Genomic DNA, 72,089 nt, shown 5'->3' with positions numbered 1-72,089 from the left:
TGTTGACGACATATTAAAACGATTAAAAAGGCAAAGTGACAGAAAATCCCCTTTTGACACTGATTACAATTCAGTCAGCGGTGCTAGACCGAAAATTAAAAAGACGCATTCGAATGCGTACGAGAATAGAGACCTGTCAAACAGGTTTGTTAGTCAGTCAGATCGACATCGTTTTGATGACAATAGCCGTTTGGTATATCCGCCACGACGCGGAATTATTTCGGATAGAACTCGGCACAAGGAGTGCAACACTCCCAGACAAACTTACGAATATTCTTCAATGATAACAATGGTTTTGTAGATCCGCCACGACGCAGTATTGATCGGCACATGGAGTACAATACTCCAATTCATTTTAGGTGTGAGGCATGTCAACATGCTCTTGACTTTATATGTTAAAACAGTCTATGTCTTGTCATTAAACAAGAAACATTACCCACGACTGGGTACATAGAAATGATCTTGCCTGCTGCTCTGGTTAATTCTCGTGCTGTAAAACGAGGAAATCTATCGATTAAATATTTTATTGAATCAATGGCATCTTCATTTCTTCTACATGGAATGCTTAAAGCAAACAATGTCGAGTTCCAGGTTAACCCAAGCCACTTTAAACACTATACGGGCTGCAACATGGATTATTCAACATTAATAATAAAAAAAAACCTGCTTTAAGAAAGGTAATTTTAACAAAATTAGATCTCTGTAAACAAGTCTGGAGATCTAGACCAAAACCCAAACCGTCATCTAGGTATAAAACTATGTCTATCCCATTGTTTCTCCAGTATTTGACAATGTCGCAAACATTTTGTAAAGACTTAAGGTGCTGAGGTCAGGCCAAATGGTAACACATTGAAACAATAAAATTTGTGTTCCCATGAAAAAGAAAAAATATACTAACTCACCCAGTCAATAAAAGCGTGCAATTGAGGGTTTCAAAATCATGGTTTATCGACCATTCAAAATATATATGGTAACATGCGTTTATTAATGGTAAATATCTGTTGAACACTCACCTCAAATTGTTTCAAGTTAAGTATGACATATTTTTTTTTTTTTTTACAGAAGGTCAAAGTATAGTATATTTTTCGAGATTTTTCTCACATGTAACCTTCGTTACTGATTCCTTAACATGATAATATGTAAGATAAACATTAATTTTCCATGTATTATTCCATAACTTGTATTGGAATTGACTGAGCATATATTTTTCTAATTTGCGAAAGACAATATAAATACAGGGTTTCAAAGAAAATATTTAATCAACACAACAAGAAATTATCCGCTGTAAAAGTCAGCAATAAGATGTTAAGAGCGCAAAATAAACGACTAGATATCACTTTCAATATCTTTGAAATGGCAGAAAATAAAATTGATTAACAAATATTCTCGAACAGTTCAATATGTATGAAACATGAAAACAAAAGACTAGCAATAGATATAGAACAATAACTTTTTTGTATGTAAATGAAGTAGCGCTATAATTATGTAACGTATGTTTCAACACTTACACAACAGTACATCCATGAAAATATTATGCCAAAATTGTCATCATCAGTTATTCTTTATGATTGATGTTGCAAAATCATAACATCACTTAATTCAATAGAAATACCAATTTCAATAGAAATATAACGTAGACAAGCAGATTTTTTTTTTTTTTACCAAATGTGTCTTTTCTTCTGAATTTGTTAATTTGCAATAAATATTTATTAAAACAAAAGTAAAAGATTGATGTTGCGCTATATAAATGCTCATGATTCTTATAGAAAAAACAGACACATATTTTGAAACCTGGATTGCTCTTTGTAACAATGAAGGTAACGTATGTTTCTTATTTTTCCTTTCATTACTATAAACACACCATTTCTATTCAAAAAATGGAAAGAAACATATTTACACTTTTCTAACAATCTATTTACAATAACAATACAAAGAAAATGTTTAATTTCCCAACATTTTGATTTGGGGTGTTTAACTTACTTTGGAGTTTCGAGATCATCAGGGTAAACTTTAATGTGGTGTTTGGACAACAGCAAGGTTTCCAGTCCCCCTTGTAAGGTATTGAGGAATGCGAAGTTACCCAAAACATTAAGATGAGTTCCGTCAAACCTGAACAGCTGCTTGTCGGCAAATGTAATGGAAGGGTAACGAATCACAAGCCATCCCTCTTGTTTGATAAACTGTTTAACCTTACGATTGATATTCTTCGAGCTGCCTCCACTTTAGATGCGTCATTGGCATTGTGCCAATAAAGACGTGGTAACATATCTGACCATATAATAGACAAGTTGGGGGCTAAAAGTTTGCATCGCAAGAATGAGCATTTGATGGAGTGGAAAAGTTCCAATGAAGTGGCCAACCCAAGGTCGTTGGAACCGAGGTGAACAACTAAGTAATCGGGAGGGGGGTTGGTTTTTAGTTTACTTTCGAACAAGGAGTCGAAGTCTTGTCATTTCATTCCCCTGGTGTCGAACCATTCTATGGACAGGTTGTTGAGTTGCAGGTTGAAGTGTTTTCCTCCAGGACGTTTAAAGGCACTGCGTGCAGCCCAGTACACAATCGAAGAGCCAATCACCCATATGGTTTTCTTTACACCTAGAAAATTTGAGGTACGTTGGTACTGTGAGTGAACCAGTGAAAAAGCAGGAGTTAATGTTCAGGAAATCTAATGTAAGTGACATAAGCACTGGATTTCCACCTACCCCAATGTCTGATTGTCTGATCTGAAATGCCCTTCATAGCAGCCTCAGTGGCAGCCCCAATCCGAAAGAATGTGATTTGAAACATGCGGTGCTAATTTCACGAAAACTCGGCGCTTTAGCCACCAATGTAGCAAACTGATAACGCGTGAGGGGATTACCGTCAAAATGTACTAGGAATGGACTATTTAGTGGTAATGCGGGGTTCCTTATTGCTAAGTATTTGCTAATAACCGCCACCGGGCAAGCCGCATCACCTGTCTTTGAGAGAAATAAAGTACATGATTTGCCCAGCTGGTCGGTTTTGGATTGCCGAATTGTGAACTTAACCTTGGGCTGGCCATTTTATGTGACTAATTTGATATCCCTACGCTGCAAAGGACTTGGGCTAGTACTCTTAAGCGATTGCATGGTTAATTCACCTACTCGCATGAATCCAAAAAATGCTAGGCTAAAGGCCGCCTGAAATAGGAGAGTTTCATAACTAGATGAACAGACGTTGACTAGTGCCATGATGATCTTAAGGAGAATTTTGTACGTGATTGGAGCTCGAATATCCCGCTTCCCTGCCAGTCGGTTTGCTCCTTCCAAAATCTTAGCGACCATAAAAGATTTAGTATTGTCCGCCATGCCCTGGATTTTAAACATGTGTGATAAGCCCGATATGTAAGTTCTCAGACTGGATGGGGATCGGCCTTTGAGAGACATGTCAAGAATTACACAATATGTTCCAAAGGGGCTGGCCAAATTACTGGTAGTTGAAGGTGATTCCTGAACTGATTGAAGATTTCGTAAGCTGTATTATAGGTCTGCCTGGTTTTGGGAGCTACCGATGCCTGGAGTAATCTGTTGGCCTCCTGACTTAAACTTGCTGGGGGAAGCGGGGTAGGCATTGGATCTACCTGCGGCGCTAAAGTCCGAAAACGTGACCACTGGCAACGAGAAATTGAATCCGCTATAGCATTTGATTTAGTATGTATGTATTCAGCTCTAAAGTTGATATTGAAAGTCATAGCTTGAAGAACGAATCGCCTTACCAGAACCATGACATCTTGGGATTTAGACGTTTGTTTGTTTATAATGTGAACTACTGCTTGATTGTTAATATGAAATAATATCCGTTTGTTGGCCAGTAATGGCCCCCAAAGTGTTTGGGCCGCGACGACAGGAAACATATCCAAGAAAGTTAAGTCCTGAAACCTACCTAGCATATCCCACTGTTTTGGCCATCTGCCAAAGGCCCATTTACCTTAAAAAAAAATACCAAAACCGCCCGACTCACCACCCGCACTGTCTGTAAAGAAATTAATGGTTTCGTTAGTGCACCAGTCTATGGGGAAATAATGTAATGCCGTTGTAGTTCTGAAGGAATAGCAACCATGTTTCTAAATCCCAACTTCATAGGGGAAGAAACTCTAATTTTAAAACTAGGTTTCCTAATACCTACAGTAGCGTCCACTAGTCTGCGGATGAAGGCTCGGCCTGGGGCCACTACTTGACAGGGGAAGTTTAGCGACCCGATTAATGATTGGAGTTCCCGTACTGTGATTTTCTTAGTATCAATGCAGAATTGAATTTTTTGACGTAACTCAACGAGTTTATCCTGTGGTAATCGGATATGCATGGAAATGGTATCAAATTCAATGCCCAAGAACACTAAGCAAGTAGTTGGCTCCACAGTCTTATCCTGGGATATAGGAACCCCTAAATGTTCGCACTGTTGGTGAAATATTTCCAGTGTGTATCCGCATGTACCCTCTTGTTTTTTACCCCCAAATAAAAAATCATCCAGATAGTGGATAATGTGATGGTTACCGGATTCCTTAGTTATCAGCCAATGCAAGAAAGAGCTAAATTTGTTAAAAAGTGCACACAAAAGCTTGGAACCAAAGGGTAAGCACTTATCGTTATAATATTTGCCATTACATTTAATGCTAAGTAAATCGAAGTCGGCCTGGGTATATGGGTAGTAAACGGAAGGCACTCTTGAGGTCGGATTTTGCTAACAATGCCCCTTGGCCTAGTTTTTGAATCATAAGAACAGCTTCATCTACGTTACTATATTTGGCCGTACAAATGTGTGGATCGATATATTCATTGACTCAAACTCAGGGTATGACAGATGGTGAATTAAGCGTTGGTCACCATCTTTTTTGTGGACGAGACCGACCGGAGAAACTCCGAGTGTAGGAAAAGGAATGGCGTCATAGGGACCAGCCATTCTGCCCAGCTTGACTTCTTTATTTAACTTCTGCTCTACTAACTGGGGTACTAAGCATGCAAAGTTTAAGTTCTTTGCTTCTCGGTGTAGTCTAGGACTTGCATAGTGCAGGGAGAAGCCATACTTAAAGTCGTGCCTAAGTTGAATTTGATCTGATAGATGGGGATATGACGGAAGTGCGTTACATAATTCGGTATATTTAATAGGTGTGCATGCCAAGCTATAGAGATTATTACTGGGGACAGTTTGCTTGAGGGTGGGGTCCCCACAGGCTGAGCACCGGTGTCGAAACCTACAGGGGTTAAAGGAACAGGAGCCCCTGTTAAACGCAAAACAGACGCATGCGGACTTAATTGTATTGTTGGCAGCTGCAGTGGCTTTGGGACCATATCCCCCTCCCTAGGAATTAGGACCCTGGGTGGATTGTGGTTTTCGACTGAAGTTGTTACGAAAAGGGGCCTTATTCCCACTGTCAAATATTTGGTTAGACTGATCAGACTGTGGGGAGGAAATGTGCATAACCCATAATTCTGAGTCTACAACTCCCCATGGTAGGGTGGGGTGCCGCTCTTTTTTGAGTCGGAACTGTTCGGCATACTTGGCCCACCCGGAATGCCCCAATCTATTTGCTGCCAGGCGAATATTGTGCATGTATTTGAGTAGTTCCTGGCCTTTGTGTGGAGACTTTTCCAGAAATATGGACATATAAATCATAAACGCAGTTGTCCATGTATGCATGCTATTAATTGTCTTGAGTTGTTGTTTCCCTATGGTAATTTGCCCATTTCTAATTACCAGTTCACCCGTAACATGAGGCTCGGTGCGCAAGTCATGTGCTTGTTTCAATAATAGAGGCAAATCAATGTATTGACCTGCCCATATTTTTGACTTAATGGCCTGCGGCACATGCATACCTATAGGATCAAAGATGCTTGCATCTGATACAGGCCGACTGACCTGGACCTGTTCGCCAAAGGAAAGACCCGTACTTAATTCACAAGATCTACTTTCACCCAATACAGCAAAATTAGTATCGGAATGATACAAGCGATCAGTATCTGGGTCAAGCCCAGCAAAATCAATAACGTTACCTGATGCACCCACCACACTCGCTCCCGGCTGTGGGTTGATAACGGAACCTTCCCTCTCATCAAGGGGCTGCGGTGGCGTGGTTGCACAAGCTGCAGGAATGGGCCTGGGGGGCTGTTTTTTCTTAACCGGTCTCGTAACTCTTGTACTGGGCCGAGCCGACGAATCAGGCATTTTTCTGACTTTAGACTGCTTTGTCGTTCTGGTTGACGTAGTCGCACGTCTCTTTCTTGGAGGCATTTTGTACGATGATAGTCGATTTGCGCTTATGATGTGTACAGTGACAACAGTTAAAGATGGCCGAATAATGTCATACCGAATCTTATGTTTTGTTGCTTATTTTGGAATACCTTTCCATCGAAACTGTCAGTATAATCCACCACGCGGTGTTATGAATGAATATTTAACGTAAAACTTATGACATAGATGTCCCCTATTGATTTTGAGGTCAAAAGGACAAAGGTTAAACTACTCTGGACATAAGCTATTGTCCGTTGAGAAGTCTTTCCTTGATAGACATCAAACTTAAAACACTGGTGCCACCTTATGAATAGATGACCCCATTGAATTTCAAGTCACAAGGTCAAAGGTCATACAAGGACATAAGCTATTGTCCGTTGAGAAGTCTTTCCTTGATAGACATCAAACTTAAAACACTGGTGCCACCTTATGAATAGATGACCCCATTGAATTTCAAGTCACAAGGTCAAAGGTCATACAAAATGACTCAAATGACCAGTTGCTTATATGTATCATTATGGTAGCCTTTGACCAGTAGTTAAACCTTTATTTTTACTGTCTATACAGACATCCTACCTTTTCAGTATTGCCACACGGGGAGCACATACTATTATTTCTAAAACATTTTTTTCATGATTGTACTTATATTTTAATACATTTTTTTTCATGGTAGTTATTCTGTACTTCTGCTCTCACAAGCGGCTTTTCTGAAAAAATAAGTAAAAAATTAAAAACAAGTAGAATAATATTACGTAACGGAATTTCTTGTAAGATACGTTACGCTCAGATAAAATATTTTTTTTAATGACTTTTCTATAAGATTGCATAGAACTGTAACCGGAAAGCAGAACTCTTTAACTGATAAAATATGAAAGTTACCAGCCAACTTGGCTTAAAGTGGTAAACTACCTCCAGTTTACAATGATCAACCCAGGTAAGGGGATTTCTGAACTATGATCAACGCTAAATGAAAACACTGTTTAAAGTTTTTATGAATTTAATAAAGTGAGAATTAACCTTTGTAAATGATAACAAATAATAAGTAATGATCAAAATATAACAAATAGTAAAGTCTATGGAAATTTCACAGAAACAAATAAAGTTATATCAGAAATATGATTTAATTTAGCAAATGAACAACAATAATCTCAATAAATAAATAGGAAGTTTATGAAAAAAAAAATATATATATAAATAATAGAAATTGGCAGGAATGTGGAAGACCTATGAAAAATAATGAGAGACTAAATTAAAAAAAAATATATGTCCCTACTGAGCCTCCATACTAATGAAAATGGTCAAAAATCTCTCTATGAATAAACACTACTATAAATAACTGAATTGGAAAATGTAAGGAAAATGAGCTACATCACCCAATATGAACTCTATCAACACTCTAGAGTTGAACTATGAAAAACACTGAAAAGTCTGGGCTCTAAAAATAACTAACCCAGCAAATGTACTACACCAAAAATATAAAGGGCAAAATAATAAAGAATAGTGGTTCTAGAATTAACATCTGTTATCTACATCTCCTAAAACCAGGCTGGACTTGGAAAGGGAACCTAACTTATCTATAAAAATCCTAACATCCTAACTCTAATCATAAAGTGCTCGCTCAGCACGTGCTAAATGAAACCTAGAATGCCGTGTACCTTGACGTTGGCATTAAAAGCAGAGATAAAGTGCCATGAGGCTTATCCCCAACCAAGTGAAGAAAACTACACGAACACGGCTTTAAATACCCTAGCTATGCCCAAAAATAAACACCAATAGATATCAAAGATCCTATGGCTAACTTAGCCAATTAGAACACAGCTATCAAAAGTACTACGGAAAGATTGCCAACATGGATGACACTTCCTGTTTTAAAAGTAAAACATGTGGAAAGTCAACACATGACCTAGCTTATAAACGACTAACAATAAAGGGGTTTTACGTAAGTAATAACTGAAAACTCAATGTAAATAACATTATCATACTGAAATACTAGCAAATAATAAGTAAATATAAATTACGAAACCAGGGCTATGGAAATAAAAATACAAACCACTACAGAACAATCATCAGAGATTAACCCCTTCATTTCTAAGATATATTATGAAAAGATGCTGAATTCTAGCAAATTGATAAATGTAGAGTTGCATTGTTACATGTATCATAAATAAGACAGTAGCAGAGGAAAACATGGTCTGTATTTCTTGCAGAGGATATCTGTATATGCTAGTGAATACGGGAACAATAACACATTTGTTAGTAGTAAGGGGGGTAGTCTGAGGGCACCACCCACCACTCTTAGGGCCGTCTGAGGTCACCACTCCTAAGGTCGTCTGAGGGCACCACTCCTAGGATACAACCCATAAAAGATTCCATTCTTGGAATTTTGTCAGACACACCTTAGATATCCAATATATATATATAGTCCAGATTTCATTCAAATTTTTATTCTGCAAAGAGCTAGGAAGCACTTTTATTTACACGAAGACAGTGTCTTATATTAGTAAGTAAATGCACTGTTTACTTCTTGTTACTAAATGATTTTCCCCCCTTTTACACTTTTGAAGAATAACACTTCATTTTTGTTTTACATTTTATTAACATGATTCATAAGATTTTCAATGTTAATTGTCATATTTACGTTTTAAATAATCTTGGATATAATTCACAAGTATTGATGTTTGTAAAACGTCCACTCTGATAGATTCCACCACTTCACATAACGCATTTAGCTCCTCCTTAAGCGGATATTGCTGTGATGTAGAAGACACTGACGTACAATTCCCAGATAATACTCTTTGTGCGGGTGCCAATTTATGGTCTGGTGCTGGAAGGTTGGGCATTAAGTTTAGTAGTGTAGGGTACGATTCTTCATAGCTTGGCGATACCGGACTGTATTTGAGTGTCGAAAGGTTATATTCAGATGCAAGTGGTGCAGGCTCCGATGCTTCATTATTAGGGTACGATTCTTCATAGCTTGGCGATACTGGACTATTTGAGTGTCGGAAGGTTATATTCAGATGTTAAGTGGTGCAGGGTCCGATGCTTCATTATTAGGGCACGCTTCTACGTCGATTGGTGACGTCGGACTGCATTCCAACGCAAATTTCAGCACAGATTCGGTGTTATATTCAGGTACAAGTGGTGTAGGACACGATTCTACACTGCAGGGTGATGCAGGAACACTGTTAGGTGATACAGGACTATATCCTCACATTCTTCTCTCTAGCGCTTTATACTTTTGTGAGTTGTCATTCCTTTGAAAACAATGAACACAAGAACATAAAGTTTGTGAATAGATGTTAATAATTCTTTCTAAAGTCTATATCTGCAGGCTTGGTTTTATTTTCAATATGTATGAAAGTAACCTATACTAAGGCACATTAAAAGTATATTAGCATTTTAAAATCTAAAATGTAATCATGAAAAACTGTTTATGTTCGGACATGGGGTCTTTTTCATACATTGAATTCAACGTATAGGACTCACAGCGGGTGTGACCGGTCAACAGGGGATGCTTACTCCTCCTAGGCACCTGATCCCACCTCCGGTGTGTCCAGGGGTCCGTGTTTGCCCAACTATCTATTTTGTATTGCTTGTAGGAGTTGTGAGATTGATCACTGTTCGTTATCTTCACCTTGCATATGCTTTTCTCACCTAAAGTTCTTTAATGTCGCATCTTCATCTCTTTGCTGAGGGAATGTTCTCCCAATTTCCTTACACATTTTTCTGGGGGAAAAATAACATCAGGTAGATATATATAAAGTTCCAACAACACCCGATACTCCGAGTGTCGGATCCACAACATGGATACAAAGGTCAAATACAAAAAATTATACAAAGCACTAAAATGACCAACGACGCGAACAACGAGATTGTCAAATTTTCTTCTTCAGGACAAACGAAAAGAAATACATAATGTGGTCAATATCAACAGAGCATAATAACAAAAACTACATATAAATACATCTAGCACTACAACTACACTAATCTACAAACGTATTTACAACGCAGACTACATGTTTTTGGTCTTTAGGCTTGCCAATCCATGTTAAAAGTGGGGCGAATTAGGACATCCCTTATTCGTCCAAAGAGCTGATCCAAATATATATATATATATAATATAAAAAATAAAATAAAAAGTGAAGGAAAATCCTGCTTGAAAATTTAGATAATTCTCGTACACTTACAAGATTTAAATAACGTATTAAAATAAAAACTACCTTCGTGCCAAAATAAGTCTTCTGTCTCACTTGTATTCCTCTTAATGCCCTTTAAGGGAACCTCCTCCACCACATAGGAGTCTGAAGGAGAATTTCTGTATTTATGGAGAATTTCTTTTATAATTATAAAAACTTTTGCCTTAATCTACCATAATGATTTTTTATACAAAGTTAAGAAAAATCAAAAATCAATCTACCCTGTTTCAAAGACTCCTACATATGCCTCCTCCCCGAGTCTAAACCATTCTTGCTCAAAATCATCGAAGGATCTCGAGGGTGAGGAAGTACATTTGTCATCCCTGGAGAGACAAAAATTTATTTTACAGTCCAAGAAAGATAACTCAAAATTACATAAAAATCGTAACATTCAGAACGTTTCGACTACACTGCTCACTGACGAGTTCTACTGTCGCGATAGTTTTATGCAGTTTATAAATGGAATAAATCAGGACATGGTATAACTTGAAATAGATTAAAGTATTCTTTACATGATATTTTTTTATTATTTTGGATTTCCAACGTTTTGGTCTGAGCATTCCACTGACTTCAAAGAGACATTATTTGTCGAGCATCAAAATTCATGTCGTTTATATTATGTAATTTATTAAGCCAAGATAAAGTAATTGAAAACATCATTTGTAATAAATATCTTAATGTAGCCAAACAACATTGATTTCTCAAAGAAAAAAAACCCCATTTTTTAAAAAAAATATTAAAATGAAATCTTAACTCAGGTTTAAAAAAAACCATATATGGTATATTCTCAATTATTATAAATACAACCAACGTTAAATTAAGAAAATGCTTTTCCCCCCAATCAGGTTAGTTCCATATATATTCTTCAAAGAGACTGGTTTATCATCATTATTTTTTAGCCGAGTTGCAACGAAGTTGAACTCTGCTATTTGTTTGGTGATGCGGGCGGGCGGTTAGGCGTCAACAATTGGTTTCCGGATGATAACTCGAAAAGTTTACAATCTAATCAAATGAAACTTTGATATATTGTTGGGTACTAGGTAAGGAAGACCCCTATTGATTTTGGAGAAAAAAGTTCAAAGGTCAAGGTCACAATGACCGAAGATAGAATGAAAATTTCAGAAAAATTTGGTTTCCGGAAGATAACTCAGAAAGTTTAAATCCGAATCAAATGAAACTTTGATATATTGTTAGGTACTAAGTCAGGAAGACCCCTATTGATTTAGGAGAAAAAAGGTCAAAGGTCAAGGTCACAGAGACCGAATATAGAATGAAAATTTCAGAAATATTTGGTTTCCGGATGATAACTCAGAAAGTTTAAATCCGAATCAAATGATACTTAAAGATATTGTTATATACCAGGTAAGGAAGACCCCTATTGGTTTTGGAGAAAATGGGTCAAAGGTCACAGTGACCAAAAATAGATTTAAAATTCAAAAAGAAAATAGTTATGCCACATCATTCCAGACTTTGCAATGTATCCCATGCAACTCGGCTTATGCACCCCTGGGTGCATATATTGATTTTTTTAAATAAAGTAAATGTGAAATGTAAATTTCTTTAAACACTTACTGAAAGTTAAAGAATTCTTCAGCCATGGTCGCTATCTTCAGAATTAAAGGTAAATGGGTATCTCAGATAAATTGTGGCACGGTGTGAGGGTTAATGCGCAATAAGTTATGCTAAATGTATCCCTCCTTTTATACCCGAGGGTAGCCTAAAATTGTGGGGGTTGGAAAAAGATTGGATGAGAAAACAAAAGAACGGGGGAGAAGCGTCTCATTCACACGTGTTTCTGCTTTCTATCAATGGCGCGATAACCCTTTTTTAAAAAGACCGCGATCATTTGTACACACCTGCGCCTGAAGAATTTCCGGAATGAAAATGATGAAATACTCATAGAAGATTGCTAAATATTTTTTTGGATACTTATTGATCCATTTATTTATTTATTCATTCATTTATATAAATGTGTTCATTTATTATTTATTCTTCTCTATAGGTACTGAAAATAATTACAAGAATTGGGAGGTTATCATAGTATAGAATGTTTTAATACTGATGTAAATTTACAGTGATTAGACCCACACATACAATGTAGTGAATTTCCCACGGTTCAAAGAGCTCACTAGATAACATTAACAGATTATGTTACTGGGTGCGTAGAAATTTGTGAAGGAGAGGGTATCTAAAAGAATGCAATATCTGTTCTTTCACAGGTCAGTTACAATTTTCACAGGTCAGTTACACTTTCACAGGTCAGTTACACTGCAAGGGACAGGTGCACTGACCGATCAAATCTTACCTTTCAATATTTATTTAGGTCACGATAACCATTTTGTGTCTGTAATAATTGAAATCACTTCACTACATATTGAAACATCACATTGTAATGAACAACATAATTAATGTATCGGTCATTATGAGCAAAAAAGACACCCTTGTGTTGAACTATGAGCATATTAATAAAAAAATTAATTAAGTTTGTAATTTGTGTCATTGGCATTATTTAATCGCAACCTATCTGTCATCATTTTGAATCTATGAAGGTTTACGTTATACAACAGAGAGAGAGAGAGAGAGAGTTTGCGCTATGTGTTTTTCATAATATCTGTCATCATTTTAATTAAAAACTATAAGGGTATGCATTGTGCACTGTGGACTCAATGTTCCGTATGTACCTAGTCATGTGACTACGTCAGGCGCTAATTTTTTTTTCTGCACATGCAGAGATTAGGATATCGGGACTTTCACACTAGAGCAGTAGGGCTACTGTTTCATCATGGTGGACGTTCGACCGATACCGTGTATGCTGTTACTAGAAATCATCACTTTGGTTTTAATTAAAACGGGTGCTTTCCCTGTGAAGCTTACATCAACATGTGGAATTTGCGTGTCAAATGAAGACGGGCTGGCAGACTGTAAAACAGTCAAGTCATGTGTGCGAGTTTTTACACATAACAATGATACAGTGATTAGAGAGGTTTACGTATCGATGTGCACCCAGAAACTATACCCTAGGAAATTACAGATGCTTGCAAGGAAACCAGGCCATGCAGTTAAATATAACTGTTGTGGACAATAAGTCATGTTTGTTATATTTTGAAGTGTATTTGTAATCATACCTCAGTGGGTTTATTTTAACTGTCAAGTTCTCAGGATTAACTACTTTTCTTCTTGGGAGTATGTGAAGGAAGGAATCAATATTTTATTGGTAATCTTTCAACTGAGAAAAGTGCTATTTTTTATGATTAATTTGCTGTTGTGGACAATAAGTCATGGTTGTTATATTTTGAAGTGTATTTGTAATTATACCTCATATGTTTATATTTTGCTGTGATTGAGTATTTTAATCACAGAAATATTAATACTCCAATATAGTAATATCTTGAAGATGATTTTTTACTTGGTCCAAAAAAAAAAAGTGTTTACTGTAACATGTTGAGAAAAAAATTGGGTCATCCTATCAGATGGTTTTTTTTTAATTATTTTTTTCATTTTGCTATTTGTGTATCATTATTTGTGTAATTTTTGGATATATTGATAGTTTTAAGCACTCTATCAACTACTATTGATGACATTATCCCATGCACTTCTTTACTAGTTGGGTCTTTAAGAGACACAAATTTTCTGGATAATTTTTAATATTCCAATAAAAAAATTAGAGTCGGGGTAAAAAAAAATAGGGTCGGTCGGGTGACACTAAACACACATTTTTTTGGGGCTTAAATCGTGGATACTTTGAGTCATTTTTTGCCTCTAGCGGTTTTCTATAAAACGGCCCTTTAGACCTTTACAATTGTAGGAAAAAAAACAGCATTCGATAATCCATGACCTGTATCCATACTGAAAATACCTTTATTCCAAAATTCTACTTCGTCTGATAATAAAGCAGGGTCTTTTTGTTTCTTAAGGTATTCCATGTATAATGACCATATTTCATATCTAATAAATAGATGGTGGAATTTTTGTAATCATGGTATCATTTTGAAGGGTTCATCAAATAAAAATAATCCACCATAGGAATTTTCAATATTTTGTTTACTGCTTGATTTATTTCACATAGAATTTAACATTGAAGTATATGGGAAAAGCATGTTTTATTACAATATTTGAAAAAGAAATTATATTTTCATATAAATCTCTTGGTAGAAAGTTGCAAACATTTTCTCTTAGTGAAAATATGAAATAAAATTAATCATTGACCACACACATTTTTAGAAAATTAGATTTTTCTTATTTTTACCAAGGGCAGACAACTCTTCCAAAAAGTCTTAAGTGCAAAAAGGTCAGCTTCTAATCATCTACCATTCATGTGAATTTCATCTGCTTCACTTTCATCATTATTTAACAATAAACATTTATGTTGATCTAAATCCTTCAAAATTGTTCATTATCCTTTCATTATACATGGAATACCTTAAGAACACCAATGCCGTTTGCAGCAAGATCTTTCATTCGGGCATCAATAGCTTTCCGGAATAAGTCAAATGTTGGGTCGCTTTTTTGGAAAAAGTTGATATCTGGGCGTCCTACTTCGTCCCGTAAAAATCGCTGAATCCCGACTGCAATCTGTGTTAAAGTGTTCGGGGGATAAGGCGTCGAATCCTTCCTTCTAATTTCTACAATAAATTTGCTCATCCAAAAATTAAGTATAGGTAAATCCACTGTTTTTAAATCGAGTGGTAACGGATAGGGCTCGGTGTAAGTTTCCGCGCGTGATAATAGGTAATTGACCCAATCATTCCACAGGCAAACTGTCCATTTGGTGTTAGACCTGGTTTTCTTGGGAATTCGGTCTAAAAGTTTGTGTTTTGTTTCTTCTTCTGTAAGAGGTTTAGCAAATCTTCAGCTTTAGGGACAGCAATTAATGTGTTATTTACCCAATCATTCCACAGGCAAACTGTCCATTTGGTGTTAGACCTGGTTTTCTTGGGAATTCGGTCTAAAAGTTTGTTTTGTTTCTTCTTCTGTAAGAGGTTTAGCAAATCTTGATTCTGCTTCTTCAGCTTAAGGGACAGCAATTAATGTTGGTGGGGGATAGTTTTCCTGAAACAGCGCCCCCTAGAGCTAGATCGCCCAGGTCAAAATCCATCTTATCTTGTCCAGGTATAATTTTAAAATGTGTAAAGTGTACAACTACTGGCAGGTGTTACGTCATGCGATCGATAGTACTGTGGGCGGGGCGACGTGATCAGTAGATCTATATGCAGGCGGGACAAAAACTCGTCGTCCAATGAAATGCCGTCTCAGCCGGTTAGATGTTATTTTGACGTTTCTTCTACGCCAAAACTTAATCCTGAAGTAACGTCAAAATAACATCTAACCTATACTTTGACTCTTCCCAGACAGTTGGTCTATATAAGCTCCTGCAAAGGAAATAGTAAAGGCATTTAATTAACCAACACAAGATTTGGATTTAAAGTTTTAGAATTATCATGCAGATCCAGATATTTCTAAAATTTTCAATATTTTATCAGGACTGTGACCTTGACTTTTTTCTCCAAAATCAATCGGGCGTCTTCCTAACCTGCAATCCAACAATATAACCAAGTTTCATTTGATTCAGTTTTAAACTTTTCGAGTTACTGTCCAGAAACCATATTTGTCTGAAGTTTTCAATCTATTTTCGGTTACTGTGACCTTGACCTTTTTCTTTCCAAAAATCAATAGGGGCCATGCTTTGCTGGTATCCAACAATATATCCAAGTTTCATTTGATTCAAATCAAAAAATTTCAAGTTATTCTCTTGAAACCAAATTTTTTTGGAATTTTAAATCTATTTTCGGTCACTGTAACCTTGACCTTTGACCCATTTTCTCCAAAATCAATGGGGGTCTTCCTTACCTGGTACATAACAATATTTTCAATTATCATTTAATTTGGATGTAAACTTGGTGAGTTATCATCTGGAAACCAATTTTTTCTGAAATTTCCATTCTATTTTTTTTTTACCGTTTTTTCCAAAATCAATAGGGGTCTTCCTTACCTGGTACCCAACAATATATCAAAGTTTCATTTAATTTGGATTTAAACTTTCGGAGTTATCATTGTTGACGCCCGCCAACCCGCCCGCATCACCAAACCAATAGCCGAGTTCAACTTCGTTGCAACTCGGCTAAAAATGCTAGTGGGGAACAACGCCATTCAGTTGTTATTGGCTTTGCAGACAGTACAATGGCAGTCAAAGGGGTCCTGTATGATACCTCTAAACTGAATCTCGTTAAAGATGGAACAACCGTCATGTTGCTAAATGTAATCATGAAGAACGACAGTGCTAAATCCATTGTTATTACAAACAGTAGCAAAATCCTGAAGACAGGTCCCCTGGAAGTCCCAGAGTCCTTGATTAAGCAGGGGAAAGCAATTGCCTGTCCACCTCCTGCTGATAAGGTGGACATCAAAAGTGTGCAGACTTCCCCAGTGAAAACGCTTGTCACTCTCAGGGGACAGGTTGTTTCAGTGAGTATTTATTTTACTACATAAATAATACCCTTATTGTATAATAGTAATGGTTTGATACATGCATCATTTTAGTTGATATGCTCTATAAATATATTTGAAAGAGGTTGAAGTATTTTATCATTTATTTCAACTTTGTTGCTATCGTACAGTAATTTAACTTATGTAATAGATACACCTGTCATTTCAATAGGATTATGTGATAACGTATTTTTTAAACAGGAGGAGATGGAAAGATCAGTACATGTGGATGCTGAGGACACACATATAAGGACCATTAAAGTTAAGGACAACTCAGGAAGTTGCAAGGTATCGTTGTGGAGGGAGTTGACAAAACAGAAAACACCAGTTGGGAGCCATATCACACTAACAAACGTCGTTGTACAAGTGTATAATGATGAAAAATCTGTTTCTACCACGATTGAGGCAAAATCTTCATTGATTTGAATGTTTTAACACTACATTTTGCCTTTCTGTTTATGGAAAAAAATAATATCCATACATTTTTATTGCTCGAACTCTGTCATCGCTATCGAGTTAGAAAATACGAAACCATTTCCACTATGACAAAAATATGTAGGCAAGTTGTCATCTTGCTGTGTTATTTGGTCACGCTATGACCTCTGACCTTTCAGTTTGATACAGAACTGCACATATTTACTTTTCAATAGGTTCATCTAAGGAAAATATTTGCAAATGTAAATATTTGTAATTATGTTGTTATATTTGTTATCTATTTTTTTTTAAAAACAATATTGAACAATTTCAGTATATTCATATTTTACGCTATAAATTGAAGGGTTTTTGCAACCTCTGGAACCGCTACGGTTCCAGAAGTTGCAAAAACCCTTCAATTTATAGGGTATGAAGTGACTGATAACCTGCATTTCAAACTCATAGCTGACGAGGATGGGGAATACCCAGAATATCTTGTGACAAAGGCAATCCTGGGCAGTGCACTACGCTGTGCAGCTGTAGATGTAGAGAACAATCTAACAAAGAAATTGCCAGTGTCTGCCACAGCAACAGTGAAAGAAAACAACATTCTCCACATGACCATTAAGGCATTTGAATTTCTGCTCAAATCAGTTTCCATGTTTTGTTATTTCCCTAATTTAAAATTCTATATAGATTGCAACTGTTCATATATGACCCTTGTTTGATTTCTCAGGTGTTTTGCACCTTAGCCTGCTCATTAAAAAGAAATTTGTTTGGTGATTTTTTGGAATATTAAAATGTACATTATTAAGTCTTTAGTTCTTTATCTTGTTCTTATGCTGTGTGTGTGTGTGTGTGTAAAAATTGGTTGGTGCTTTGTAGTATGTAATCCACTTTTGTTTGACTTCTTTTTGACTGTATTTTTCGCCAGAATCTTCAAAATGCTTTTGTCTTGGGTGCACATGTTAAGCAGTTTTGTATGTTATTGGCTCTTGTTTTGTATACAGTTTACTTAAATACTCAGGAAAACTTGTGCACTGTGTTGTACTTATTGTGTATCATTTTTAAAGAATTACATGTTGTAGAATCCTTAGTTTGATGTATAGAATATAGTTGTAGACCTTTGTTTACATTGCATTTTAGTTGAAAAAAAATTGCTTGGATGCATTTTTTTAAGCAGTTGCCCATGTTATAATTTGATTTACGTGGTGTGTTTGTAAACAGGCCTGTTCATACAAACTACCCACATTATTTGTGATTGTTTAAGTGTGACTGTAATTTGTTGCATTGTTTCTTTTTTTTTATATAGTTTACTCATGTTCTTTTTGGTAGTTGATGATAGTATGCCTTTTGGACACTTTTTGCAATATTTACAGATGTCTACAAAAGACCAGATTTTTGTCTCAGGTGCACATGTTAAGCAGTATTTTATGTTAATGTTGTTTTTTTCCTGTTTTGTAGAGTTTACTGGAATACTCAGGCAATATATCATACAATCATAGTCATAAAAAATACCTGCCCATTTTTGCCACATATATATTTGATTTACTATGAAAGGACCTGTTGAATTTTTTAACTATACACTGACCATATGAATATGGGGAATCTTTTTCTTGACAACAATATATTTTGATCATATTGCTTTATTTCTGCTTACTGTTGTTGATTACACTTTAGGTATTGTGTATTCTTTATATGAATATAATATCTACAAATTGAAAAAAATGCAACATCAGTTGACCTTTGTATATTAGTGCTCAATAAAACATTTTACATTGAAAGCTTGGTTTTCATTTTCTGAAATAGGAGCAAAGCTAAATTGATTTTCTCCTCATAGTAAACTCCAAAGTTTTTAAAAGTCCTACATATTATGCAAAGGAATAGCTACACTTGCTTTACTCGTAACTTGAATGTAATAAAAGTTACAAATGAAGTGCATTTAAACACCCAATGATTATAATTGATATTGCTTTAATATGAAATGAAAGATGCTATGATTTGAAAGTTTGACATTGCCACCCAGTGTTGTAACATGCTGAGATTAAAACAATCACCAAGTACTTGGTTTGACTATTGTTATGCTTTGAAACTAGGTAATAAATCTAGTTGAACAAATTTTAAAAGCAATTTCATTATGGTGAGTAAAATGTGGATATTTTCCCTACATTTTACATCCATATCAAACCCGTAAGCCATTATGGCCCTTCAGGCCTTTGATTTATATTTAGGCTATTATAAAGTTTGGATAGTTGGATCATTCATAATCAAGAGAGCGTTTTTAGCATCAAGAACAGGGAGTCATAACCATAATGTTCCAAATACACATATATGGTGCCAAGGCTATGGAGAATAATATCGAGTCAGCTGGTTCCTAAACTCCAGCTGCTGCGACAATTAGAAGAGGACTCCAATCACATTATTATTCACTGTGGGGCATTAAGTCAGTTGGTTCCTAAACTCCAGCTGCTGCGACAATTAGAAGAGGACCTCAATCTCATTATTATTCACTTTGGGGCAAACAATTTGGGTCTTGTCCAGTTGAAGGCCCTGTTACAGCACCTGCATGCGGCACTTCCAAAGATATCGAAACTTTTCCGCAATTCAAAATTAGCTTGGTCATGGCTTCTTCCCAGGTGCTTATGGCGTTATTCTAGTAACGTCAAAGTCATGGAAAATGCCAGAACTAAAACAGAGAGGCTATTCGATTTATTACATCACAGGGTGGGGCATACATTAAGCATGCACAATTCGAGGATAAGCACAAGAATTTTTTTCATAAGGATGGGGTTTATTTATGTGGAAATGATTTGTTGTTGAATAACTCGCAAGAAACAATAGATTATTTCATGAAGGATCAGGGTAATGCATACCCAGCTTAGTAATGAGCCAGCCCTGGTCGCGGTGACCATCATTGTAGTACTGCCGCCGTCACTATTGGTTCTTGTCACCCCATTAGTGGCGGTTGCAGTTTCATAACTACTTGTGGTAGCGCATATGCTGGCACACAAGCAGTTATGGCCCTTGCAAGTGGCGTATTCCGTCGCACACCTCAACGCAATTGGATGCGTGTCTTATCAATAACGAATATGAATATATTTTTAAACATTTAATAACTAAGTATTATTCCAAATTATATGCAAAAAACGCGATGTTATTATCTTTCCTGCAAGCGAAGATAACGACTCAGGTGTGTCTCCCGTAGGGATCCGGGTCAGAATAGGACCTCAGTACCCCTTGCTTGTCGTAGAAGGCGATAAATGGGCGGTTCTTCGTATGAGACCGGAAAAACCGAGGCCCCGTGTTACAGCAGGTGTGGCACGATAAAGATCCCTCCCTGCTCAAAGGCCATAAGCGCCGAGCATAGGCCTAAATTTTGCAGACCTTCACCGGCAGTGATGACGTCTCCATATAAGTGAAATATTCTCGAGAGGAAACTTAAACATTATTCAATCAATCAATCAGGTGTTTGCCTGTATCGTTTATATTATTCGTGAAGTTTCCAGCGTGTGACGTCACATCTTGAACAGCTCTGATGTAAACATGCCAGGGGGTATGAGAGGGGGCGTGGTCCGGTCCAACCAAAGCGTTGTGTTCTGGTCATTTTGCCATAGATTTAGACAACGTTTTGAGATTGAACACATGGGCATTAAACCGAAGAAAGTCACACTTAATCTGGATGCAATTCCAACAAAGCATGCCCCAAAAGTGAATCACTTGATTCATCCAATTCCTCTTTGACAACCCAGACAACAAGTATGTATAATGACATGTAAATGTCCCTGGTTTATGAATTCGTGATTGATTTATTGAATATTGTGTAACATCCCTCTCGAGAATATTTCACTCACGTGGACACGTCACCACTGCCGCTGAAGGTAACGTACTTTACCCTAATGCAAGGTATTTCTGGTCGGGCTCGGAGTCCTCTGAGTTTGCACGTGCAATTCTCGCTCTCTTACCTCATTCTCTACCCAGAGTTTCGTGCGCTTCTCGCACTACCCCTCTGTCAACGGCTATTTACAGAAATCTTGTAAAAGTGCCTAACATGCATCATTTATGTTTTGGACTAAGTATTTAGTCATATTTTAAAATGATTTGAGTTCAGTTAAATTGATCTTCACTGTAAATTATATAAAATCGTTGTTTTCTAGTCCTGAATATTGAACTACTTTGTGTATTACGCGTATGAATATAAGACGCGCAACTGGAAATGTAATATGTAAACATGGAATCGAAAGTGATTGAAGCTCTTGGAAAATACGACAGAACTTTAAAAATAAAAATGTTCATACATGAGACATTTTGAACATGATAATACTTAATGTATTACATGTAAGTACCACCGTGTATCCTAATGCAAAACAGTCTGAAATTATATTTAATATACTGTAAATGTAATGCAAGTTTGGTTAAAACCACCCCCGGTTTTAACCGTCTCGGTCAATACTCCCCAAGTGGTCAATACTGGTCAATTGTGATTTAAACTGTCCATTTCCCTATTTTTGTACATGTATTTGTTGCAGAGATAGAGATAAATTAAGTCTTTTCATTATATGGATCAATTATAGATTAATATTTTTCATTAGATTCATGAGTTTAATTAATACATTTGGTTTGCTGAAACTGTGAACAAAGTATCTTCAGTACTATACTAGAGGGTCACAGATAGCATAGCTTGGCAATTGGAAACAGACCTGTTTACATGTACCTGGACAGATTAAGAATAAGGTAGCTGGACATTACCTGAGCACATGATGTAGAGCTGACAGGTGTTAATTAATTAGCATACTCTGGGACCAGAGATGAACATGTTATTGTTATAAAAACATCACCAACCCACCCCCTCAGATTTAATTCAATTCGTTTATTCTCATACGTCAATCAACATGACATAGAGAAATACATAGACAATCACACTAAAATTCATGTATACATGCGAGTTGAATTACATACATATATACATGTACAAAAATGAATATTACAAAATATAATTGGCAAATTGACATCAACTTGGAGGATCTATTCTTGGCACACTGATTTTGACTGCGGATAACTCCGTTTACCTGATCAGGATATGGGGCTCACGGCGGGTGTGACCAGTCAACAGGGGATGCTTACTCCTCCTGGCACCTGATCCCACCTCTGGTGTGTCCAGGGGTCCGTGTTTGCCCAACTATCTATTTTGTATTGCCTGTAGGAGTTATGAGATTGATCACTGTTCGTTATCTTCACCTTGCATTGGTAAGCGGTGATTTGTCATTTTGAACCTTGCAATTTTATGTATTCTATGAATATCCAAATTTGATAAGATATAATTTTGACATTTAAATTAGGTATGACAATTTGGTTTCCTTGCCAATGACAATACTGGCCCAAAAATTTATAATTCTGGTTTTGATATAGATATCTAATGGGTATCTGCCCATTTCTCCATATATCATAATTTTTTATGCATTTTGCTTCAGATTCAACAGATCAATTCTACAAAATTTTAAATGCACCTTCTCAATAACATCGTTATTACCAAAACCCCCTATTTCGCATTCATATATCAACATTGGCAAGATAATTTTATCAAACAAATGCAATTAGTCAGTAATTGATAGATTTAGGCTTCGCGCTTGTTTAAAGATTCGGTACATAGCTTTTGTTGACTTTTTTGCTAAAAAGTGTTTGGTTTCATTGAAGGATCCAGATCTGGAGAATAAAACAGCCAGATACTTAAAATGTTTAACAATATCTAGATCTTTGTCATCATAAAAGAAATGTCAGTTAACTAGGCAATCTACCTTTTGAGTGGAAACCAACATATTTTTTGGGGGGCCCAAGTATATCATAAACTGATAGTGCATGTTATGAATTACAGTATTTACCATAATCAAGATAATGGCCACTGAAATATTTAAAATAACCAATAATACAGACTATAATGAGCAAATAATTTTCAATTGACCGGTATTGACCACTGGCCAGGTCAATACTCATATTGACCACTTTTTTGCCAACCCTAACATTGTAATGGAATGTTTAGGGGAGAGGAATTCCGAAAGGCATTAAAAAAGCTAGGCAGTCTCAAGGTTTTCTTTCCCAATATACCGTTTGCTGCATTAAGTGGAACATTAACAGCCGTGGAAAAGAAAGGGCTTCCTAAAAAGCTAAACATGGATAACTGTAAATTAGTAGAGGCTAGTCCAGACCGACAAAAATATATTCTTTACCAAGATGAAGAAAACTTCTTCGAGGGAGGTTCTTGAGGAGTGAACATGTGGTTTTACCCATTTGTGACAAACTATGTGAATTGAAGGAAAAGTTCCCAGTGACCCTACTTTTTATTCCAGTCTACTACATTAGTGAAACTGTAATGTACCTTAAAGGTAAATTCTCAAATAACAATATACATGATTCATTATATAGTGCAATATGTGCTGGACAAGATCAATATATCATTGACTACACTATAGCGGAATTGAGGAAACCAGAACCAAAAATTCGATTGATTCTTACAACATCAATTGCAGGAATTGGATTTGACCCTCGAAATGTTACGCATGTTATTCATGCCTGTCCACCAAGAAACTTATCTCTATACTTTTAGGAGGTAGGAAGAGCTGGAAGGCAAGGTCAACCTTCCAAAGCCACTTTGCATTACAGCAATAGAGATATTGCCAGAAACCTTCCAGGAATCCAAGACGATATCATCATGTATTGCAACAATACAACAGAGTGCCTTCGCAACAAGTTACTAGGAGAATTTGGTTTCAAGAAAGATGATAAGATTTGTGGATGTTCATGGTGCTCTGTTTGTTCAGTGACAGTGACCTGCAGCTGTGATGAATGTGGAAATAAGAAATAAAACTAAATAGTTCCCATGTGTGTCTTATTTTCAAGCCAAAAATGTGTTTACTGTTAACCGACTGAACCACCACCCCACCCCCCCCCTTTTTTGGCCTAGACCGCATTCTTTTTTAATTCTCCAAAAACAAATTCCTTACTGTTATAAACTTTGTTCTCTCAGATAAAATCTCCATTTCAGGTAACACAAGGAGCTAAAAGGTTTTGGCTCTGATAATGACACATTTTGCCACGTTCATAGGGGCAACATTGATTTACATTCAAATCTTGTTAAGGTAGTACTCTACATCGTCATAATGACTGACTTCCTTTATAAACATGGATGACAAAATCGATATCAGCAATATTTGACTTTTCCTTTTCCATTTAAATATCCAGCCGAGTAGCTCAGTAGGTTAGAATACCGACTGCTGAACTGTAGGTCGAAGGTCCAGCAGGGATTTTAATTTTTTTTCTGATTACCTTCTACTAAAACTGTATTTTTTGACAAAATAAAGTAAATTTTCAAATCAAAATATTTTTGTACATATCCTACACTTTTCATCTACATCAAATTTCTCTGGTGTAACATACCTCCTTAATTCTAATATATCAATGGAAATAAAAAGTATTCTTTTGCTTTATTCCTTATCAAAAACATTTTCTGGGTATAATTCCTAACATTGTTAATGACACTACAAAACCCTGCAGTGTCTGTTACCTGTATTCAGGTCAGTTTTCAACAGTCTCCCTAAAACCATAAACACTTGTATCTTCACAAATGTAAATGCTGTGTTTTACAAGTTAATCAATTTACTTCATCTCTTCATCCTCTCATGTTGTTGATAAAATAAATTTATGAAAACCTGATGCATTGTTATAACCTTGTAACATGACATTAAAATCCTGGAAGATGAGAGAGATAAAATATCATTTATTTGTTCAATGTTGAAATTTACTGAGAAACATAATCTACTAAGAATTCCACTATTCAAGGCAAATCTCACCTTTTACAAAACTCGCAAGAAAATTGCACAAAGCATACATAATTAAATCAAGATAATGAAGGTTTTTGTTAAAAAACATTTTTACAGGCATTATAAAAATATGGGCTACAAGAGTAAACTTTACCATGCTAAAACAATCTTTTCAATACTGTCTCGTCAGATACTTTTAGTTTAATATAAATGATAATTTCCAATTTGCTGGTCTGCCATAATTATGGCGTTAACATACATGCGACCAAACCCTTGTGACGCGAACTGTACCATTGTGATCGTGGGAACAAAAATATGAAATCCATATTGGGAATTCAAGTAGGCTTACAAACTTACAATACCATAAAAATTATTTCTTATCCAATTGTATTTATCACCTTCTTTTACATTTCTCGTTCAGTAAAAATATCTGTCAAACACTGCAGTGTTTGTTTCTCCTTCACATCCTCGTGACGAGCTTCCTGCATTGTCACATACGAGTGATCGTGATCCTGGTCAAAGAAAGGCACTTCTTCAGGCACAGACACACAGAAATCTTTATCTTTTGACTTGTTTTCGTGAAGTTCCACGCACCGTGGACACTGAGTCGGTGACGGCAAGTGATTTTGGGGTTATTTGTGACAACATACTCCTTTTAGTTGTTGAAGCACCCGTTGCTATGTAAGATGAAGTCTTGTGAAGAAAATCGTTTAACTTCAACACCTTACCGTAACAATTTCGGCAAACTGCTGCATCCATAGCACACAAAGCACCCACTACCTTTGCACCTAGGATTTCATTTAGTTTAGAATTAAAATCCTCTGCCAACAGTTTCCGTCTTGCTAATTTAAATGTCACAACTTCTTTCGAAAAACAAATAAAACAATCAATCTTTGATTGTTTTGTTGGAGTGGATAATTCCACCATTTTATCCAGTCAATTCAAATGTCACAACTTCAAAAGGAAAACAAATAAAACAATCCATTCTTGAGTGTTTTGTTGCAGTGTGTACAAAATCTGCCATTTTAACCGCGTCATGTGATGAGATTAATCATGTGACACAGGACTACTTTCTCAAGCGTTGACAGAGGTGTATGTGTAACACGCCCTCTGGTGAGAGAATGTCTCTTACCTGCGAACTCTTAGCATAGCAGACGTGCTTTAGAGAGTGCAGCACTGTAGTTCGCATATTCGTTGACCCTTTGCGAGTTTTCCCGGTGTTTTGTGTATAGGAAATCACTTCACTGTTTATATTTGGTATATTTATAAACGTTCCAGGTAACACGTGCGTTTGTTTTTTAATGTCAGCGGTTTTTATTTTTACAGCCAATTCTCGATTGGTTGTAAAAAGTTATTAGTGCGTATAAAGTAGTGAAATAATTCGAGAATTCGCTGCCCATCGTGCAAGATACCTTTTTTGCTGAGATCAATCGACAGTTTAAGACTGATTTCCTTGCACGATATAGAGAGTTTCATGAAGAAAATATGCTCCAAGAATTTACTGGAGAACGTAATAATGAACGTGAAGTATCTGCACAACATTCTGGTGACAAAGTTTCAGAAGTCTGTTTCAGAGCTCTTAAAGATGTATTGAAGGAGTTCCATCCCGGCCTTATGTGGTCAGTCCGCTGAGTGTTGCTATCAATAAAAGTAGTGGAAAGCAGAGGTTGATTTTAAATTTGAGCCAATTGAATCCTTATTTTCAAAATAGGAAGGTCAAGTTTGAAGATTGGAATAATACTATACATTTCTTTTTTAAAGAAGTTGCTATTTATTCAAGTTTGATCTTAAATCAGGGTATCACCAGGTAGACATTTACAAACAGCAGTTCACTCAAAGTCAATAAAAGCGTGCAATCGATGTCGCCGGCACTTTATTAGAAAATACTCTACAGCCACCTGCCAAAAGTTTATAGACAAATGGCGGACATCAATGTCTAAACGTCAACGTAATACGGATTTTCAGTGGCTATAAAATTACAAAGAGAATAAATCTTACCTCAGTATTTTGTTATATATCCCTTTGATCTGATCATTTTCAACATTCTGGAAGGTAGGGATCGATAGAGGTTCCGTATGTAAGTAACGGGTATGTTAATCCAGATGTCATTTATATTTCTCTCCAAGTCAGTGACATTGTTTATATTAGAAAGTCTGCGTTTAAGTTTATTTTTCAACAGAAACCAAATGTTTTCAATTATATTTGCATCAGGTGACTTCCCGCACTTCCTCGAATTTCACACCGTTTTACAACAGCATACACCGTTTTCCGGTCCATTTTCAATACCCTAGCAGTTTCAGAATAATTTCCCGTTTGTCTGTAACCGTCTACGACAATTTGTTTCACAGCTGGCGATAAATGCTTAGAATTTCCCATAGCTACATTCAGAAGCTTGTATCAGACGATCATCAAACAAATACCAACACATGACGTCACATATGACGACACAAGACCCTGTACTTATATATGGTATGCATACGGAATCCCCGTTATCTATATATAGAATTTACAAAAGAAAAAACAAGCCACTTCTGTGAAGTTGGAATTTAGATCCGTCATTTTGTCTATAAACCTTTGGCAGGTGGCTGTATATCAAATCATATATTTTGTGTGCTATACATTCATGGACCCATAGCCTCCCTAGGCATGGTATACTTTTTATTTCCCCTTTACTTATAAACTTGGTAGGAAGCGTAGATACCCCAATTTTGTAACGTACGTGACTGTCGCCGACTCAATTTTTAAAATTGAACAAGCAAATATAAAAATCTGAGAGCGTGTTTTTTAATTTTCTTTGCGTTAATATCATTTGTATTTCCTAAATTTTCATTCAATAAAAGTTTAACACATTTTGCGTATGATTTTAAGCAGTGGTGTATATATTACTCCATGTCGCCAGATTATATTCTGTGATCATAGGTTCAATTAAACACACAATGTATGGACAAATATTTCGTATTATCTTTATGATTTTGATCTATTTTGGCGCTAAAATATTCAAAACTTAGAGAAAATATTCATCAAGCGATATTTGGATGTGGCATCGAGAAGAAGTTATCATTATTCTCAAAATTTGGCATTTCGATTTTAGAAATGTAACACGATACAATAAACTTTTTATGAAAACGTATTTGCAGAGCAAATGTTATCCCTTTTAAGAAAATCTCGTAGTGTACAGAGAATGAAAATATTAACATTTCTTTTGCAGAAGTCATTGGTTGGTCTGAAATTTGACAAACGTGTCAAGATGTAACATTCGTGATGTAACATTCGTTACCGAGAAATTAATTAAAGGGAATGATATAACGATTTCCCGCGTATTTTTGCTCTCTGTCTGCATGATATGGTATACGACATGAACGTCTACTATGAACATTTGAGTTTGAAAGTCAATACGTGTTAAACTTTGAGAATGCTTGATTATACATCAAATATTGAACTACATATTGACAAAATATCATCATTAATGATATGTTCGTTGAATATCAACTATGTTATGAAGAAACAAGAGTACTAAGGGGGGTAGTCTGAGGGCACCTTAGAGACTCACCACTCCTAGGGCCGTCTGAGGTCACCTCTCCTAGGGCCGTCTGAGGTCACCACTCCTAGGGCCGTCTGAGGTCACCACTCCTAGGGCTGTCTGAGGTCATTCACATATATATATATATATATATTAATTTAAAGGCCGAGATTGACCTACTTGAAAATCCGGTGGTAGTGCAATTAAGCAAATTTGGTGTAGGGCGGTGCTTATTGCTGCAGCCGAGTTAAAAATAAATTCCAGCATGCTGATAACAGAACAGAGCACACGTGTTACTTGGCTAAACAAATAACCCACAGTGATAATCTCTAGATAGTATATACAAGGCAGGATTTACAACACCTACTGCTGATTTATTGATTGACTATCGAATACAATTAATATACACTCTTGATTGAAATAAAAATAATTTGAATTATTTCAATTAAAAATATTGATACTCATACAAAATACTCTGGGCTCAATATATCTTTACAATTCATTTCAATAGAAGCTCTCTATATATTTACACCAAATTTTTTCTCTGTATTTAAATGTTAGTTTTTTGTAAACTTTCTTCCCTTTCTGATTTCGTGGTGCATTTGGATTTCTGGAATGATACACTGAGGTATGCTCCCTGTCAACATTCTCATTCCAATGACACACAGCAAGGTTTGATCACAGTTTATACTGATCTACACCAAAAACAATTCTCTTGTCCTGAAATATGTTCATGACATTATTGAAACTCTCTACATAGAAAGTATCTTTTCCCAAAATATAATCCTCAGGATATTTATAAATAACAGATCCTTTAAGCGTATTTTCTAAAAGTTTTTTGGCAATTTTACTGGTCAATACAACTCTGGAAGGCTCATAATTTTTATCTTTTCTGCATCTTGACTCTGGATGACACTTTTCATGTGAGTTTTCGTAATGTGGAATAATATTCTCAATGAATTCTTGAAGCTTTTTTGGATTTCCTTCGCAATGACGAACAGCCCAATGAATATGAGTGGCGATCGGTTCGGTCTTGTCAACTAGCTGCTCACTCCAGGTAAAACCCTCCGACTTCCTACTACCACTGGAGATATTTCTGAGTGATTTCTTGAGTGATTTACCCGAATGCCATAAATCATTCTGATTTGTTGTTTCTTCTGTATCTTTAATGAATTTGTTGATACTTAGATTTCTGTCATGCGAGTGAATCTTGATGGTGACATCTTGGGAGGTGAAATTGTCATAAATAGCTTCTGTGCCAATTCTTTCATGTCGTTGAGAAACTGGGTCTTGTTGTTTTGTGACATGGACACAATCCAAAACTTTGTGACTTTTCTCACCGATGGCCACTACAGATGTGTCTTTTGCATTTTTACGCCATCCATGTCTAGCATCTGTTAAAATATTGATGCCATCCAAGTCTTCATAACTCCCGATTTCCTCATGTAGAGAATCTTGGATGGAATCTTTATATTCGGCCTCGACAGAATTTTTATACAGTTCAAAAAATTGTTTCCTCCTGGACCAGTTGATGCACCCTAGTCCACTTCCATTAGAGAATCTTGTGTAATGAGATGGTAGCATTCCACTACACATGAGGCCATGACATATTCTGTGGTTGACTAGATATTCGTCATTGGGCAGATATGGTGAGGATGACCAGGAATAACTGCATTTTTTCCTTGGAACATTGGAGGCGCAAAGAAAGAACATGTCCTTTCATGGTTTTCTTCAAAAATTTTAATTTTCCATTGCAGTTTTTTGTATGAGCTTCACAAAGTTCACATATATTTAGAAGTGATGATTCTGCACAAACAAACATTTTTTGATTTACATCCTTCTTTCTGACTTGAAGATATGTTGAAGGAAATTGTGTTTGATTCAGCTCAATACTTTGGTCCTCGGAGTGTTTTTTTTAGCCAAAATTCCAAAAGTTCCTCGATTATTACAGCATTGTTTACAGGTGCATTGCGCTTGGAAGTAAGAAATGTTTTCACCTCTTGCAATTTTCCTTGAATTTTAGTTTTAAATTCCCCATCACCTGGAATTTCAAGCCTAAAATTTTGTGGACGTTTCTTTGATGATTCTTCGTTTTTTGCCATGATTTCTAATACAAGATTTTTTATGTTTCTGAGAGAAATTGTACTTATATATCGGTTTTCAGTAACATGAAACCATCCTAAATTGATTATGGGTTTTCCCTGTGGGGCCAAGGGGAGAGTAATGGATATGAAAAAGAGGAATAGTGTAACCCTACAAACATTGCTAATTTTGAAAATTTACTTTTTGATTTATCTAATTTTTAATTTCAAGTTCATATTTCTTGAAATAATCAAAATTAAAAAAATAAATATTAATAAAATTTAATTTCTCCTCTGTTTGGCCTTATAACAAAATTGCAGAAACTATAAACCATTCTCTTATCACCCATATCATCATGGGGGGAGGTCAGTCTTCACACAGCTGCATCAATTAGTACCTACAGTGTTCTCATTTAGAGACCATTTTCCATCAATGTGTTATTGTATTTTGTAAGAATAATGGGTGAAAGGCAGAGATTAATTTTGGATGTAAGTGAAATGCAAATGGAGGCCATAAAACATTTGTTTCTGCATAGTGACTGGGATTTTCACTCTATTGACTCATCACAGGAAGAGAAATTTGGCGGGAACACGTGTGTAAGACCAGAATGTGTAGACAAAGAAGTGCAGACAAATGTTGAATTAGAAACTGGATATTTGGAAACTGAGTGCATTGACAATAATGGAGATGATGCAGAAAAATTTGTCATCCTGCAAGACAGTAACAAAGACGAATGTCCATTCTGCCTCTGCAAACCATGCATCACTGACGACATCAACAGGCAATTATGGTGGGAAATGGAGCCATTCAGACCGCCTCATCCCAGGAATTCAAAATTGCGAAAAGAAAAATATAAAAGGTTTTGGACCATGCTTTTACATCGTGGAGTATGGAGTGATCCCCGATATACCGAGAAAAAACTGCGAGCTTTGGAACTTTTTCAGCCAGGACAGGAATGGCACAGACGTGACATTATGCCAACATGTGTAGTGGATACTGTGAGAACATGGCTACCAAATCCTAAAGATGTACAATACATGGGTCATTTGTGGGAATAGTTTTTATTTCATATTTGACAGTCAATCACATTATTATTTTCCTCTTGTTTGCATTTGTTTTGGATAAGCTAGGTAGTTGGACTTGACAATTACAATGTAAATATCATGAGGATTTTACATTTATTCTAATTTCAATACAGATGTGAAAAATAAATCTGAATTATGGATTTTATCTTTTGGAGGTTGGATTTATCTAGAGAGGAAAGTAAGTCAAACATTGCAGAATTCTGGTTTTCTTACTGCCATGCCTGCATGAGATACAGACAACATCCGGTGTAAACAATAACAAACTAAGTCACTCCCACTGCTGTCAGTTTTGAATTTCAATTAGAAATAGATGTCCTGCTTCACATCTTTCGATGAAAAATACAGCTAAGAAATTTTTTTATTTTAAATTTAATTTGTGACCAAAGATGCACATTCATGAGAAGAGCAAGCATGGCAAAAATCTGATGATAAAAAAGAATCTGTATTTTAATATTTCTAAAAAATTCTCTGCAATCTGAATGTGGCCAGAAAAATCAAATAAACCACCATTTTTCTCATTGGCTGCTATTTATACTCCGATGTCCTCCTTTAACTATACATGCACACTTCATTTTAACCATGGGCGATCACATTACACAGTACAAGTGGAAAGTTTTAGTTAAATGCACACTCCATTTTAACCATGGGCGATCACATTACACAGTACAAGTGGAAAGTTTTAGCGTGGAACTGTATTAGAAGAGATCAGAAAAAATGGACACTTTTAGAGAGTCAATGGTTTGACAAAAAGGAATACTGCATTACTGATTTTAAACAAAAAATGAAAAAAGGATACGATATCTCAGATTGTTGGGGATCCCAGAAATACCTACTAAAACGCCGAATTATGCCTTAAAAGTACTGTCACTAATCAATTACGTAAAGTGTTTAAGAAGATGGTCAAAATACAGATGAAAGTTCAATTTGAAAATCATGTACGATGCAGTATGCTATAGATAGAGCTCATTTTAAAAGGAGAATTGAGCAAGCTGAGGCATTTTTGTCAACAATCCTACTTTTAAAACTAAATGACATGAAAATGTCTGAGGTCAAGTGTAGTTAACTCTGAAAAATATGGGTGTGGCAAGATCGCTGTGTATATAAAATGGAGTGTTTTAGCACACAATTCATACATCTTATTTTCATGAAAATGGGAGGACTGGCAATGGAAAGACAGTTAAGGAGAATGAAATTAGAATGGACCAGAATGTGTGAACATATATTTCATGTTTTATACAGACGGAAAGAAGACGGTCTCTTGATACACATTACTTGTCTCATGAAATGTGTTAAAACTGTACTTGTTATTAAAACACAGGTCAAAGTTATGAAAAGGGGAAATACGAAAGTGTGTGAAGAGGGCTGGAAAAGACTTGGAAACCTGGTGGACACGTTTTGAGGGCTGACGGAAGAAATGGACTGGAACCTTCATCATCTTGTCTATAGAAGAGAAATAGTGCATAGACCAAATGTCATTTATGTATTGAAGGGGGTGTTGGATACTGTATAAACTATTTTTTTTTTTTTTTTTTTTACCAAAAACCCTTGCCTTTTATCATGAAAAAAAAAATTCTTCCTTTCAATAAGTGCATTGCTTACATTGCTGGTTGAAATTAACATGGTTTTCGCTGTCAATTCAGTCATGGTTTGAGGAAATGTCAATGTATAGGTTAGATGAAATTTACATTGCTTCCGCTGCCAATTCAGTCAGGGTTTGAGGACATGTCAATTGCATAAGCAGATGTTAGAAGAAAATTCTTCGTAAATAAGTCACTGAATTTATCAGCTTTTGATTGGCTAGGGGTGCTAAACTTGCGAAAGTTACCGTCTAAAGAATTACTGAAATAAATGTGCAAAGAAATACCGTCAGTGGTTCTAGATGTCAGTGTAATCCTGGCAAGGAGGAACGAAGAACCAGAATCAACAACACCACCACAACCCGAGGTGGAAGTACCTAACTGGTGCGTCTGCAACCACTGCGTCCCCATGAATTCAGCAATAGAAGGGGTGTGCTGCGAAATAAGACCAGATCTCTGCTTAAGCCTGCGGCCAGTGAGTATCTCATTTTCCATATTGATTTAGTATATATCGCTTAGTGCATAAACATTACTGCTATTTCACCTCCGAGAGTTTAAAGTCTTGTAATTTAAGAATCTATGTGAGTTTGAGGAAGTTGCTAAATATCAATATTTGATAGCATAGTTTCCCTCTTTTGCATTTCCATTAATTAATCTTTCTATAAAAAAACTTCCTAGAAATGATATACAATATGTGCAAAGAAACTAAATATACAGCTTCCCTATTTTACATAATCCAGGAGATAAATTTTGTTATCGTCCACCCGTTTGTGCTACACCTGCAGCAAAGATTTAGGAACGACATTTTTGCTCGGGATGCCCAAACCCAACACGACATAAACAAAGCGTACATAGTGCCTACCGACAGTTTATCCTATGGGTCTTTGATCGCCTTCATCGGGATGACAGAAGAGTTGTCCCATCTTACTGTGTTAAAGTGATTAGAGAAAGGTTTCGCGATCCCTGTGGTCGTTATCGAGGATTTGTTCCAACGCACGGTACAGGGTGGTAGTAACATGTTGAGAAATAGTTTTCTCTAGAGACCATGTATTGTGGTAATATTTGGATTGTCTATTTGTAACATCCATGACTGCGGATAACTCCGTTTACCTGATCAGGATATAGGGCTCACGGCGGGTGTGACCGGTCGACAGGGTATGCTTACTCCTCCTAGGCACCTGATCCCACCTCTGGTGTGTCCAGGGGTCCGTGTTTGCCCAACTATCTATTTTGTATTGCTTATGTTTTTGGCTATATTTAGATCTAAAACTTCGTAGTGTTTTCGGATTTCAAACATTTCGGTTGAGCATCACTGAAGAGACATTATTTGTCGAAATGCGCATCTGGTGCATCAAAATTGGTACCGTATAAGTTTTACATTATAGGAGTTATGAGCTTGATCACTGTTCGGTATCTTCCACCTTGCATCCATACAGCATTTTCATTCTTCTTTTGTTTAGCATTTACCATTCATTATTTAATTTTCCTAGTTACTACCCAAGACTTACACCAGGTCCACAGTAGAGCTATTGGAAAACTACTGTTAGCATGTGGTTTTCTTTCATTTGTTCATTCCATCCCCATGGAAATATAATATTGTATATAATATATATGTTATTATATCTTATATAATAGAACATTGTAATATCATCTGCTTATATAATAAATAATAACAAACCTGATATTTATATCTATGTAAATATGTGAAGGTTCATCAATACTCTTTCCATGTAACCATACCCAGAACTGTGGAAATTAATATGTAATAAAGCAGCAATGCACCCCAGACAAAATTATCCCTCTAATATACATAAGAGCAGAGATGAACCTTGCTTCTTTAATTGAAACTTTCTTGATTAGTAGGACAAGATACTTACAGTAATATTGAAGGCCTACAGGTCGTTCTTCCATTAGATACAATATATGATACATATGTACACTTCAGCAACAAATACATAGAAAAAATACAATAAACACGAGATGCAATTAACCTGTCCATAATTAGACTAAAAGAATTCTCATTTACACAGCAGTTTACATTTGCATACTCGAATACAAAGCAATAAATCACCTACAAACTATACAAAAAAATTCAGACTTGAACCCTAATATCAATATTGAAACTATGCAATTGTTCCTAGTTATACAGCTGTGTGTGGCAGCGCATTTAGTATTTACATAGTCTTTTTTCTTGATGCAGGGTTTCATTTTCTCCACAACTTCTGATGTTGGAGGGGTTCTTTTGGAGCAATTGTTGATGCAATATTCCAAGGATCTTGATCTGAAATCACTGAACAAGCTCGCAAGGGGTGCATTTTATGTACACCAGAGTTGAACTGGAACATATTGTTGATGTATGCATTTCATTTGGATATTTTCCTAGATTAAATTCATATAAACTTTCATTTATTAATTGAATTTTCATAAATTGATTTACATTTGTACAATCATCTGTTTTATAACTGGCGTGTTTGTGTATTGACAGCCACTGCCTTCCATAAGTATAACTTTTAGAGTTATCGGACCTTTATATATTTGTGCCGCGCACAATTCTATGGACAGCTTTCCGAAATTTGCCATAAGCTTGGCTGACCACAATGTAAGCATGCATTAAGTACATTTTGTATGATTTATTTAACAAGTTCTAGCTATTTCCATCTTCGCTAGCCAAGGGTGACAATCCACGGTGTTTCTCTATTCACCCTTGGCATATTTTAGTAGCTTTCAAAATAACGCTCCCTGCGATTCCAGGGCATCCAATAAAATCGCGTCTTACAAATAGCGCGTAAACAGTAATGGCGGCCCCCATGGTTGAAATGCCATGTAGGCTATGTCACGGTATTTTACCGAAAATACTTTTGGAGTGCTTGATCAATTGATGGAGGGCCTCGATTGTGTTCCAAGACAATGATCGACAGTGGAAGTATATATGTGGGTTTTGTTGGAATAAACTTAACAAACTGTCAAAAATCGAGTATGATTTGAAAACAAGAGGCCCAGGGGCCTTATAGGTCACCTGAGTATCATGTAACAACCTTCCAATGTTTGAATTAGGTTTCTGTTTAAATATAAGAATTTTACTTTTGGATGGAAGAAACATTGAATAGCTATGTGGTCATGAAGTACATGTGTCATTTCTATGTTCAATCAATAATCCTTTTTAAAAAACCTAGGTCTGAGACATCATAAAGAAAAGGGTTATTTACTCCTTAGATAAAACCAATATAAGAAGATTTTCAAAGAATTTCTACATTTTCACTATATGACCAATAGAGCCCCACCCTAACACAAGAACCCCTGCCCCAGGGGCCATGAATTTCACAATTATGGTAGAGGGCTCAACGCTCATTATAATTATGCCCACAGTTTGGCTTCTTGATGTCCAGGAGTAAAGAAGATTTTTTTAAATTACACTCATTTTGATGGTTTTTGCCCCACCCCTCAGGTCCCAGGGGGGCAGGGACCACGAATTTCACAATTTTTGTTCCCCTCCACCCACAGATGCTATATGCCAAAATTGGTTGAAATTGGTTCAGGGGTTTCAGAGAAGAAGCTGAAAATGTTCAAATGTTAACGCACGACGAACAACGACGGACAAAAACAGATAGCAATAGGTCACCTGAATGAATTCATGTGACCTAACAAAGCTCGAGGCTTTAAAAGAAGAAAGAATTAACCTACTAAGGACGCTAAGAGGAAATCACAAGACACAATCCTTTGCAGCAATCACGCCAAAAACACGGACGTCTGGGCAAACGAGGAAGACGTGGGGAAAAGGGACAACCTGGAAAAAAGGGGCCGAAGGGAGACCCCGGACAACCAGGACCCCAGGGGTAACTGGATTGAAAGGAGAGCCTGGATTTCCAGGGAGATTTTGATATCGGAACTGACATCAAATAACTTTCCTAATGTAGAGATTTATTGATTTGCTTTCAAAGTAAAAAAAAAAAATATATGGTTCCGACATAGATTAGGAAACTTCTATCACTTTAGAAGAAATGAATATATGTATATTGCAATTCCAACTTTAACATGTAATTATGTCAACAAGATGTCCATTTTAACAGGCTTTTGTTTTTTCAAAAGATATTGCCCAGATACTACTGCGACAATTATGTAAACATGAGTTTGGTTGTAAGAGACATAAAAATAATTTTATACAATATTTTATTTCAGCTCCTCCATAGATACACATGCATACCCTGCAGATATACACATGAAATACTAATCTGTTGATGAATATGGCTATTAATATCCTTGTGTGTCTATTTTTGAGATATGAGAATTGATCTATTTTGTATTACTGTTCGTTATCTTCACCTTGCATTATGACTATAATGAAAAGGTGAATATAATCAACAGTTGTGAATTTTATAAATCCTATAGAGAATAAAATATTGAGAGCAGAGGTGGATTTGGGTACCCAGAAGGAGTAAGCACCTCCTGTTGCCTGATCACATCCACCGCAATAGTCCGTTTGCCAGTATCCGACATCGGTCTGAATATTTCGTATAATAGCGGGAAAAAATTGTTTCCCTTGAAACACAAAAGAGTTCCACCGGACAAACTATCGCTTCAATACACATGATAAATTTACCTGTTATCGATCGATATGGATGCGTGTGACATTATAATTATATGCGGGTGTTTTATAGGTAGTCGGGTTCGAATATCATTTGTATTGGTCACGTGGTGAAGGCATATAAATAGGCGAACATGTGTTTGTGCGGCATTCTAAGCACGCTCGCTAGTTCTACGTACAGGTAAATTTTATACACTACAAAAACTCTATGGCTGAAAGTGACCATTGCATGGAAACTCCGGGAGAAGAATTTGGTTTATCTAATGAAGAGGCCGTTTCTTTATTCAGTTCTTCACTGAACAAAGCTTTAGAAAGGCAGAGCAATGTTATTGTGAGCACTATAACGGGCCTTACAGAAAAGTTGACAAAAAGCAACGCGGGGAAAAACGTGCCGCACGTGGAGGAACCAACAGTTTCAGTTAACGGGTCACCAGGATTCGAATTCAAACACGAGGGACACAAGATTCAGTTTAACTTTAATCAAGCAAGATATTCCAAGTTGTCAGAGCTAGGAAAGTTGATTCAGGAGTGTGATTTTCAGAAAGCAGCAGACATCGTAAAAGAGGAACAAGCAGCAATACTTCAAAGAAACAAGATTTTAAAGATTGCAGACCGGCACGGATGGGATACCGTGAGTGAATACCTTGACGACCCCTTAGCGGACGACACCGAAGATGCTACTAAGCTTCGTTACGCTGTTAGTCGTGCTGCTAGGAAACGCTCCTATCGAAGCAAGCCCTACGACAAACGGAGAGGCAATTTCGCGCCAAATGACTTTTTTCGTGGCTTTGGCCAATCATTTAACGCCTCAGGATCGGCGTCCAGATCCAGCACAGGTAGAGACAAAGATAACAGGTTCGGAGCCGCAGGTTTTCAATATTCAAAAGACGATCGAGGGAAATGTTTCTTTTGCCGTCAATTCGGACACATGGTCAGAGACTGCCCGTACGTCAGAGGCCAGCCAATCCCCTCTCTGTCAATCCCAGTTCCAAGTGGGCCAAGTACCAGTACCAAGCAATGAAAACGTTGAAGTTGAGTATATGTTTGATTTACATGAAAATTTTGAATATGAGCAAGATACAGAAGCAACTAGTGTTAAATTTATGCTTAAGCAAAATGCAGCATTTTGGGAATCGGAGCTCAATGCTAATTGTTTTATTTTGAATGTTATAAGACACGGATATGTTATTCCTTTCAGCGAGTTTCCACCCGGAATAATGCTAAGAAACAACAGGTCGTCATTAGATCATGCAGAATTTGTTAACGGGGCTATTTTAGATCTCATGAAAAGTGGTTGTGTGAAAGAAGTTTTTAAGCCCTCTTTTGTTGTTAACCCTTTAACAGTTTCAGTGAACGGGAAAGGTAAGAAACGGCTAGTTCTAGATCTCAGACATGTCAATCAATTTGTAGAAAAACAAAAGGTCAAATTCGAGGGAATCAAGGAAGGTATGGCTTATGCTAAAAAAGGGCACTACATGATAAAGTTTGACCTAAAATCTGGATACCATCACATAGATATTCACTCAGATTTTCAAAAATATCTTGGATTTAGTTGGGATTTGGAGGGCAAAAAACGGTTTTTTGAATTTACTGTTCTACCTTTTGGTTTGTCATCAGCTGGCCACATTTTCACAAAGGTTGTTAGAGTATTGGTAAGATACTGGAGAACTTTTAGCGTTCCTATCGTAGTATATTTAGACGACGGCTGGGTGTGTTCAGATTATAATTCTTGCTTGGAAATAGCGTATTTTCTTCAAAAAGTTTTAAAAAACTCTGGTTTTCAGATAAATTTTGAAAAATCTCAATTTATTCCCGTAGACAAAATTATTTGGCTAGGTTTTTTATGGAATTTGCAAGACGGCACTTTAGAGATCCCAAGCGAGAAAATAAAAAACATCCATTCAATTGTTGATTCAGTCATTCAAAATGTAGGTAAAATCAGTGCTCGAAAGATAGCTTCTTTCGTCGGCAAGGTGATATCATTAAAACCAGCGATCGGAAGTATTTGTCAGTTGATGACAAGGCATTTAAGCATGGCTCTATGTCAGAGATTTAGCTGGGATAGTATATTAAATTTGTCATCTGATTGTATAACAGAATTGTTATTTTGGAATAAGAATTTACCCAGTCTGCCAAATTGTCAAATTGAAAGTTGTAGCAGTGTACCTGAAAAAATTTTATTTTCAGATGCTAGTGCTTTTGCTGGTGCAGGGATTTCAGTAGAACAAGACTCAAAAATTGTACATTATATGTGGAGTGATTCTGAAAGATTGAAAAGTTCTACGTGGCGAGAGTTAAAAAACTATCTGTATTCTTATTGAGAGTTTACACAGTTATCTATCAGGGAAACTTGTGAAAGTATATACAGATAATCAAAATGTTGTACTGATTGCATGTAAAGGAAGTATGAATTTTGAGCTGCATCAGCTCGCTTTGGAAATGTTTGGATTGTGTGTAACACATTCAGTAAAATTGGAAGTGGAATGGATTCCTAGAAATATGAACTCGTTAGCAGATGAGTTAAGCAAAATTTACGATTTTGATGACTGGGGTGTTTCAGACAGGATTTTTGGATTTTTGGATAAAACGTGGGGAAAGTTTACATGTGATTTATTTGCAGACAGTAAAAACAAAAAATGCAAAAAATTCTTTTCAAAATTTTGGACACCCGACACTTCTGGAGTTGATGCTTTTGCGCAAAATTGGTCAGATGAAAACTGTTGGATAGTACCTCCACCCGTGTTGATTTGTCGAGTACTTACGCACTTGCAGATATGTAAAGCTTTTGGTACACTAATTATTCCAAAATGGAAATCTTCAATGTTTTGGCCTCTGATTTGGAATGCAAAGCAAAACAATTTTCATTATTTTGTAAAAGGATTTATTGAGTATAATAATCCAAAAAATTTTTTCAAAGCTGGATCAGATATAAACAGTATTTTTGCGGCATATAAGTTTGCTAGTAATGTTCTAGTGCTGAGAGTTGATTTTAGATAGATCATATGGATGATCAACAAGGTTCCATGAACCACATGGCATATCTTGCATGGCACCATGTGCATAATGAATTCTAGAGCAGTATTTTGAGCACCATGTGCATATACCTTATGAGCTACATATGAAATTGTAAACAAAGCACCATGTGCGTTTTCTTGTGTATACTAAGAGAATTTTGAATTGAAACGAAGTGGGATTTTGTGAGCTAAATATGAATTAGAGATAAGGCACCATGTGCGTTTTCAGAAAATCAAATGTAATTGAATGGGGCATGCATGAACTATATCTTAAGTCTCAAGGTGGAAAGTTGTGGGACAACTTTGCATTGATAAAATCTGTCTTTTTTATAGGTACACAATAACATTCTGTCGGAAATCCAGGAAATGAAAAAAGACAGCAGGTTTGCATCGGCAGCATCACACATTCATTACATTCTACGGAAAGGAAAGAGCGACAACTCTAATAGAAAATACGACACTTATTTCCAAAAATTTAAAGGCTGGTGTTCGGCTCACGATGTTTCCTATTTACCCGCAGCAGTGAGTACTGTGGCAGTATTTCTAAGCGGTCTTGTACAGCAATCGGTTTCCGAATCTGTGTTATCAACATATTTCTACAGTATCAAGTGGTATCATGATTGCAATATGTGCTCTAACCCGTGTGATCAAAAAATTCTCCATATGCTCATGGAAGGAGGAAAACGAATTCTTTCGAAACCGATTCAGAAGAAGGATCCAATAACGCCAAAAATTTTAGAGCAGATTATAAGCAAATACGGCAATGATAGTTGTAAAAATGACTTGTCTAATGTGAGAGTTTGTACAATGGTATTGTTGGGTTTTGCGGGATTTTTCAGATTTAACGAACTTTCAAATTTACGTGTTAGAAATATATCTTTTCATGCATTATTTATGTCTGTTCATCTTGAAAGTAGCAAGACAGACGTATATAGACGAGGTAATGATGTTTTAATTGCAAGCACAGGTAAATCAACCTGTCCTGTTTTTTGGTTAAAGCACTATTTACAACTTGCAGGTATTACTGAAAAACCTGACGATTTCATCTTTCGATCTATACGTTTTTACAAGTCATCAAAACGTTATAAGCTTTGTGAGATTAACAAACCCATTTCTTATACTAGAGCACGAGAAATACTACTTAGTGCTTTATCGTCCATTGGTTTGAATTCAAAGTTGTTTGGTTTACACAGTCTACGAAGTGGCGGCGCTACTTCAGCGGCTTCAAGCGGCGTAAGTGACAGGTTGTTAAAAATTCATGGTCGATGGAAATCGGATTTTTCAAGGGACAACTACATTAAAGATTGTGTGCAAAAGCAACTTCATGTTACCAAAAATTTGAACATATGAAAGGTTTATATATTGTTCACTTTTGTTTATATAATTAATAACAAATGTGTTACTTCCGCCATTAGATTTTTCTCTCTTTGTTTTTCTAAGTGCTAGCGAGCTGCCATCCTACTTATACTATATAGTTTCTTGTTTTTTGGTAATTAGCATCTAATTAATTTATATTCGGACGAACAAAGTGAGGGAGAATATAATTATAATTATATGCGGGTGTTTTATAGGTAGTCGGGTTCGAATATCATTTGTATTGGTCACGTGGTGAAGGCATATAAATAGGCGAACATGTGTTTGTGCGGCATTCTAAGCACGCTCGCTAGTTCTACGTACAGGTAAATTTTACAATATTTCTATGGCGGATAGTAACCATTTATCAGATGACATTAATATGTGTATATATTGATGTGTATTAACATGAGTAGTTTTGTTTGCGATATATTTCTTAAGGACATTACGAGTGATGAATAAAGTGCTAGCGAGCTGCCATCCTACTTATACTATATAGTTTCTTGTTTTTTGGTAATTAGCATCTAATTAATTTATATTCGGACGAACAAAGTGAGGGAGAATATAAACATAAATAGCTTTCGTTTACCTGAGCTACAAAAATACCTGAAGTCAAGAGGTGTGACGGTGTCGGGATACAACAAGGTCGCTTTGAAGGAGATTGCTTTGGCAGTTGAAAGGTTAAATTTGCCGGTAGATCCTGATTTCCAGCAAGATTCTGTTTTAAAGGATATCAAGGAAAAGTTGGCGAAAGCGGGACTCCCTGATAAGAATCCGTTAGAACTGGAAGGATACACGTCAGACTTTACTTATATGCCAGAGTTTGGACTTATTGACGTTTTCAACTACATGATTTTTAACAAGTCCGACTACGACAAGAGGAAGCTGAATGGATTCAAGTCCTTTGAAGATTATAGACTTTTTTATGATGGGCATGTTGAGAAGTTAATGTTTAATGCCGTATCTGAAACAAGCGAGGTGTGCTTATTCAAGGCTGAGGTGAAACCAACCCAAAGAGACAAAACCTACCTGAATAAAAACTTCTATGATTTGTGGTTTGCCCTGGACAAGGAAGACGGATCAGTTGTCACTGGCCACTGTGAATGCGTTGGAGGGTAAGCATAGACAATAAAAATGTTCTCTTAAAATCATATGAAAATGAATAAGTCCTTTATAACGTGGTTGATGAATATGCAGGATAAAAGAATTATTTGCAGGGCCTATCCCCTCCCCCCCCCCCCCCACCCCCTCCCTCTAAGCAAATATTTGTAGGTTCTATCCCCCCATATTTCATTCCTTTTGGGTACAACACAGAGAAATGTCTAATACGTCTTTTATAACAAGAGGCCCAAGGGCCTAGAATCGCTCTTCTGATAAATTGTACAAACCCACCATTTCTATTTTTAGCCTCTTAGTATTCTAAATCTTTAGTTAAATCCTAAGAATTCAAAAAAAAGTAGGTCAATGTGACCTACTTTTTGGTTTACACATTTTGAGAACCCAAGAAATATCAACTGACAAAGTTTGATGATTTTAAGCCAATTAGTATCTGAATATTGAAATATAGCTGTCAAATTCCAATCGTAGGTCATGGTGACCTACTTTTTGGTCAGCAAACTCCGAACATGCAAGACCCATCAACTGACAAAGTTTGATGACTGGAGGTCAAATAGTATCTGAAATATATAAATATAGCCGTCAAATTCCAAAAGTAGGTCAAGGTGACCTACTTTTTCGTCAACACCCTTCAAACATGCAAGACCCAACAACTGACAAAGTTTGATGACTGTTGGTCAAATAGTATCTGAATTATATAAATATAGTCGTCCAATTCCAAAAGTAGGTCAAGGTGACCTACTTTTTGGTCAACACCCTTTGAACATGCAAGACGCATCAACTGACAAAGTTTGATGACTGTAGGTCAAATAGTATCTGAAATATATAAATATAGGTGTCCAATTCCAAAAGTAGGTCAAGTTGACCTACTTTTTGGTCGAAACCCTTCGAACATGCAAGACCCATCAACTGACAAAGTTTGATGACTGTAGGTCAAATAGTATCTGAAATATATAAATATAGCCGTCAAATTCCAAAAGTAGGTCAAGGTGACCTACTTTTTGGTCGACACACTCCGTTGACTCAAGATGCATCAACTGTCAAAGTTTGATGATTGTAGGTCAATTAGTGACTGAAATATATAAATATAACTGTCAAATGCCAAAAGTAGGTCACAGTGACCTACTTTTTGGTCGATACACTCCGAAGACTCAAGATGCATCAACTGACAAAGTTTGATGATTGTAGGTCAAATAGAGTCTGAAATATAGTAATTTAGCTGTCAAATACCAAAAGTAGGTCACGGTGACCTACTTTTTGGTCGACACAAACTGAAGACTGAAGACGCATCAACTGACAAAGTTTGATGATCCTAGGTTTTACAGTGCCCAAAATATGCATCTAAAATTGAAAATGTGAAATTTGAAAATCTGCAAAATTCAAAAAGTAGGTCACTGTGACCTACTTTATATATATATATATGTTTCAAGGCCTCAAGATGCATCAACTTACAAGATTTGATGATTCTAAACCTCTCGGTATTTGAAATAACTTAAAATATATCTATAAATGATAAGCCATAAAATTCAGAAAGTAGGTCACGGTGACCTATTTTTCAGTTGACGCATTTCAAGGTCCCATGATCCACCAACTGACAAGTTTTGATGATCATAGGCTTCAAAGTGTCCAAGATATGCATCAAAATTAATTTTAAAATAAATACCTGCAAAATTCAAAAAGTAGGTCACCGTGACCTACTTTTGAGACAACTTGACACAAGGTCCTAAGATGCATCAACTGTCAAAATTTGATGATCCTAGTCCTTATAATGACTAAAATATCTAAGATTTAAGGAATTTAATTTTTTTTTTAATTTAGGTCAACTTTGAAGTGACCTTGAGACCACGCCCTTTGCCCCAGGGTAATGCCTTGAACAATTTTTAATCTACAACATATCCTCATCCTTATGTGTAAGTTTGGTGATAATCTGCCCTGTGGTTCTTGAGAAAAAGATTTTTTAGCAACCACTACTTTTGTTTGTATTTTCCTGATTATCTCCCCTTGTTAAAGGGTCACATCCCTCTATTTAGTATGTATGACAGCCCTTGGGCCAATGATACCCTGTAACAAATTTGAAAAAAATTGGCCAAGGGGTTCTTGAGTTTTAGCCCTTTTTCTAAAAAGTTTACGCACACCGCACAAATGGCCATAGCATTAGCTCTTTGAGCCTTTGGCTCAGAAGAGCTAAAAATGTCCCAATACATGTGTATTCATATGTTTGTTATTGGTACATTTTACATAAAAATGAAAAGATATGGGGTAAGTGTCAGAGAGACAGCACTCCATCCATGAGAAAAAGCAGAAAATTTACAAATCTAGAGGTCTCCACAAGGCATTCAACATTGTCCTACTGTTCTACATCTGTGTATTTACTTGACACTTTATGGTGTAATTTGCAAATAAAAAATACTGCTATATCTCCATCACTACAATGTAAATGTTCAAAATGAAAGAAAAAATATGTGTTCATACTTTTTCCATCTCAGTATGTTACTTTAGTTACAGCCTCCAATATTTTCACCAAAAAGAAATGCAAATATTCATAATTTGTCTATGAAATAGGTTGAATTGAAGTTAAATGTTACTTGTTTGAATTCCTAGTCAAAATATGCATTTATTTCAGGGCTGACGGAGCTTGCAGACATCTAGCTGCAGCCCTTTATGAGCTGGAGGCTTTTGAGATAAAGTCCTGCACTGACGGAGAAAACCAGTGGGCCAAAAGACCTCGCCATCATGACATACCTGTTCCTGTACGCAACCTGAGTATTGTCAAAGCTAAATACCATCGTTTAAATGTTGAAAATGCCACAAAACCACACAGTGACCTATTTGACCCAAGGAACAAACAACACCGCACTCCCATAACAGATGATGAGAAGAGGGAATTTGGTCTGAAAATTCAAGAGGTATTTAAAAAAAAGTATATGAATAGCTGACTTTGTTTTTTAAATGTTATAAAAAAAAAATTGAAAATATTTAGGGTAAGTGTAAGGCATACATCACTCCATATACAAGAAAAACTGACAGAAAAAAAATTATACACTGGCAACACAATCATTTTCGGTCAAACGTGTACTGTATATAAGTCATAATACGTACATACATGTAGCATATGTGCACATTTATAATACTGAGAAAATAAATAAATTAATATATGTTCTGAAATCATATTTCTTCTTCTTCTATAAGAAGGCATTATATTTTTTATACCGGTATGTGTTATTCATATATATATATATATATATATATATATATACACACAGTGTATATATTTCTCAACTTTACACAATATTTATTATTATGAAAATGTCATTGAATAAAAAATTCTATTTTCAATCCTGCTGGTTTCAACACTGTTTTGATGTCATGTATTAAACACCAAAATATGTTAAAACTGAAAACTGTACTTAACCGAACTGTCTTAAAACTTGTAATCATTATTCATTTTCATATAATATGTATATATTTCCATATTGCATTGTATTTTTCAGATTTCCAAAAATGCACAATGTCTTGACATTTTGCTTGATCCAGAAGACCGGTGTGGACAAACAAAGGATATCCATGTAGAGAAAATTTCTATTGTGAATAAAGCCAAAGCATTCGTTGAGGAAAATGATATTTCAATTACAAATTTTGATGAGAAGGTAACAGAATTCTGTGGCTCACTTAACATATCAGAAAATGATGTTTCTTGTGTCTTGGAGAAAACAGAAGGACAGTCTAGTAATAATGTGTGGCACCTTCTCAGGAAAGGTCTATTAACAGCTTCTAATTTTGGTGAAGCGTGCAAATATGTAGAAAAGAATCGACCGCCATCTGTCACTTTCATGAAAAAAATAATGGGAGAAAGCCGCATAGACGATGCTATGTTACCACCTGCGTTGAGATGGGGTCGAAAAAAAGAGCCCATTGCTAGGATTTTTTACAGCAGAATTATTAAAAAAATTCATAACTGTAGGTCATTAAAAGTAACAGAGGTTGGACTTTTACTCAGTGAAAAGTATCCGGTTTTAGGATGTAGTTCGGATGGTGTAGCTGTTTGTAAATGTAAATCCCAGCATATAAACAGATTAGTGGAAATAAAATGTCCTTATTCGCTTCGAGACAGCAATGCAAAAGAGGTTGCGATTCTAAAAAACTGTACCTTTAATAAACTAACCAATGAATGGGAAGTAAGTAAAGCCTGTCCTTATTATGCACAAATCCAGGGACAACTCGGTCTATATAATTACACTGAATGTGACTTAATTATTTACACAAACAAAGGTATTCACATTTCTACAGCAAGATTTGATGAGGAATATTTCTGCGATATGGTGAATAAACTTAATAGATTTCATAGTGCTTATGTGGTTCCACATATTTTCCGTGATCTTTTGAAGAGTACAAATAATGAGTGTAATCCAGTTGCTGGCTAATTGTCCATTATTATGTCAAAATGATTTGTTAATGTTTGAATATCTGAACTGAATTAACATTTATTCATAAAAGTTTGCAATTATTGTTTAATCTTTAGGAGCTTATAAAACAACATTTATTTCATATTACATTGACTCTTAATGATGTAAACTCATTAAATGGATATTGCATTTACAATGTATCTGTATCTTTAACCATACAAATATATGATGATGTCACAATAAAAAGATGAAACTTTATTGGTCAATTTGCATTTCTTAATTTATTAACTTTACTTCACTAGTTGTGTATCTAAATTACATAACACTCCACACACACCTACAATTTGATCAAACAATGCATGCAGTTTAAGAGGCATAACTCCTTGCAAAATTTTGAATGTTTTTAACCTGCCTATTGCACGCTCCACATGAATGCGAGCACTTGCAATTCTGCGTGTCTTTGTTACGGCACGACTACTCAACTGCTTTCTCATAGAAAACGGTGGTATGTTTAAAGTGGCAGATCGTCTGGCTAACATATCACGTATTAAAAAACCCCTGTCAGCCATAATGTCATCACCGTGCTCTATTTTCTCCAAAAAGCCACTCTCTTCAACAATGCGACGATCTGAAATACTTCCTGTGAATGATTTGGAAATAAAGGTGAAAGTTCCAGTAGGTGAAATTGAAATTAGTGCTTTAAAAGTGTTGTGATGTTTGTACTGAGACCATGTTACACGCTGAGAAGAGGGCAGACTTGGCTTTTGTACAAAGAACTCTGTGCAGTCTATAATTGATCTTGTCCTAGGAAAATGTTTGAATGCCTTTGGAATATTGGAAGCAATTTGTTCTCGGGATGGCCATGAAATAAGAAACTTCAATTCTGCGTACAAAAAATTGATCCAAGTTGTGAAAATTCTACTTATTTGAGATGGGTGCACTCCAAATAAATCACTTATTACTTCCACATCAAAGCCTCTTCTCAGTCTAACAAGTGTTATGATAAATTCCTCCTTAGTTGTTAGTTTCCTCTTCGGTCCAACTTTAATGTTCTGGAAAAAAAAGGTTACGGACAGATTCAACAGGTTTAGTGTTATGCAAGACAAAATATTTCAAAGTGGTCGTGCTGAAAATTTCATTCCAATGGCCGATAACCTTCATTTTGAAAAATATTTTTGTTCAATGGATAAAGCGATTGTTGAATGAATAATTGAATAGTAGCTAGCAGCAAAACAATGTAAATTAACAGGGAATTTATTATTGTAGAAAATATTATAATAGACTATAGCCTTATTTATGTAATTTCGATCTCATTTATTGGATTAAGATGAGAATCAATATACCTTTTTTTATCAAGACTTATCAGTGCAAATATTCCAAGTCTCAATTCTTTTAAATATTTTTTATTTAAATTTATTTTATTCTATTAAGTTAAATTTCTTTTAATAGTCTTACAGTTTTAGATTCTGTTGTGTCTTGACCTCTCCAGTAGTTGAGTTTTTCTGCCTTCTTTTGCAGCCATGTGAACACATAAGTGAGCATTGCTATTGTCAGTCCTAAAAAAAATTATTTCATGATATCAGAGTGTATTAAAACATATTCGTTAATGTATTTTCCTTTTTCATATAAAATACCAGTAGATCCAATTATGATAAGAGAATAAAATGTATTAAAAAATATTATTAATGCACATGTCATTCAATGAAATGGTCTCACAATGTTTCAAATTAATAATGCTATTATGCGATGATTTTCTCTTCAGACTTAAAGAATCAAACCAATGAAAAACAAAACAATACCCATTTTCAGAAATAAGAATCTTACAATGTAAATGTACTTCAAAAGCAGAACAGGTTTCAAATGTTATTTCATTTTCAAAATTGTTAGTTCATGTACATGAAAATACTGTACCTGTGTAGAATTTACAAGATTCGTCATCTTTGAGCACTGATTTCATAAATAACTTTCTTGTGATATTGGTGTGTTTCTGGAAATCTTCAGTTGTAAATTCACACAAGTTATCCAAATTTCTGTCTGCACTTGTACTTCTTTTGTATCGACACTGGTAACCATAGCATTATCGTCAGTTTGAGTCTGTGAATCACAGTAAGATGTTGTCACCTCTATAAACATCAGCTTCAGGCATCCATAAGATTGAAGTTGCAGTTTCTTCAGACTCTGACTCTGTAATAAATTCCCCTGTCTCTGGTTTCTTTTTTGAATAAATATGGTCAAATGTTCCAAATTCCTGGTGATTAGACTCGATGCCTTCATTTAAGTCTGCTTCCTGAGTCAAGTCTTCCTCGGGTTCCTCATAAATAAGTCTTTTTCTACTTTTAGTAACAGGTGTTTCATTTTTTCTTTCTGAAGGAGCCTTCCTCTTGCGTTTACTGCATAATCTTTTCTGTTCAAATTCCGTAGCTGCGGCTGGCAAGGGATCTGGGTGAGATGTAGTAGGCCCCTTCTCACCCACAAAATGCTTACAACAAATATAGGTGTCCTTGGTTATATTTTCCACGCCAAAATATTTTCGCCCACAAAGCCGAACCCATCGTTGGCACTTTTCGAACTGTGTTTTTGGTTTCGGGAACGGTAGAAAGAAGACACCATTCATTTCTGGTCGTTTACCGATATATCTAGAGTTACTAATACAATTTCCATAACAGCAATGTTTCACTGGCATAGTTATTTGATGAGATATAGTTAACGCTATATCGTCACAATCGTGGTTGTTTGTCCGGTGCGATGTCCTGCTTCCGGTTGTCGCTTACATCCACAAAAATAATACCGCTTACGATGTGGATAATTGGCAAATAAACTATTGAGAAAGCATTCAATGGTTTAATTGATATAATCTATCTTGCTCAGGTAAACATAGTAATCTGTAGCCAAAATCAGTGTGTAAAAATGGTCTAACAATCGGTAAGAAACACTTCAGACAGTATTCAACCTGCTGACAGATTATATCTAGAAAATATCGGATCCAAAAAAATAAAATAAAAACGAAATTCTTAGACTTTGTTCTCTCTATCTGATTTAGGATCTGTCAAATCAACTGTTCTGTACATGTTGCTGCCTCTTTTAAGTTTACGTTTGCACAATCAAACAAATTTCAACTATTTTCAGATTTCCCAGAAATGGAAAGAAAATACAAATATAAAACGTAATTATATTGTAATTCTCTGTTTGAAATAAAAGGAACAAATCGTGCAGATTTTGAGAGAGAAAAATATTAAGATGGGGTTATGAATAAATCAAGTTTATTGTGACTCATTTCTCTACAGCAATGTTTAATTATAACAGCATATAATGGATTTCTTTAATGTAAAATTCTTGGCAAAGATATCAACATGGAACTGGTGCTCACAACCTGTTTTGAATCGAGGCTTGCATGCAGGGGATCTTACGATAGCGTCAGCAATATTGTTTTCTGGGAACAACTTCAGCAAAATTGAGCTCTTTTCACAGTTTTAAAAGCTTGGATTTCTGAGTGTATCATTTACAAGACTACAAAGACAATACTTAGTTCCCTCCCTTGACGACGTATGGTCAGAAGAGCAGAGAGATATGGTGCAGGAATTTAGAAACAACGATATGGTTCTCCTTGGTAATAGCAAATATGATATTTATGCATTAGCATAAATTGAAATGCTGTAGTCTTTTACATGCACATTGTAGGTGATGGGAGAATGAACAGTCCAGGACACTGTGTACACAATATTACACCTTTATGGAGAAGAGCACCAAAAAGATCCTCTCCATAAGCGAGAGACAGAGCAGAAAAGCACAAATCTGGAGAAGGCGGGATTTGTTAAAGGAATGAGGGAAGTAAAAGACAATGGCCTCATCATCATTGAAGTTGTGACAGGTGCTCACCTCTAAATTGATGCAAGGATGAGTAAGTAAATCTTCTGTATTTTATGATTAAAATGTCAGTATAATTAATTGGTGATCATCTTCAATGTGTATGTACATTTATCTTACCTTTACAGAAAAGAATCATGCAGAAATAAAACACAGTCACGATATCTGTCATGCTGCAAAAAATCTGGGTAAGAAATTGATTTCAGTTAGCAATTCTACGCTTCTTGATAGGTACATACTTTCACTTCATGTTCCTGTAACTTTCTGACTGAGACCTCTTAACTTTCTACTGATATATCTCGAGTCTCTTCACACAGGCATGTATGTCATGGAACCATATAAAAAAAAGAGAATAAAACCAATACTGTATCTAAAAAACCCCACTTTATTTCATGTCCATTCATAGATGCACTGTGTGCAGTATATATAATATCTTGAAGGCTATCAAGATATTTTGATCTTATAAACTGTTCTTGTTTTTCAAGACTGGGGAAGAGAAAAATTGCTAAGATTTACTGAAATGGTCCAAAGATATAGTAAATCATTTGAGGTACATTTGAGATTCATAATAACTAAAGTTACATGTGTAATTAACCTATCGTGCATTGCCAGTCAATTACGTCAAAAGTTATTGCAATTTTTCATTGTCAATGTCAATTACTAAGTCTCTCGCCAAATTTATCATAACTGATACTGCAGAATGTATAAGATTCATATTTTCATTGTAAAAATGGTTGTCTTACGATTCTATTGAATTTTGTTGTAGTTTTTCACGCTCTTCACGAGAAATAGTAATGAATGAAGTTGTATTCGACTTTTGAATTCGTCACAGTGAAAAATCCTTTACTCCGGCTGATCATTCTATGGTTCAAGGACTGAGACAGCCGAGAATCATGAGTAGTGCTGGCAAGAAACTTTTCAAAGAATCGGTGTGGCAACACACAGCGGAATTGGCAGTATTAACGCGAAACATTGACTCTTTCACTCCACAATGCATGGAGCAAGGTGTAAATCTCTCAGATGTCGAGAGGACACAGGAACATGTTAACGATCTACTGAAAAGATGTGACAAATCAGCTCGCATCTACGAACAGTTTTTACATTTTAGAATGGCACAGAACTTTAGAAAGTGAGACTGAATTGAAATCACTACAACAGATGTCATCCTCTGTTAATAAATCAGTTGCTTTATTTATAAACCATTTGAACTCTTTAAATCCAAAGATAAATCAAGACCATACATCACATGCATCTCATGGGAGCAGATCAGGCAAGTCGAATCTTTCTCGAGTCAGTTCAAAACTTATTCAGACACTATTACAACACACAGCTAAAGTTGAACAAGCTCGTGCTCGTATGAAGTATGCACAAGAGGAAGCCGAATTGATCAAACAGGAAGCTGCTACCAAGACCAGTAGAGCTATTTTAACTTGTAAGTAAGAATTAGAAGCAGCGGAACAAGGTCTTGATGCTGTACAAAAAGTGCTGAAATGCTCTGATGTTAGTGAAAGTGTATCCAAGGACTCTGAAAGCAGACATGAAAAACAAGAAGCTGACAATCTGACAGAGAGATATGTTTTGTCTATTAACAATAATAACTCTCATTCATATGTCAATTTGATATATCCCCGTGAGCTCGAAATAAAGGACACCACAGAGTCGTCCACTTCTGCTTCATACTTAGATATTTTATTGAAAGTAGACATTAACGGCAAATTGACAACTCAACTGTATGACAAACGGGAGGATTTCAGCTTCTCCATCGTCAACTTCCCATATTTATGTAGCGATATTCCATTATCACCAGCATATCTCAACTGATTCGATACACAAGAGTTTGTTCTACGTATAGTCAGTTTTTAAATCGAGGTAAGCTACTGACAAACAAGTTGATGGTACAGGGGTTTCAACACTCTCTATTGAAGTCAGCATTTCGCAAATTATATGGTCGTTATAACGATCTAGTTCGTTAATACAACCATTCATTGGGTCAAATGCTGTCTGACGTGTTTCATGCAGATTGTTAAGCCGTTCTTGGCACACTGATTTTGACTGCGGATAACTCCGTTTACCTGAACAGGATATAGGGTTCACGGCGGGTGTGACCGGTCGACAGGGGATGCTTACTCCTCCTAGGCACCTGATCCCACCTCTGGTGGGTCCAGGGGTCCGTGTTTGCCCAACTTCTATGTTGTATTGCTTGTAGGAGTTACGAGATTGCTCACTGTTTGTTATCTTCACCTTTCATGTTAAGGAGATAGTGAAAATAAACATCCCTCCACCTGATCCAGTGATTTCTGAAAAAAATGCCTTCTGCTGGAATAGAAGAAACCCAACAGATTCCTTTCTCTGAGCCTCTACAATCTTCATTGAATCCAGCAGTTGTTCCGTTTGTGCCACAGATCAAAACTAAAGAGACAGATGCTGTAGAGCTTGCAAAAGTTGTTGTTAAAAATTAGATGATCCCACAAAGACTTTGGAAATTCAATGGTGAATGTTCACGTTACTTGACATGGAAACACGGTTTCTTGAGTGTGATGAAGGAGACACTAATTCAAACACATTAGAGCTTTAGGACCTTCTACTGAATAACTTAGGACAGGTGTGCAAAGTGCAGTGTGAAAACGTAGGATCTACAAATGCTCGTAATCCAGAGAAAACCCAGATACAATGTACCTGGGAAGAGGCCTTCCGAAAATAAACCGGGAAACTTTCTGTATCCATAATGAAAAAAGTCCGGAAACTGTTTGACCTAATTTTAGTCCTAATGTAGTTCACGCACAGAAATGCAAACTGAACTTTGCAAGGTGAAGATAACGAACAGTGATCAATCTCATAACTCCTATAAGCAATACATAATAGACAGTTGGGCAAACACGTACCCCTAGACACACCAGAGGTGGGATCAGGTGCCTAGGAGGAGTAAGCATCCCCTTGTATTTCTCTTAAACGTCGCGGTGGCCGAGAGATTAGAGCGTTGGCCGCACATGCGGAAGGCCGGGGTTCGAATCCCGGCCGCGACAGACCTAAGTCGTTAAAACAGGTAGTGACAGTTCCATAGCCAAACGCTCGGCATCAGGTGTGAATGTCAGAATGTCGGTCAATCCGGCCCTAGTCGACCCGGCCCAAAGTCATTCCGGCCACAATTACCGTAGTCAGCCCGTCCCCATATACGTTTTATAGAGATTTTCTGTTTATAATTTATGTAATGGGGTGGATAGTACATTTATGTTTTATAAATGATTAAACATTGTTTAATATGATAAATAAAAAAATTATCAATTCATCAAATTTCAGTTAAAGGCATAAGGTCTAAGATATTGGTGAAATTTTGCACGTTCCAAGAAGGTGGCAAAATTTAAGATCAGAAGTAGAAAATCACAAAAAATTCTTCAGAATGTTTACAAACACATTGGATACGATAGTAATACAAGTTAACTTAATTCAAAATAAAACATCAAATAGAATAACATAGACAATTTTATTGACAATTAATCCATTATCAAAATTTCATTTGAGTGACACGTTTGCTATTTATGATTTCCTCATACTTTTAATACTCAAAATTTACATGATGTAATACATGTATTTTAAAACAAATGAAATGTGTAGGTATGAGGATTATATTAGTCATGCCGATAGGTGTTAATATTGGTGCAGACTACTGTGATAGTTGAAAGTACCGCCAGTTAATTACAGCTTGTATTGCTTTAACATATACCAATTATCACTTACAAATTGAAAAAAAAAAGATATAAAGAAATACAAATTCTAGAACTCTTAAGTGTCTGCATCCGTTGTGTTCCAAACAGATAACTACACGTCACGCACATGTACATGTTACAAAAAAATCTTTAATCTAAATCATGGTTATAATCACTACAAACAATATAATTATATTAATGTTTGGATTAAAATTATAGCATTAACTATACATAAGAAGACAGTAAAAGCTTTATAAACCTTGGGGCCGGATTGACTGGGGCCGGATCAACTAGGGACGGTACGACTTGAGGACGGAACGACTAGGGGACAGATTAGTTTTGGGGCCGGAACGACCTGTTACCGAATGTCACGGGTCCTCGGAGATGACCCGTGTCACAGTAGGTGTGGCACGCTAAAGAACCCTCACCGTTCAATGGCCGAGCAAGGCCTAAATTTGAAGCCCAGTCCATATGAGTGAAAATTCTCGAGCGAGACGTTAAGCAAGATACAATCAATCAATCTTTAAAGCTGACATGAATTAATAAATACGTACACCTTTCTCATCTTATCCGCCATATTTCTCTCAGGTAGCCTAATTTACTCTACCCGTATATACCCCAACTGTGATTGTCACACCTGAGTGATTTTTCTAGGTGGACTCGACCAGTGCACATCTCCGATAGTAATATATAGGGAATGCGAAACAAATAAAATAACATTTTAAAACATTGCTTTGCTCAAAATTACAAAATATTTATTGTATACCAATGCAACATTCCGAAAGTTTAGATAATTTAGAAAAGATGCAAAAAAAAAAGAAGCTTTTCTTGCATACTTGCAAGTGCATGCAAGTATTTGCAGTTTCTTATGAAATAAATGCGGAGAAATCATTTGCCAATTACATACTGATATAATGGAATAAGCAAAGAGCATAAAATATATTATTTATATCAATTCTTGCAAAATACAGGTCCATGCCATATGCATAATATGTAATGCACATGACATATTCGCCCTAAAAAAACGTATCAAATTCAACAGGTATCGGAGATGTGCACTTACCGAAAATATTAGATTCTCTTTATTCTGATAAATCCACGAAACAAAATGATTAACTCCATTTGTATCTCGTTAGAACTTTACAACAAGTTGTCATTCCATTATACAGACTGCGACACACTTCACCCGTGCCAAATAGGGTGTATTCAATCGGGGGAGATGTCAGAGTCGAAAATTTTTCCTGTATTGAATGCTTGTCTGGTCGAGATTTTGCAGTTTATAGAAATCGGGAATCTAATCATATACACTGAGCATCTGGTTGGATATATTGCGTGCTCAATTCAAAATTTATTGATGATCATATACAAACTTGGATATACAAATAAGGGAATAATGATCGAAAATATACATCTGTTTAAAAATGCGGGTATTACATTTGCAATCCAAAATAAGCAGTTGATTACACAAAGACACATATAAAAGGAAATGTATAAACGAAAATATAGTTTTATTGTTTCTTTGGGAACCACATAATTATTTGCGGTCTCTGTATGTCCATATTCATCGATTGGGAGAGAGAGAGAGAGAGAGAGAGAGATAGAGAGAGAGTGTGTGTGTGTGTGTGTGTGTGTGTGTCCTACTTCGATGTACAATATATCATTTCACAGAAGGAAAGAAAATTGATCACTGATATAATGGTAAGCTTACAAGCATTAAAAATTTTCAGCTATTTAAAAATTTGTTATTGACAATATATTAAAAACTTACAGGAGTTGATGCTTATAATTGAATTCATTACAAATTTTAAAAAAAATATCAGTTTTAACTGTGCGTGTAGAAAATACTGACTTTGTATGTTAGAATAACGGAAAAAAGTAAATTGTCAAAAAAGTGGGGAGAGCAGACCAGCCCAGCCTCCCTGCCCACCCCAACCCTCTGTATACGTGCCTGAAACAACATCAATTCGTGTTGAAAGAAAGGTGCATATTTGCATTTTATTAAATTCCAAAGGAGCTCGGATTTATGTGTTCCCCTATTGATTATTTTGTATGCAAGATTCGTTCCCGAATTTAGAATCATGCTTTCAGTCAGAGCAGAAATAAAATCATTTTGAAGTACATCTAGTTGAATGCAAATGTGGGGTTCCTTCTTTTAATTTCATCAGACTCATTTGAACCCCCTCCCCCAAACTATGCAGCTTTGTTTTTATTGATCTCTAAATCGGCATATGAATCCGGATATACATTATAATGTTTTTTCGTGATCATATAGATATCGATACTAAAAAATGTTGATACTCTTGCCTTTTGCATATCCTACTAATGCATTACAGTAGATTGACACTGTATCATATATAAAAAAAAAAAACCCACCTCAACACGAATTTTACTAATTTATGAATACTAACATCTTATCGAATACATTTGAATTTGAAATTTTGACGTACAGCGGTATGTCTATTTTCAGAATATATCCATTGCGCCAGATCTCCGAAATGAAAATAATCATTATGGCATATTACAGAAATGTTAAAACACACATATGCTATAGTCCTGCAATGCATGCATGCGATTTTTCTGAATACATGTATTTATGTATTCGTGAATGAAGTTCCTACGCTTAAAACTATCTTGCCCTTTATGCATTTTGTTTTGTGATTTTGGTTTATCATTCCTTACACTGTGTAAATGAAGTAAAACTTGGTAAAGGGTGCAATTCTACACCATAAAATCAGTATACATGCATGTGTTGAAAAGCAAAATGTACATGTAATAACCAGACATGTATCGTCATTTTTCATGGGGGGGGGGGGGGGGGGGGTACAACAGGAAGAAAAAAAAATGGAAAATTGGATTCTTTAAAATTTCTTGCCATTCAAAATAATAATTAAAAAGATGAACGAAAACATCAATAAAATAAAACATAAAACCCAAACAAACCAAGATGTTTTATCCGATGTTCAAAGTCCTAATGTGGGGGCGAAGGGTTACAAGTCTTTTATTTTGACTGCCTCAATAATTTCCCCCTACACTTTATTTTCTTCCATCGTTGGGGAGGGGATGGGGTGGTTAGAGTCCTCTACTATGAGTGCCTCTTAATATCTTCATTTTCTTAATTGGTGGTGGTATGTGTCTTCTACTATTATATCAGAACTTTCAAGCTGGGATCAATTTTGGGGGGAGGGGGTTGTCACCCAATATATTTTTTATTTGCCTTACAAAATAACGGCCTCTCACTTCTGCATCTGTCGGCGCGGGTTCGAAACCCGCTCGCGCCCGTAAGTGAGAAAGTTTCCCAGTTTACTTTCGGAAGGTCGGTGGTCTCTTCCCGGGTACATTGTATCTGGTTTCTCTCTTCCATCAACAAAAACTGGGCGCCACCAGATAACTGAAAAATTGTTGAGTGTGGCGGAAAACATAAAAAAAAAATAAAAAATAACAAAAAAGTTGATATTGTTATCAAAGGTGGGGGGACAGACACTATTGGCCCCTCCCCTTGATTCTAAGTACTTTGACCTTTGTATTTGGGAGAGGGCCTACATATATAGGCTATGCCTGTTGCCCAATCCTGTTGAGTTTCTCAATAAAATATGTTTAAATAAAAAAAATTCTATGTGCTTGATAACTACGCATATGATAAACTCAATTACAATGTATTACATTTTGCATTACTACAATTTGCATCCGACGTAGAATGTAATAAAGCAAAATGGCATAGATATATAAGATCTATTAAGCGCCGAATTAGCATAAAATGAAGTAATTGAATTGAAAATAACATTATTTAAAGATATGTTTAATTTTTAATTATTCCGTGCTTTAAATGAATCAAATAAATCTGTAATATCAATTAATGAGAGCAATATTGAGTTACTGTTCCGTTATACATGTATTGAATTAACGATATCATTTGTCTTAATAAGAGCGCGATTATTAAAAGATCATCGTTTGAATCAATCTCTCTCTCTCTCTCTCCATACACTCGTGCAGTGTTGTATATGCAAATTATCTATGCACAAACAATTTATGTACCTAAAAGATTTCCTGATTTATAAATCTGCAATACTCTGACAAGCAAATCATACGGTATTAGGATTCATGCACAATACAGGGTAAATATTCTACTCTGATACTTCCCCTGATTGAAGATAGCTGATCGGCACGGGCTAAGTGTGTCGCAGTCTGTACAATGGACAATGTTGTTTACTGTTGGAATACAAATGGAGTGTACCGTTTCATGGATTATGCTAATAAAGGGAGTTTTACTACTACGAGTATTTTCGACAAGTGTACACGTACATCTTCGGTCCTTTACAGATATTACGAGTAGACCCAGGTAAATAATCATCCGCATTCGATGCTTTTTCATGGCGAGCATACATGGCCATGTCTTCTTTATACGTACAGTAGCATTTATGTATTTGCATTTTGCTTGAAGTAAGTGTGAATGGTATAGATTTTATACCCTTTGTTTATTCCATTTCATCAATAGATCTAGATAATAGATGAAATATTTCTCCGCGTTTTTTGTATAGTTTTGACGTATTTATTGCAAATGTACCACATTCACGTAAAGAAAAGGCATTCTATATTTATTTATCCAAAGCTTTTAGAATGATTTACTACTGTACGATATGTTTATTGTAATTTTGAGCACTGCATGGTGTTTCAAAACGTGATTTCATTTCTTCTTGGTGTCCTATAACTTAGTATCGGAGATGTACGTGTTACCTGTCGAAGCTACCCGCACAGGTAAATCGAAGACACTGATGTGGAGTGAAGCGTAGCACAACTCGTACCCTTATATACCATGCGAACCCTGATACATATAACAATAGAATATCCAACTAATATGGCGGATTAGCAAAGAAATATGGCGGACATATAAAATTATACTATATTTATTAATTCATGTCAGCTTTAAGGAAGCTTATGTGTAAATTTCAGGACAATATCTGTATTTGTAACAAGAAAAGTCGGGAAAACTGTTTGACCTACTTACAGCCCTAAAGTACGTCAAGGATGGACCAAACCAGCTGAAATGCAAACTCACTCTTGCAATTCTTAAGGGAGATATTGTGACCAAATTTCAAAGTTGTACATGCATCCGTTACGGAAAACATGACCCGGGACGGACAGCCGGACAGATACTGCCATCACATAATACGTCCCGTCTTTTGAATGGAAACTTAATGCACTTGTCGCTGAGAATATTACAGTAGCCTGTGATCCTATGGTAACCTAACCTTGGTGAGTGACCTTCACCATTACAAGTGTTTGGCTGATTGTGTATTGTTTGACGTCACTCGATAATATTTCATTCAGATGGAGACGTCCCCACTGTTGGTGAAGGGTTGCAAAACTTTAGGCTCATGCTCGGCGCTTACGGCCTTTGAGGTATGCTTATCGTGCCACTTCTGCTGTGACACGAGACTGGCAATGGTCACCACATGAGGGAAAGATTCTCAAGAGTGACGTGTGTCCAACTCTCTATTTTGTATTGCTTATAGGAGTCACTGTTCGTTGTCTTTGGCTTTCACAATCAATCGATGTAAGTCATCGAATTTACAGTGCACGATCTATCATGTTTGTGAAAAAAATGTGTTAAATAATTCGTTCACAATTGACATGTTTGGCGCAGGTTTTTAATACCGGAATTATTTAAATAGATCCATTTACATGTCGTTGGATCTAGGATAATACACATGGAATTAGAATACAACGTGGATAAAGTTAATTGCGATGGAAAACATTAGCTAGTGTAAAAGTAGTTTGTCCTCTTCTCATGTAATCGGTAGAATGAAAGCTATGCTTGAGGAAGGGGGTTTTTAATCATGAAACATTTTACGTGCGAGTTGTTAAAAGAACAGATTTTACAGTAAATATGAAAACCAACTGTCAAATGTTCAAATTCCGAAATTTACAATTAGTTGCGCTTTAGAATCGTGTATAGTTTGAAATGAAGTTAAATGTTGTGTAATTACCATACTTGTTTTTATCCTTATTTATGAAATTACAGAAATCAATAAATTTAATGTTGTACGTAGTGATAACAAATAGATACCCCATGGATGGCCTCTTCTATTAATAGGAACGTAGTAGAGAGAAAATAGTATGTAGTTGGCCTCTAAATTTACATAGAGCGTTTATGCTTTATTAGTATATATAACATTGATGGCAATATTTTTATAGGAGTAGGTATGGTGGGTCACAATATGGGAAACGCCCCCACGCGCTTTGCGTTGTGTCTGATAGGTCTGTACAATGTAAGGCCAATCGAATTAAAATCAGACTTCTTAGATCCGCGCCGTTTACTCTGCGTATGTAGCGATTGTGAGCGTATTTAATTAGATTGAAAGTAAGGCCCCTAGTAAATGTTGGTTTGCAGTGGCGGAGCCTGAGTTAAATAATGTGTACGCCTGTTTTACAACTTGCCGGAACAATAATAAAGAAAAACATGCCGTAACGACAACGGTTTAGACCCGGAAAGGTGTAACACTAACAAGATATCAGTACCAATAGGGAGACTAATGTACCGCAGATACTGCAGACACTTATTTGTCACCTATGTTTGTAGCATTTAATAGGTTTTTTTTTTTTTTTTATATGTACGCCCGGGCGTTTAAACGTAAACGTAGAGCTACGCGCCTGGTTTGGCGTTGCCGACCCACGTCTGAAATAGCCGGGTCAGTAGGTAAGAATGTTTAGGGGGGGGGGGGGGTGGCGATGGCAAGGCATTACAGAGAAAAAATTGGGGCGGAAAAGATGTTGATTCCATTGCATTTTTTATCGTTGCAATTAATTTTACTGTAACGGGACCCAGTTTATCTATGGCCGCAAAGTGAACTCAGTCTACAATGGAAGACTACATACTAAGCCCACTCTGTGTAAATTGACTACTGGTACACAGGGAAAAGTGGCTCGCATGAACTTCATAAGAAATTCTTCGCATGAAAAGGAGACGATAAGGACCACGCATGAAATTCGCATGATTATCATATGAAAAATAATTCGCACGACATTCATGCAAGTATCATTGGTACCTACTATTTAGGTTTTTCGCACGATATTCATGCGAAAATTATGCGGATATAATTAAATTTTCATATGCAATCCGTGTAATGTATACATTTCAATGCTAGTACTTGAATTGGACTTTGAATGTTTTAAAAAATGAATAGAAAGCTTCATTAAATTCTGTGTTGCTCAGCAATTTGTTCCTCACAGATATCTACAGTTTTGTCTATAATTAAATTTACAACTGATCATCAAGGTTTCACTGTTAATGATATTCATAGAGAGATAATAAGTAAAATCTCAAAATCATGCAGCAAAAGAATTGCATCTAAATTCATGAATTAAAACTACTTAATTTTAATCCGGAGTTTGAAGAAGTATCATAAGTATGAATATCCAGGTATTCTGTTGATGAATAAACAACTGGACACTTTCTGTTTCTTCTTCATTACAAGCATCAATTTTCTTTACCATTCGCTGCTCGAGGGCAACCCATCTGTCTGGTGTCTGTTTCATCTGCAAAAGAAAAGGAAACCATTCGTATATAATATATAAGAAATACATGATTGCTCAACTGCAGTTTCAAAATCATTATTTTCCAAATTTATCAAGATGACATAGAAACTGAACAAGTACATTTATAACTAGAAATAGCAATCTCAGAAATTACTATATCCACTAAATCTATCTACAGATATATAGTTGATTGAAGAAATTTTCATGTTGAATAGGAAATTCAGAATTTTCCTTCTTTAAACCTTGTTTGAATGACCATTGGATAAGGCCATAGCACATTTACAGGTTTTCTTACTATGGGCTTTTTAATTTTCAAGGCCTAGAAAAGAAATAACATTTTTTTCTGTCAGACCTTGTTATATACTTGACCTTGACTTAGGACACTCTCAGATAGTAAATAAATTTGAAGTCCCTTCACCCATGGATCATCTGTGCCAAGTTTGGTTGAAATTGCCCCAATGGTTCTAGAAAAGATGAAAAGTTAAACGACAGATGCCGGACAAATTTCGATGAGAAAAGCTCATTTGAGCCTTGAGCTAACAATAGTAATGACAGATTGTTATTTATAAAATATGTATACCTTTAAATTCTCGTCATGTGAAGAAGAAGCGTTTTGGAAGTGTGCAGTTAAAGGTCTCTGCATTGAAAAAAAAAATACATTAGCAATTAATTAGTAAATTTTCACTAAGTGGAGTCGCCCTAAATATACATGTAATTGAGCATAAGTCAATTGTTTTCATTTAAAGTCTATCCATGTTTACAAAATGGAACTAATGCAAAGATAAGTTTTTTTTCATAGATTTAAAAAGGGATGCTTTTTAATACTGATTGGTTAACATATATATGTTATTGTAATTTTATTAATTACAAAGGGATTGGGCACAAGTTCTGTTACGCCCGATCCCTGATACTGGTTAAGATTGTATGAGCTACCAAGCAGACATGGGGTCAATTACATTCAAAGTAATCGATAATAATTACAGATTACATTGAAATTTATGATTACAATTACATCTATTTTGAAATATAATTGATTATAATTACAATTCCTTTGAAAAGTATATCAATTACAATTACAGGTTACTTTTAGATACTTTTGCAGAGCAACAACTATAAACATTTTTTATCATAACTTTATCTTAAAACACTAATCTACGATGCACTATGTATATACTGATTGGCAATTCTGAACATAAATAATAAAAGAGTTCATTCTGTCATGTCTTACTGAGGAGAAACTTTCGAGTTGCACTTAATGTTCATAAGTCGTTCAAAAGTTTGATCAGCAAGGCGGCAACGCTCTGGTCTAAAGATCTTTCCATCAATGCTGAAGAGGCGTTCAACAGGCACAGAAGATGCCGGAATAGTAAGGAACTTGCAGGCCATAGCAGAGAGGATTGGGGTGTTTTGCTGTTGGCTCTTCCAAAATTGAAGTGGGTCGCTTTCCATGGCAAGACAGGGTTGGGATAGATATCTGTTGACCTCAGTGCTGCTGTCAGTTGATTTACTGGAGGAAGGCTCACCAGTTGTTTTCATGAAACCAAAGAAGTCCTCTTACTCGTCTGTCTCTGCTATCTTAGCTGGTGGTGGTGAGCTGGTGGTGGTGAGCAGGGGTTTGTTTGACTGCTGCTTGTAGTCTGGTGAGCTGTTGCTGATGAGAGGAATGTTGACTTCACAATTGACTGTTCTTGTGGTGTACACCATCGTAATTTAAAAGCCTGGGATCAAGGACTGCTGCTGTTATAAATACATCGTCTTAACCATAATGGGACAGTCTACGATCGATAGATGCTTTCAGTGTTGTCACCATCTTCGTGTTGTACACAGCTGGAATCTGCTGGAGTTGGTGCTGAAGTCCTGTGATCACTGGAATCGTCATACTGGCTGTTATCTGTTATTGTTGTGACTAAAACTAAAACAGGAAAACATTAATTTTCAGTAATTTTCCCTTTAGTTTCCATAATGATATGGTTTCATGCACCTTTAAATTAGGGAATTTTTTTGTCAAATAAAAATATAAAAGATATAGAATGAAATAAATTAATAAATGCATCTGATTTAAATGTATAGGATATCAAGAAACAATATTTATAAAAAAAATCATTAGAAAAAAATTGGTTGATAATATTTAAAAAAAAACAAACAACAACCACAAACATGAAAAATATACAAAATTAATGAAAGTAATCAAAAAAGTAATCTAAAAATAATCATGATTACAGGGTAAAATTATTGTAATCGATTACAATTACATGAAATCTAAAAAGTACACGATTACATGAAAAGTGAGGTGAAGTGCATGAGAATACGTTACGGTTCCTCTAATGTCGAGGAATCATTTTTATCCAGTCGGCAAAAACCACTTTTAAAACTAAAGCAGTAGTAGTGGTTAGTCAGGAAAACTCCGATTTAGATACACTGGTCATCCCTCTATAACTGATGAATCGTTTTATCCAGTCGGCAATGTCCACTTTAAAGCTAAAGCAGTAGTGGTGGTCAGTCAGGAATACTCCAATTTAGATACACTGGTCATCCCTCTAATACTGAGGAATCGTTTTATCCGGTCGGCAATGACCACTTTAAAGCTAAAATAGTAGTGGTGGTCAGTCCGATTTAGATGCACTGGGCATCGTTTTGTTACTAAGGAATCATTTTCATCCAGTCGCCAATCACCACCTTCAAGCTAAAACAGTAGTAATTTGATGATTAGGGTCGTCCTCTCTCTATTCATCTGATGGTTATAACTATAAATACATCTGTGAGAACAGGAACCTGGATATATGTGTGGCTGACTCTAGAGCTAATGCAGTAGTGGTGGTCAATCAGCCAGGAAAACTCAGATTTAGATACACTGGTCGTCCCTCTGATAACAAGGAATCAGAGCAGACTTTAACTATGGTATCCACCAGTTCTTTCAGAACTGAGGGAACACCACCCCTAAAGAAGATGGATGACATACAATCCCTCGTTTTCTAAGGTGTTCATAATCCGTGATGAATCCCGAATCAGGGTTCCGACTTCACAAATGCATCTGTTAATGTGAAATTTGTCAATTTAAAAAAGCTAAAGAAGGAAAAATTGTACTGAAAAAATTGTAAGAAAGAATATCACATACTTGTCCATGTTGATTGATTGCATATATGACGTCGCTCTCGAGAATTTTTCACTTTTATGGAGACGTCATCATTGCCGGTTAAGGGCTGCAAAATTTAGCCTATGCTCGGCTCTTACGGCCTTTGAGCAGGGAGGGATCTTTATCGTGCTACACTTACTGTGACACGGGACCTCGGGTTTTATGGTCTCATCCGAAAGACCACCCCATATAGTCGCCTCTTGCGACAAACAAGGGGTACTGAGGACCTATTCTAACCACAAGACCTGTCCATGTTAATAATAGAGATTAGATTTTCAGGTGTTGTCTCTATTTTACACTGTTTGATAAACAACTTGCGTGAGATTTAACCACATAATTCTTGTGAGTATAATTATCTTAAACAACTGTGACTTCCTCATGATATCTCACATTTATTAGCTCTTCTGAGCCGAAGGCTCCCTTCCTCTGTGTCGTGTCCTCCAGACAGACCACACAATGTAAGCCTGTCTCCCATTCCATCAATGATTTCTGCCTCCAATGGACTGGGCGAGGGAGGCTTTGGTCCTTCACCAGTTGCAGATCGCCTGATGGCATCCGTTTCTCCTTTCCTCAAAAAAGTGTATAGTATATTATAAATATGAAGGTAAGATGCATATTCTATATTTAGCAAAAATTGTGGAGACATGCATAAATGTATATTATATGAACATCTACACTAGTAACATTTAAATTTTCTTGCACGTGTGCGGTTCTTGAGAATATTTTAGAAAATTTGTCAAGTTTGGGCCGTTTTTGTCCCGCCCCTAGGACCTCGGGGATGCTGGAGTCCTGAAATTTACAATTTATGTTTCCCCTTGTCCTAAATATGCTTCATGTCAAATATGAAAAGAACTGGACAGGTAGTTACCAAGAAGAAGTTAAAAACCTTCAATTGTTAACGCACGACGACGGACGACAACCAATAGCAATAGGTCACCAGAGTTTACTAAAAAGATGTTATTTAAGTGTTTTACAGTCTATAGTAAGTTTGGCCATACACTGGGGACCGAACCCCTACCCCGGGGATCATGAAATTTACAATTTTGGTAGAGGTCTTCCTACTGTACATCACCATGGCATTTAGTTTTTTCTTAAACATGTGCAATTTGCAATTGTTGAGAAGAAAACCTTAGGAAATTGGTCAATTTATATATTAAATCAGAATTTACCATAACAACGGTTCCCATGTTTAGTAACATCTTCAGATCAGGTGGAATACTTTGCTACCCGAACCTGCTGACCAGGATATCTCGTGTCGGCGCATTTACCTTTGGAATAACCCTAATGCAGGTCACGAAAGAAAATCTACAGTCCGCAACTTCTTAATGACTTAAAAGTCGCTTCTGTACCTGTGGACGTCGTGGTGAACGTAGAATTATACTGTTTTGGCCACTTGATTCTCTCAACTGTTCCTGCAGTTTTTCCTGTCTCGTTCTTCAATTTAAGAACCTTTTCCACTGATCTAAAGCACTTCACACACACTCCGGATTTTTCTACATTACAATTCTCTACAGCACCGACCACTTTCCCGATGGTTTGGAGTCTGTCATTTGTTTTAACATTTGTAAATTTTTTGACTATTGTATTTCCAGACGAGCCAGTCTCTGAGATCACGAAGGAAAATCCACATATAACACAAATGTTATCTTTGAAATAAACCCGGCGAGGTGTAAGTGGCTCCGCCATTTGTAGCATAAATAACATTCAATATCAGTCTTCGAAATGAACATGACGAGAGGTAGGTGGCTACGCCATTGTAGCATAAACAATAGGCCTATACAATGTAAACAAATAATTGTGCCGCCAATAATATTTTCCTTACATTCTCGGTACTTCTCGGAGTTTTACAACGCTGGCGTGTTTCCGATAACATTACATCATAAACTTTCTGGTTGTGACCACCTCAAATCTGATTGGCTAAAACAAAGGTAATGTTTACGTCACAGATGACCCTCTATGGGTCGTTGTCAGATCTCTCTGCGCTATTTGAGAGATCTGTATTTTAATCAGATTACCCTCGGGGACTAACAGTCCACCAGGAGAGGCCTCGACCCAGGGGTCATAATGTAAAACTTCTACGGTACCAATTTTGATGCTCATCAGTAATGTTTGAAATCCGAAAAAACAATGAAGTTTTAGAGCTATTGTAGGGGAAAACAGTGTGCCAATAAAAAGTGGAGTCAAATTCGTCTAAGGATAAGAGCTATGCGTTAGGGAGATAATCCTTAACAAAGTTTGGGAACATATTATTTTTACTCTGTTTCTAATAATGCCCCCCTTTGAAAAAGAGGGGGCATATTGTTTTGCAACTGTCGGTCGGTCTGTAGACCACATGTTGTCCGCTCAATATCTTGAGAACCATTCACTTGATGATAATGATATTTCATATGTGGGTTGGTTATGAGTGGAAGAGGACCCCTATTGTTTTTCAGGTCAAAAGGTAAAGTTTTTTTTTTATTATTATACATAATGCTCACATTAATACTTTGAACACAGATATGTTGTGAGCAAAGTCTCCTTTATTCACACACAAGTTCCTCCCTCATTTTCCCGTTTCGTTGCTTTTTGGGGGGAAAGCTATAACCCTGACTACTTCAACTTCTGCTTTGTGTTCTAGTTCAAGATGTCTTGCATCTTATCACAAAAAGCAGACATGCAGTTTGTTTTTGAAGTTTCCTTTTGAATTTTTGGGAACACTTCAAAAAGAAATGTCTTTTTCTTTCTTTCCAGAGAGCATGGGATAGTTTTCACTCTCTATGCTACCGTAGCTTTCTTCACTATCAGATACCTTTTCACTTCCAGGATCAATGGTAGGACATTCTGAAACTATAAAATAAACTTTGTTACTATCAGGTAAGCAAGCAAATTTATTGAATGTTACTTTCTTTACTTCATGAAACAATTCCCTATACCTTTATTTTGATCATGACCTTCATTACAAAATTTATTTGTAATAAGACAACTTAAAGTACAAGCAAAGATTTAAACCAAGACCCCAAATACTATTTTAGACATCATTTAGAAACTTTGAACAAGAAAATAATATAGGACGTAGGACATTAGTAGTATAACGCGTCCCGATAGGGAGTTCAACTGAGTGCACTTTTGAGGTCAAAAGGTCAAGTTTTAGAACGCACTGGAGAGCGGTCTAGGGTTGCGCGTGCCGAGGTAGCGCGTGCTAAGACGGCGCGTGCTGTGCAGGGCTAGGCCGGTATGAACTAGAGCGGAGATGGGAGCTATGACGCAACAATGGGGAAGAATCGATAACACTAACTAAAGTCGAGATCGCTATGACGAGGCCTGAGCCGTATTTTATCGGTGTGTTAATCCTTCAAAATCCACAGTGTTATGAATAAAAACGCATGATGTTAAGTTTACACATTTATTAAATAAACAATTTGAATAACAATTGAACACAATTTTATACAGTCACAAGTTAAATATTAAAATTGTCAGAATAAAGTCCACACAAGTTTTATCACACACGTTCATTCTTTATTCTTTCGGCTCAGCTTTCTCTTCTTTTTAGGGGGTTCTCCTTCACTCATCTCTTTACTCGTTTTCTTAGGGGGTGGTGGGTTCCACATCTCCGATGGGGTGTACTCTCTTATGACCGGAGGTTTTGTGCCGGGTACCTCACCAATCATAGCCATCAATTCGTCTTCATCTCTTGGGCAGTCGCTGATCCGGTGGCCTAATTTCCCACACTTGTAACAAGGGTCCTTTTCCATGGTTTTCTTGACTTTCTGGGGGCAATCTGGTGCCCAATGCCCCGTTTCCCCACACGTAAAACAGGGGAAAGTGGCTGGGTCCTTCCTAGCTCTGGTGGTGAAGTCCTTACGGGTTCTGGTTGCAGCTAATTCCTCGATTTTTTTCATCAAGACCCCCGTGTGATTGGCGATTTCATCGGCCAGCACGTTGATGCGGTTGACAATACCGTCCAGTGTGGTCGTAATGATGGCGAAATCGGTCCTGGTCATGCGGGAATCTTCTCCACTGAAGGGTGGTTTATCGTATAATCCCAACTCTAGTCCCGTAGCGTCCTGTGAATCGGGAAAATAGAAGTCTAATCTCGGGTCTGTCGGATTCTGGCTAGGGAGGAAATCCGAGGTCTGGGCCATCTTCACTTGTTGAGCAATGTAGTCTTTCTGAGGCGGGAGATAGAAGCTCGAGGTCTTCCCCATTTCGGGCTCCTGATCGTCAGCCATAGCTTTCTTCAGAGCAATGTAGTCTTTCTGTGGCGCTATCTGGTTCTGTACCATCTGATCTACTTTCTTCTGAGCTTTGTCCACAAATCCTATTTGTTTCTGAGCCATGTCTTCTGGAAGGTGACTGGAGATCGAATGAGGACTGACACTTGGGCTCCGCTTTTATAGCCAGCAAAATGTCTAGACTATTCTGTCTCGTGGGGAGGACGTGGTTGCAGCATCGTTTCTGAAAAAACCGGTTTCATCTAGAACATCTCGCGACCAGCGCGTGCTAGTGCACATTGATACACATTGACTTTAGTGCAATGGAACTTATATTGGTGCTTAAAATAGCCTTGAAAAGGGCTGTTTTGTGTGTGTGTGTTTTTAAGAATCTCTTAGGCCAAATTCGTAGGGATAATCTACATCATAAAAGTTATAACTGTGATCTGCTGAGGTAATGACGTTTTCTATTTTTTGAGCTCTGCTACCTCGGAAATTCATCACTTTGATTGTTTCCAGCCAATAAATGTTTGCACAAAAAAGCTGCCGCTCTGTTACGACGTTTTTTCAAACGCATGAATCCCGACACTTTTCTGGTTCCGTTAGACAGCGTGTAAAACTGGGCAATCTTAAACTGTATTACAGTATTGTCGCGGTAGCAATCTTCCAAATCTATCAGAATGGCATGTTATGAAAAATCACAAGTTGGTGCAAATGTACCAACTTTTGAAAAAAATATTTCACATGATATGATTCGACCCCCCTCCTAAACCGTATGTCACAAAAAGAAAATGAGTTAAAATCTAGAGTTTAAATAGTTTATACATTAATCAAATCCCATCTTTGTTCAATCATTTTGTTTTCTCTATGATCCTAAAGAACATGTCATGTCCAATTTTGGTGCCGCGATTTCACATCAATTATTTTTTTTAAAATCTTTGGTCACATATTTTAAGTATTTTACGTGACAACGTACTGATTCTACACATTTATTCTGTTAGTCCCTATATAAAGTAGAAGCATTTATTACTAAATAGAATTCGGATAACACAATTCCTTATATTGATACTTATTACCTTCATTTTCATTGTCAAAATTTTAAAAAAAATGACGATCATTTTTCGACATTTACAACACGGGTATTTTTGCATGTATTCATACGTGACGCCGATAACTTCATTATGTTATGGAAAAAAAATCGATAAAACTCTTATACGTATTCATATCTTATTATAGAATTTACATGCACTTTCACAAGAGGCCCATGGTCCACATCGCTCACCTGAGTCACCTTGGTCCATATCAGAAGATTTTCCATATCTATTTGCATGTAAAACCGTAGTCCCTATTATGGCCCCAAACCTACCCCTGGAGACCATGGTTTTTGCAAACTTGAATCTACACTATGTCAGAAAGCTTTCATGTAAATGTGAACTTCTTTGGCCCAATGGTTCTTGAGAAGATTTTTAAAGATTTTCCCTATATATTTGTATGTAAAACTTTGATCCCCTATTGTGGCCCCATCCGACCCCCGGGGGCCATGATTTTAACAATTTAGAATCTGCATTATATAAGGAAGCTTTCATATAAATCTCAGCTTTTCTGGCTCAGTGGTTCTTGAGAAGAAGATTTTTAAAGATTTTTCCGATATATTTGTATGTAAAACTTTGATCCCCTATTGTGGCCCCATCTGACTCCCGGGGGCCATGATTTTAACAATTTAAAATCTGCATTATATAAGGAAGCTTTCATATAAATTTTATCTTTTCTGGCCCAGTGG

The 72,089-nt window shown here is 36.3% G+C and overlaps 2 protein-coding genes and 1 pseudogene across 3 annotated transcripts; 2 read left to right on the top strand and 1 right to left on the bottom strand.

Moving 5' to 3' along the window:
* Positions 1 to 16,559: 16,559 nt before the first annotated feature.
* LOC130049384 (uncharacterized) lies at positions 16,560 to 18,899 on the top strand (the record flags this gene model as incomplete). The annotated part of the gene is made up of 4 exons (XM_056146840.1): positions 16,560 to 16,907; positions 17,130 to 17,333; positions 17,849 to 17,971; positions 18,807 to 18,899. Coding segments are annotated over 4 exons (768 nt in total), but the record flags the coding sequence as incomplete, so codon positions are not given.
* A 774-nt stretch (positions 18,900 to 19,673) lies between these two features.
* On the top strand, positions 19,674 to 24,198 carry LOC125682092 (uncharacterized; annotated as a pseudogene).
* Positions 24,199 to 47,393: 23,195 nt separating this feature from the next.
* LOC125660747 (uncharacterized) lies at positions 47,394 to 52,709 on the bottom strand. Of its 2 annotated transcripts, none has more exons than XM_056147989.1 (3): positions 49,797 to 52,709; positions 49,341 to 49,441; positions 47,394 to 48,937 (listed from the first exon to the last, which is right to left on the bottom strand). In XM_056147989.1, the coding sequence occupies exons 1-3, from the start codon at positions 49,840 to 49,842 to the stop codon at positions 48,176 to 48,178; spliced, it is 909 nt and encodes a 302-aa protein (XP_056003964.1). In that variant the 5' UTR covers positions 49,843 to 52,709; the 3' UTR covers positions 47,394 to 48,175. The 2 variants fall into 2 exon arrangements, with proteins under 2 accessions (XP_056003964.1, XP_056003965.1); XM_056147990.1 differs by lacking the exon at positions 49,797 to 52,709 and adding an exon at positions 49,710 to 49,768.
* Between the last annotated feature and the right edge of the window lie 19,380 nt (positions 52,710 to 72,089).

The sequence above is a fragment of the Ostrea edulis genome, chromosome 8, assembly GCF_947568905.1.
Source record: "Ostrea edulis chromosome 8, xbOstEdul1.1, whole genome shotgun sequence".
NCBI lineage: Eukaryota > Metazoa > Mollusca > Bivalvia > Ostreida > Ostreidae > Ostrea > Ostrea edulis.
This window is presented reverse-complemented; position numbering and strand designations above follow the sequence as displayed.

Excerpts from the sequence above, each read along its gene's own strand:
- LOC125660747 (XM_056147989.1), bottom strand. The coding sequence starts at position 49,842 with ATGAAATCAGTGCTCAAAGATGACGAATCTTGTAAATTCTACACAG. Across the intron at positions 49,442-49,796 it reads ATCTTGTAAATTCTACACAG|GACTGACAATAGCAATGCTC; the intron begins GTACAGTATTTT and ends AATTTTTTTTAG. Across the intron at positions 48,938-49,340 it reads ACACAACAGAATCTAAAACT|AACATTAAAGTTGGACCGAA; the intron begins GTAAGACTATTA and ends TTTTTTTTCCAG.